This window comes from Euprymna scolopes, chromosome 37 (assembly GCF_053919585.1).
Source record: "Euprymna scolopes isolate OS-2025 chromosome 37, ASM5391958v1, whole genome shotgun sequence".
NCBI lineage: Eukaryota > Metazoa > Mollusca > Cephalopoda > Sepiida > Sepiolidae > Euprymna > Euprymna scolopes.
Window position 1 is genome coordinate 23,697,181 of NC_136518.1, and position 72,089 is coordinate 23,769,269.

At 32.2% G+C, this 72,089-nt stretch overlaps 1 protein-coding gene across 1 annotated transcript; it reads right to left on the reverse strand.

The window, feature by feature from the left end:
• Window positions 1-14,923: 14,923 nt before the first annotated feature.
• LOC145261007 (uncharacterized) lies at window positions 14,924-51,087 on the reverse strand. Its single transcript, XM_080119134.1, has 3 exons — window positions 50,968-51,087; window positions 18,226-19,846; window positions 14,924-18,144 (listed from the first exon to the last, which is right to left on the reverse strand). Exons 1-3 carry the CDS (start codon window positions 51,085-51,087, stop codon window positions 14,924-14,926), a joined length of 4,962 nt encoding a protein of 1,653 aa, XP_079975260.1.
• Window positions 51,088-72,089: the final 21,002 nt, after the last annotated feature.

Consider the following 72,089-nt stretch of genomic DNA (forward strand, 5'->3'; position numbering starts at 1 on the left):
TTTCAAATCAATGTCAGTTATTTTAAACAGTATTTACTAATTGATTACTACTCATTATGGCTAACAAAAATTATATCCAAGAGTTTATAGGATGGAGAGATTTTTAAGCTGAATACTCGTGTGGGGAGATTTAAAATAATTAATTGAATTAAGGAACAGTGTTTTATCTATTAATACTCTTTACGGAAAGTATTTGTTTACATAGGATTGGCGATACTAATGTTGTATCTTGCACATAATAAATATTTAATTACGTGTAGCATATATGAGATAAGTAGGTTTGATAGGCACAGAGATTTAGAAAAAAATTCTCATTGATAGTTGTGGAAAGAATATATTGCTGTGAAAATCTTACACGAAGAAACCAGAGACGGAGGCTCAGTAAAGCATATTTACTGAAAATGAGGATAGAGTAGTACAAGAATAGCAAGATTTCTATTGTGAGAAATGGGTTGTGCAAAACATGAGTAATCATTTCCACTAGATAGCAAAGTCAGTTTTAAAGTCAAGATAGAGTGCATTATTTCCTAATAGCTGCAGATGATTTGATGTGGTTGTTGTTCATCACATTTTTTTTCTTACGAAACATAATTATTTTGCCGTTATGTAACCCTTTAAGTTTCTAGTAAAAAAATATTTTCCTGGTAACTTTCTAGTTAAAAACACTTCTAGAATGACATCTGGTATGTACAAGCAGGGCAATTCGAGGGTTGCATACATCGCTAAGTTAATTTTTTTCTGTTGAACGAACTGGATTCGAACTTGGCATATCCGAGTTGGCAGTCTCTGCTGTAAACTACTAAACAAGCGTCACTTCTCGAGGTATACACAATTGCAGGTACTATGAAAACGCCTAATAGGATTTAATCTGAACAATCCCCTATGTCTTTAGTTAGGCATTTGTTCTCACACATTTTACCAAATTACTATATTTTACTTTTGAATATATTGGATAATATTATACCTTAATCGCCGCTATGTCCTATCTTATGTATTCATAGTTGCTTATTCTTTTTTTTTAATGGCAATTTCATTATCCGTCTATTTTATTGGTAAACATTATGTATTGATTTATTTATTCCTGGCTTTTTAATCGAAGCATTTGTTTCTGGTTTGCAAATCATTTATTTATTTGTTTATTCATAAGGCATGTATCTTTATGGTCAAATTAACGGTCAGTTGGACAAATATCAGTTTTATTTATTTATGTATTTTATTCCTCACTTTTTATCTGTCTATTTGTCTGTTTTTCAATTTATTTGTTTCCTATAAGACATATCTGAATATAATCAAATCAACAGTCAGTTAAACAGATATTTAGGCTTATTTATATTATTTAAAAGAGGGTTTTACAATGGTGGTATATACTGTGAAATAATTACAGCGGCAAAAGTTTATCATATTACAGTTTACCAGTTCAAATTTTATCATATAAATACGCCTATATATCTGTAAAACAGATTGTTAGTTTGATCATACAGCAATAAAGCTTACACATGAATAAATAATTTGTAAACGAGAAACAAATAAACGGTTAAACAGCGAGGCATACTATTAATAAATAAAGGTGATATTTGTCCGACTGACTGTCAAATTGACCATATGGGCATATATCTTATAAATAAACAAATAAATAAATTGAAAACGAGAAATAAATGAAGGAATGTAAAAGCAAGGAATAAGATAAATAAATAAAGCTTATAAATAAAATAGACGGATAATGAAGGAGCTACCAGAAATGAATTAAAAAACAATAAATCCTAAGATAGGAAAGTAGTGGCGATGAGGTTATAATATTACTTCAGATCACAGCGACAACTTAGGCCAATAAATAATCGCCAAGTTAAAATTATATTAATATGTACTAGCTGCGACAGCATAACCACACAGATATAACTCCTTTCAAACTCTACACTTCCCTCCAAAACCCTTACTGTTCCACACCTTCTTTAAGAGCGTAAATCACGCCCGAATATCTCATAAAAAAACGGATTTAATGTTGACTCTTGTTTAAATATCGCTCCTTTTGGAATCTGATGAAGGTTTATCTTTAAATCGGGATTTCATTAAAACTTGTAGGCACATATGTAATCAATAATCTTTGCATGGTACACATACTATATATACCAGCTCTGACCTACACTAAGCATTCTCTAATAATCACACGACTTTCATTAAATTAACATGTAGTAAACCAATCTATACAACCATTATATATATATATATATATATATATATATATATATATATATATATATGCAGTCTCCTTGAGTTTGACAGACTATGGATACCCCTGTAGGAGTGCCTGCGCCTGAATATTTTTTGGCAGGAGGTGCGCAATCTCCAACTGCACCTCTCCTGGGTCGACATTGTTAAATACAAGTGGCAATGAAGTGTATGTACAAGACAACTGGAAACAAATACTGAGATAAGCGGAGAGCACATACAGAGTCGAGCATTCCCAAAGGGTCACCCAATTGTTACTAACCCGTCCCAACGTTGCTTAACTTCGGTGATCTGATAAAAAGCGTATATATATATATATATATATATATATTTATATATATATATATATATATATATATATATATATATATATATATATTCTTATGGATACATGTTTCCCAATCACTAAACCTAACCCTCTTGACTGAGTATGGAAACATTCAGAACAGTAACAGTCTGTAGATTATCTGTTGAACTAATTAAACGTATATTATGTTTAATCGAGTGGGGAAATAAAGAATATTGTACTTGTGAAAACCGAAACGAGACTTGGACCTAATTAGTAATATAGAATTTTTAAATCCGCTGTTAAAATGTGTCTACTGCTTATATATATATATATATATATATATATATATATATATATATATATATATATATATATATATATATATATATATATATATATATATATATATATATAAATTGTATTGGGCATACTTTATTGTTTTTTAATTTAATCGTAAAATAAAATAGAAAGTCATGATCATGGATAAATCTGACTAGTTGGGAAATTGTTTGGCCGGTTTCTCTAATCTTACTAAATCAGCATATACGCACTATATAGGCACCTGATTTACAAGTTTAATTCATACAATTAAAAGAAAGGATCTTATCACGAAAAGCCGAAAGAAACATTAGGCAGTTTCACGCATAATTAACGCTGACCAATTAAAGTGCTTGACTGAATGTGTGTCGCCGGTTGAGTTGAGACGAGAAGAGAAGTCCCATCGACATTATCAAGAATTTCGTGTCTACGTTCATCTTGACATTATCATGGCATCAACAGGTTTTTGCTTGAACCTTGCACTTTGAAACGGCTGTTCTTTTTCTTTAATTTGTTTTCTTCTTTCTTCTTTTTTCTTATTATTGTTTTTTCTTTAAACGTATTAACTATCTTGCTTCGCTGGAAAGTTGTTACCATTGTAATTGTTTCAAAGCCTTAGATGTTCATGCTACTTGACTAAATTAGTAGGGAGAAAAGAGTTAAGACGAAAAGACAAAGGAAAAGCAAATAATAAAAAAAAACATAACAAGGAAAAATTATGAAAATATATTCAAAATAGAAAAGTGTATAGAATGAAAAAAAACAGGAGACAGTTACGTTACAAAGAATGTAATAGCGGACTAATCTATAAATGTAAACGATTCAGACGATATATATGTGTGTTACAATATCCGACGTTTCTGCCCATGCAACGAGTGTCCATTTTCAAAACGAAATATTAACTTTTCTTGCAAATAATAAATAAATTCTCGTTAAAGGACATATATATATATATATATATATATATATATATAAATATCTTCTACTTGTTGTTTCACAATGTTTCGTCAAGCTATTACTCTGACCTTCGTAAACCGAGACGAAATAGGAATGCTGAGTCTCTTTACGGTATCCTTAGTAATTCCTGCTTTCCGTATTTGTTGTTTCATCCGATTTGGACCAACGTAGCTCTGGCTAGCTTTTGGTAGGATTGAAACCGCTATCTTCAGACAATTCTTATGTTGAACAGTAGAAATTCAACGTCTCAATCCACTGCGCCTCGAGCCCTGGAGAAGCGATCAATGTTGGATTTTTTTGGATTTTTTTTGTTTGCTCTTCAATCATCGTGTCCGAATGGTATATTATTTTTATTATTTGCATCTTTTTAAGATGAGTAATTTATATATTTATTTATTTATTTTCGGACAACTATCATCTTCTTGTTGTTTCACAACTTTTCGGCTAACTATTCCTTTGGCCTTCGTCAGGTGGTAAACCGCGACGGGATAGGAATGATGAGGCTCTTAACTGTCCTCAGTAATTACTGCCTTTCATAGTTGTTCTCTATGACGCAGTGAATAGAGATAGAAGACATTGAATCACCACGGTTCCAAGTGAGCATGGCCCGAAGATAGTGGTTTTAATCCTACCTAAAACAACTCAGAGGCTTAGTTAGCGAAAACGTTATGAGGCGACAACAAATATAAATTACCTATCTCAAAAGGATTCCAATACTAAAAAAATTAAACACCTAATAAGTATATATATAACATTACACCTTGCTGGTCTACGAGTGTTCATAAAATGGGTGCATTCATTCTGTCTTATGAATCCCTACTCTTAGCTTATTGGTGATTTTATACAAAAAAGCAGACAGGCATAGACTGATAGCTGTTGGATTTAAAGACAATACTGTTGTAATATTTTTGGATGGAATCATGTGGCAAAAACATTTAGTTTTTTTGTTTGGTATGGACAAATATAAAAAAGATTTTATCTTTCTGCTTGCTTACTGTGGATATCATAAAAAGACAAGAGATCATCTTCGAGTGAAATAACGATAAAGTATTGAGTGACAAACTACGAAATCTCTGTGCGAATGAGGATATAAAGAAGCGCAAGATTTCTACGTCTATTTCTGTTTCTAGCCGATAGATTTCTGGTAGTTTATTATACTTGAAATAAGGAAATTAACCTATGATATCGGCCCGTTCTCCTTTCGAAGCTCTGTTTTCTTCTCCCTCTATAGGCTTTCAGTAATGGCATGTTTACATAACATATAATTATATTAGAGACAATTGCTGGGGGGTTTGATATCCACCATAAAAAAATTATCTTGCCTTTAACCCTTCTGTCGTGGGTAGGCAAGTAAATTTACGATTCTTTCAAAATGCAAAGTACACAAGACACTTCTGCTTTTTCACTGCCATTATGATGACCATTTTATAGTGAGCAACAATAAAAAATAAGAAAAGGCACACCAGTACTCATTGTGCTAACATATTGCAACATTGCCGACACTCGCTTACAAATAAATGAATTCCCTTTCTTGTATTACTAAAAACCCCATGCGTTAATTAAAATTATGTTACCTTCAAACTCATGTGACAAGTACTTTAAAAGCTTATAGATGTTTATTGATAAGATGTTATATTAATATTTATATCAAACTTAAAAAGACGAAGTGATAAATCTCCATCTTCAAAAGCGGGGATCCCATTTTTAAATGTTGAACATAATGACAGTCGCTCATGCTAAATTCTTGGGCTAATATTTAAATTCATTTTGCTGGCGACTATCACATTTTCAACCTCAAAAAATATTCAATTAGAGCAATCTCCAGATAGTGACTAATAATTTGCCGATCAACATCAAGCCACTATTCGACCGACCTGCAAAAGCAGGGCGTTATGAATTAGATAAGTTTCGCGGATTGACTTCTAGGCCGTTCGCTGCGATCTGCGCAACCCAGACACTGGCGAGCGACGACAGATCGATTAAACAATGAAGAGACTCATTTGAAAGATTTTATATTTTATTTTTGTAAACATCTTCATCGTTGTTAACTTTAAGTTTGCTAACATAAACTTTTCCCATGTGTTAATCTTTAAAGTTGATAATACTTTTTAGGGATTTCAAGGTTTTGCTGATTCAAAGTATCGCTTTTATATTCTGACATTTGTGCGATTAAAGTCTTTAAAATACACTTCGGCTTTTAAGGCAGCGCTGAAATAAAGTAGATGTGGCTGCGTAGCAAAGGAATAAATAAAATGATACGTGAAATAAACGGCTAAGCAAGAATTAATCGCGAAATAAATAGATAGTCGCAAAGGCCTAGCACATAAAATCTAATTCTAGCGTTATCGAAGTTGTCAGCCGTTTTCCTCTAGTGATACATATTCCTTTGCCTCACATAAAAAAAAACGTTGAAAGACCGGGCAAATGAATGATCCCTTTTTTAGCTGACCTTCTTTAGGATGATAAATTGGGAACGGGAAGAAAAACTGTGAATTGGCCAACAAATCACTTAGTTTCTAAATTGATACTCTACTGTATTTTCGATAAAAAAATCAGTGTTTGAATTGTAATATTTTTTGCGATGGCATTTTCGACTATTTGTTTGAGGATTCACAAAATATAAAATACTATTTACTTGTCAAGTTGTGTATTTAAAATCCTTGTTAGGCAACGTTCCTTTAATAGTAAAATGCCTATCATGTTTTAGAAATTGCCTTTCAGAAGTGAAAGTTGAATAATTCATTACTTTAGAATTTCCTGTTAAGCAGTAAACTACTATGTCTTCAAAAGGTGTCACCGGTGTAGCAATTTGCTTTTCCAGAATAATAGGTTGAAGATAGAAATAAAGTAAAATCAAATACATTCCTGCCAAAGACAGATTGAAAACAGTAAAAATAGGTTAATCCGAGTCAATCATCGGTATACACGTCACATTACTATTTAGTCTGATTATACGTTGAGCACTATAATTTAATACGTTAGATTTTATTGGTCCTGCTGAAATAATAAACAAAATAAAAATATATTTAGTTTAATCTGGTAGTTATTAGATTTATTTTTATTATTTACTTTTCCCAGATCTATTTTTGGCGGTGAAAGGAACGCGCATCCCATAATAAAGAAATAACAAAATAATAAGTTCGTGTATAGTTATATCAGTTTCTCTTCCCTTTCCCCTAAAATCTTTGAAGATAATGTTTTTCTGTCTGAAACTTTGATATGACATCTTAGAATTCAGAATTGGTACACAAACGTCACTCATGCTAATCTTTACAGCGGCAGCCACACACTGTGTTTCTGCCAATGAAGAAATAGATAAAATATATACAATGCCTTCCCAGTTTTCTCAGTCCGCATTCGATGAAACCTTGTCTGAATTTACAATATATACTGATTCAAATAATGCACTGCTTCCCTAATTCTGTTAATGTCTCTACGTGTATATTGTCGGTGTCAAATATACAAATATCGTCCTCCATATGATTCCCACTATAAATTACCATCGCTCTAAAAAATAATGAACATCAAAACTCCACAACAAAATATATTTTTGTAGATCATGTGTAATCTATACGTGTGGCAGGTTTTAAACCGGCTCTCTCATTCTGTCCGTCTGTCTCTGTATCTGTCTGCCTCTGTATCTGTCTCTTTCTCTCTCTCTCTCTCTATCTATCTCTCTCTCTCTCTCTCTATATATATATATATATATATATATATATATATATATATATATACAAACACACACAGAAAGAGAAATAAAGAGAGGGGCTAAGGGGATGCCTAGAAGGCGTGTACTTTCATGCGAGTTAAATTATTCTTAGGTCATGTGCATTATAAAAGAGATTACGATTGTTAAAAATTGCTTAAATACAGTATATGTTTTAAGTTAAACTATGTAACCTAATCGTTACAATCGTCGATCTTCTCAGAACGGCATTTTCTATTTACGTGTAATAAATAACAAACAATGCAAGAAAAAATTGAGTTTCTATACAAATAAAATAAAAATCACAAGAATAGAAATATTGTCAAATACCTCAGTACATATTAAATTATTCGCGCATCAAAGAAGGCGAAACCCTGACATATTTAAGTTATTTGTAATTAAAAATATATATATATATACACATACACATACACATATATACACCGTTTGCATTATATTCAGAAGAATTCTTTGTAAAGAATCAGTATTTAAAATCCACTGCCTGTTTACACCTGATAGAAGATTCAGCAAAGTTTCCCGCACAACGATAAATATAAAAATGTTGCTCATCACTAACTTAAAGCAAAAAAAAAAAAAACGCTGATAAAGACTGAATTTTATTTTTGCTCTAAATATTATTAGATTGTGGACTTTATGAACAATTGCTTGGGTAGTGTGGTGATGCCCAACAGCAAACACGCACACGCACACACACACACACACTCATAAACAAACACACACACATATACATGAAAGTAAAGATGCATTAAAGAGGGTGAGAAAGAAAGATAAACCGAAAAAAAGAAATGGTTATTGGAAGATAATTTTAGTTTTCTGGAGTTTATTTACGTCATGTGTAATTCATTTATTGAAAGGTTGTATAATGCAAATTTGCTTCGCATCGCTCGAAATACTTAACATACTGACACCAAGAGTTGTATATAGTTCATTGACAACCTAACGATGATGTTGTTTAATATTTTTTTAAAGTTCCAATCCAGTTGTTCGATAGAACAGCCTTTACTTATTGGACATTTAAAATTTTAAGGTTTCCCCTACTCTAAGTATGAAATTCATTTTTTAAGAAATATGAAAATCCACTGTTGACAGCGGAATTGTTGTGTTTCATACGAATTTATTTTTTGTTACTTTAAGTTTTAACGTTTTATTGCCGTTTTTCGGAGGACCTTTTAGAATTCGGCGATAATTTATGAATTAATCCCTGCATGTTGTGCCGATATTAGCTGCTCTAGTAGTAGCACTGCCACATAATTTGAAATTATGATAGTAGAGTGTACACATTTCTTTATATAAGTTATCTTTTTAATAAAGTTACAAAGATTCCATGTGCTTTATCATTGAATTAAAAAAATGAAAATGCATGAAATCGCAAGTGTCCACTTTACAGAGTGTGAAAAGATTTATAAAATAACGAGAAAAAAGAAAACTAAATTAGGTTTCCACAAGTAAGTTGTAAACCTCCATTGCAATCCAATAGAAACAAAATAGAAAAAGAAAGCGACAAGAACGGGCAGGCAGATAAAGAGAAAATTGTTAATTTATAGTTGCCATTACACCCAAAACTCAAGACGGATTTAATATCCTCTTTTCTTTAGGGCTAAATCTATGGTATTGATATTTGTAAGATAAACGAGGTCAATTGGATAACAGTCGTCAGTTGCAATTATTCTTGATGGTCTTTGAAGAACACTTCTACATATCATCATTTGATGATTTTATCGCGAGTTTCCTCCACGTATCCAGCTGAAACTTTAAAAATACTTTCCATACATCACCTTGAAATTTTCCGGTAGTATCATAAATATTTCGGTTTATCGCATGCGTTATATTATAATCGCGTAAAATGCTTCAATTAATACATCATTTATAACCAATTTAATTAGAATCTAAGTGAATACATTAACCATGGCAATTGTACATTTATATATAAAAATTAAAATCAGCCAATAAAAATTTAGTAGTAAGTGTAGTAACAATAATTTTCAAAGTAAATGTGTTTTATATTTTAGGTTAAAACACTAATAATGGTGAAATAAAGCAACAAAAGCATTTTCAAAATATAGAAATAATTCTGGTAAGACATTTAACTTCGACTTAATAAGTCAACTTTCACGGAAGATAGATGTTTCCTGAGAATGTAAGAATCACAAGCGGCCAGTGGTTCTAGAAAATACATCCAGTTCAAAGGCAATTATTTCGACGAGGTTAGTTTTTGTAGCTTTCTGCAAAGTGAGGTCAGTGCTTGTTACCGTTAATTCTTCATACATTCTGGTGCGTTTGCATGGGAATTGCTACATTTCTGACTCTTTCAAAAGTTCCTAATTTTAATACAATAAAAGAAACACAAAAAGAAAACAGCAAAATTACTCAACTCATTTAAATAATAAAATACACCCATTTGTACTTCTAATTTCCTTAAATTTATATAACTACAGGAAGTACACAATGCAATTAGAGTTTTATTTTGAGATCAATCAACGAAAGTATTGATAATTTGCATTAAAATCAAAACCATCGATTATATCTGAATAAGTGGTATTTTATTTTATTCATCGATCTTATCTAATTAAATATACAAAGCTTGTAAACATTAAGAGCGCATATCTAAAAGTATATAATGAATAATGAGCATTGCACTGTCCTCTTTATGACGGAAACACTAGAATTTTGATTGGAAAATAAATTAGCATGAATTCGATTAACAATTATGTAGATGCCTGCTTAGCCAATAAAAAAAACGGTGATAGAGTAAAACGTCCTGTCCTTTAATGTATTAAAATAAAATATATTGTGCAAGTGGGAATGTTAGTGTATAGATGAAATAAGATGAAGCTACGGTGTCTATAATATAGTGCTCCATAGTAATAAGTGCTGTAGGTAAGTAGAAATATTTATTTATTCAATATATATGAAAGGAATAGAATTTGAATAAATTTGCAGAAAAATGTGGGTATATATTAAGCAAAGTTCTTTGTTCAAATAAAGTTTGCACTATACACACACGCACACATATACATACACATACACACACAAACACCCACACACACGCATATATATGTATATATATATATATATATATATATATATATATATATATATATATATAGTAGCAGCTGTCTGAAGAATAGAATATATATATAGTAGCGCTGTCTGAAGAATAGAATCTAAGAAGCAATAAACTAGCGTTTATGTAATGTTTACGAGTTCCTGTCGCTCGAACACTATAGATTGTCTTATATTCGCCCGCAAATTGAGAGTTTATTATTGTAGCATTTGTTAAGTGTCCGGAAGTATAGGCTTGACAAACTGAGTCAAAGATGATTTTGTGACTAAGTTTGAACCTCCTGACCAACAGGAATTATGATTCTAGATTGATGATTGCGTAAGCACGAAACACTAGTTTCTGATAGTATAAAAATAATTAGTATTCAATTATAAATATATATATATATATATATATATATATATATATATGTGCGTGTATGTGTGCGTGTGGGTATACACAAGAATATATATTGTGCTAATCCATTAGCTGTAAATGTTAGATGGATTAATAAAAATTTAAAGCCGTACTACAAGAAAGTCCATTAGCATAGTAATACATCTATGAAAATAAAGAAAGAGGGAGATATGTCTATTTGGATCGATATTTAATTTGATATACTAATATTCGGATAATGCGGTTGCACTCGCCGTAGATAATTAATATCGTGTCCAGCCTAATACAATCGATCAGCTCAGACAGAATCGATAATTCTGCTCTTTCTTCCCGCACAGACACCCATTTTTGCACGCTATCAACTATGGTCGGCAATTTTTCATTTCCGTCATAAAATTGCCCGGATTATATGAAATCTCTTTTCTGCTGTCGAGTTTTACGAGTTATTTCAGTTGATGTGGTTGGCGTGACACTGCCACCCCATGGGATACACTCCCCCCCTTCTGTGGATATACTCGAAAATGAAGGTGATCAGGTGATAGATTCAGTCAAGTAACTTTTCGTTAGTTAATTTGCCTAGAAAATCAGACAACAGGTGCACAAATAGAAGTTTATAGCGGTCATATAGACGTACACACACTCACTGATATATATATATATATATATATATATATATATATACATGACTTTGAGGTTGCGTTGTGTTTTCACACTCTCACCTTGATAGTAAAAGCTTATTTATTTTGGCAAAATCATTAAAACGGACGACTTATATATACTCAGATATCCAAGCGATTTTATGAAGGTTAACTAATTTACATGAACGAACCTTACCTACTTATTAAGTTTTAATTAGATGATTGCTGAATTCTTTTTATTTCTAGGTTTGACACTGAAAAATTGCGTAGGATTTAAGATAATATATATATATATATATATATATATATATATATATATATATATATATATATATATATAGCGTGTCAGGAGGTAATGAAAAAATGCAATAAAGTGATCGATCGTGGATGTGAGAACTGAAGATACAATATTTATTACGACACTATATATACATATTTCAAGATCGTCCTATTGGTTTCATTACGCCGAATAAACTATAAGAGGTTGGAAATCGTCAGCGTAAATTCATCAGCAATTTATTTTAAACTAGCAGGGGTTACCCGGCGTTGCCTGGGTGATCGGCCCCCTTCCCACTCCGAGTGGTAACAAAAAAAGTCACCCCTCTGGATTTACATGCTTGGTGCCGGCCTCCCCCCTTCAGGGAGAGATAATCCCCAACCCCACCTTCAGGGAGGAGGGTGCCTGGAGGCTTCCCCCTCCCCAAAAGAAAAAAGTCACCTCCTCCTGGCCTCTTCGCCCCCCCCACCCTTGGGGGGGACACCGGCTCCCTCCTTTGGTGGGAGAAACTGCCAAGCTCCCCCCTTTCGGGTGAGAAAATGCCAGGCTTCCCCTTTTGGTGGGGGGATGGTGGCGTGGCCTTCGTTATAAATATAAACTATATCTGTGCCTAAATCAAAACGCGGATTTCATGAACAAAGCTTCTTTCTTAGAACTGCATGCCTGTGGAACTCTGTTCCGTCTGCCTGCTTCCCTCCGGACTACAACTTGGATGTCTTCAAGTCTAATGTTAACAAATTCCTAATGAACCGCCCCCTTAAGTAAACACTTCATCAAATCTCCTCACTAACATAATGTACTTGCAATAACCCTTATCCCTGAGTGGCTTCCGGGCCTTGATAAGTGGTGATCTCTGTGTAAAAAAAAAAAAAAAAAAAAAAAAAATGGCCGGCCAGCTGAAAAAATGACGTCATCGCCGAAGTCCCAACAAGCAAGATATGTGGAACTCTTAGACTGTCAATAATCAACAGTAATTTTTACAGACAGCGTTACAAAACTTCAAAATTGGATTGAAATAAAGAACACCATGATTTATACTGAAACTCATCTAATATTAATAATAAAAAGATAATTAAAAAAAACACAAGTTGTTTGTTCAAGTATTATAAGCACTTGAATATTTCGTTGTATTATAGATTTTAAAGATTAGAATGCGTTCTTTAATTACTTTTAAATTACATTTTAAAAAAGTGAAGGAACACGATTTGATTTGTAGTAAACTTGAAGTTTATTTAATATAATTAAATGAAAATTATGCATGTAAAATTATGAATATTTGAAGCAGAACACAAGCAAAACATTTGATATGAGTTAAGACAATAAGCAAATATTAAAATTAAACTATTTTTTTTTAATCAAAATGAATTTTTTTAAAATCAAAATGAATGTGGGTTTGTATTACTGTACACATATATTCGAAAAAGTTGTCAAAAAACAAATATATAACAAATAAATGTTATAAAAGGCAAGATAAGTTACTTTTCTACCAAACTGGATATATTTTTCGTATTTTTATTGTGACGTCAGAGCAAAGCGAACAGACAATCTCTCTACTTACTCTCTATATATATCTCGCTATCTCTCTCTTTCTTAAAAATCTGTATCTCAAATTTTGAGTGTTTAGACTCCAAATTGACATTGAATTGTAATTTGGTAGAAAACGTATAAATGTAATATGTATCAATTTGACCGCAATTTTTGTCTCTTAGCAGTTATGTTTTTGCGCTCGAAGCAAATGAAAAATTTTGTACCCAGGTCCAAGTAACCTACATGTAAAATCTCAAGTGTTTAGACCCAAAATTGGTAAAGGAGTGTGGTATAATTCAAAAAGGTCAAATATTTGAACTTGGACCGCTCGGCTGCGAAATTTCCACCCAAAATCTATTTAGATTGCGAGACGAATGTCTGAATACACTGCAAGTTAGATTTCAATATTTTAGGCCCAACATTAGCAGAGTAGTTTAGTAGAGACCATAAAGGTCAAATATGTTAACTTTGACTCCATGGCAGCGAAATTTTCGGTCCAGAACGAATAAAAAAGATTAAACTCATTATGACTATGCTTTATGTCAAAGTTCAAGTGTTTACACCAAGTAGTTTGGTAGAGACCACAAAGGTAAAATATTTTTGAACTTTGACTCTAATGTTGACCCCTTAAAATATATTTTTTCGAGCACAGACTAAAATATAAAGTTGCATCCAGGTTCAAGTAATCTTCATTTAAGATTTCAAGTGTTTGGACACAATATTCGCAGAGAAGTAGAGTAGAGATAGCAAAGGTATCAATTCTTTTGAAATGTGACCGCAATTTTGACCCTTTAGCTGTTATCTTTTTGGGGTCAAAACAAATGAAAAAGTGTGACCTCGATCCAAGTAATTTATATATAAAACTTCAAGTATTTAGACCTAAAATTGTCAAATTTCAAGTGATTAGACCCTGTAGTTTGGTAAAGATAGCAAAGGTCAAATATGTTAAACTTTGATCATAGATTTGACACCTTAGGATTAGTTTTTGTCGGGCTCAACGGAAATTAAAAAGTTCGATTCAGGTCCAAGTGACCTACACATAAAATGTCAAGTTATTAGAGTCAAAATTGGTGGAGGAGTGTGGCAGAGTTCTGAAAAGGTAAAATCGTTAAACTTTGAGCCCTTGGGTGCAAAATGTCTGCATAAAATGTAGATATGTAGCCCAATGTCTGAATATAGTTTGGTATATTTTGCAATGTTAATGTTATAATTTAAGCTGATCAATTTTCTTTTTTTATTTCTGTTCGATTTTTATCAGCATCTTTTATTTTAATGTTTATTTTGGTTTAAGGAAAAAAAATAATTTTTTTAAGTTGTTATTTCTTGAAATATTACCGTAAAATGTGTAATAAAAAAACAAAATTAATAATGAAAAAAAAGTATATGAATTTTTTCTCATTATTAATTCGATGAGGAAATGATATAACTTGCTAAATTTTAATTTACAGCAACAACTAATATTCCAGTTATGTATTGAAAAATCACAAATTTTAAAAAATATACAGTCATACACGGTGTAGAGGATTTATAGAACTTCAGTGTATACAACGTTCTTTGTTTTGTTGTTCGGCATGAATCCATACAGACTATTTTTGCTACCCACTCGAGAACATCCAACATAAAGTTGTCCATGAGAGAAGCAAGATTCTTTCAAGTGCATTCCAGCCACGGACAATGTCTGACCTTGGGATTTATTTATTGACATAGCAAATGCAACCCGAAGAGGAAACTGTATTCTTCTGAAAACGTAGGGCGCTTCTCTTCCTGATGTAGTCAATGTCACCTTAGGTATCAAGACATCCTCTCCTTTTCCACATCCAGTAATTATTGTAGCATCAATGACGTTTTCGGACATTCTATTGATAACAAGTCTAGTACCATTGCACAATTTCGGTGGTGTTATATTTCTTAGGAGAATTATGGGGCATCCCACCTTGAGGAGCAAAACAGGATCGGGAAGACCAGAAATATCAAGACTATTAAGAAATTCAATGGGGAATTTAACATTGTCAAGTGGATCCATATTTGCATTGATTGATTTAAACATTTTAATCGTACCAGGAAGACTGTCTAGCATACGTCGATTAATTTCTCTTACAACTGAATTTGTGGGTGCCAATATAGCTCTTTCACAGAGCCAATCGCGATTGCGAAAATTGTCAATCAGATTTGGGAAAACTGATGTTATAAGATCGTCGAGAGTATTGACATGGCTACATATATTGTTAATTTTGATGTGGCCAGTGGAATCTACTGGAACTTTTCCGTGGCCAATTTTCAGAAGGTCGTGGGAAAACTTTTCCATTGCTCCATCTCCATTAAGTTTAACACGCATGTTAGTTGTTAACGGAAGTGTTTTTACTTGTCTCCATAAATAGGATGATTTTAGGCAGGCACGTACCTGATCAGCTCTGGTTCCCTTTGGGACCACAGGTAGTGTTTGGCGAAAGTCACCTGAAAGTAGAAGGGTAACACCACCCATGGATCGTTGGTCATCTCTTATATCCCGAAGAGTTCTATCTAAAGCCTCAAAAGCCCCTTTATGAGCCATGGTGCACTCATCCCACACAATAATTTCTGTTTGTCGAAGTAGCTGTGCTCTGGGACTATCTTTGGTGATATCGCAAACTGCCGTTGGAGCTGAAATTAAGTCAAGTGGTATTTTAAGCATAGAGTGTGCTGTTCTGCCACCAGGAAGAAGAGTAGCAGCGATGCCAGAATACGCGACGGCAATGGCAATAGTATTAGTTTGCCTAACTTTGGCCAAAATTAATTTGGTAACAAATGTTTTTCCGGTGCCTCCAGGTGCATCAAGGAAGAAAATTCCACCAGCACGTCTGAAAACGGTGGTGGTAACTGTGTTGAAAGCGAACAGCTGCTCAGGAAGTAGCTTAGGCATCATTTCATTGATGTAGCTTGTTAAAGAATCGACATCATAGGATGTTTCCTCAAGTATTAGAGTTGGAATTTGCTCATTGTTGGTACGTTCAGTTTGTGGCAGACCATATGATTGCAAATATTTTCCACCTATAAGAATAAGTTTGTCCTCTATATCTATTAATGCCCTATTGTAAAACTCATCACAATAATCAAGTTGAATTTCTGGAAGGCGCACTTGAGCCTGATGCAAAAAATCTTCGGAAAGGCTATTTCTGAATTTCAACCACAAGTTAAATGCGTTTCCAACACTGCAGAAATGTAATATTTTAACAAATATTTTTCGAAGTCGCCGAGCTGAATATGAGGCAGCAATTTCAGCTAAGGTGGCTTCCCAGCGAGTGTCATCCTCAAGTAAACCTCGAGCCATACAGGCTTCCCTGTAGGTAGGCCAAACTCGGTTACCGAATTTACGAAGATCTTCAAAGCTTGTTGGCCCTTGAACTTCATGAAGCAGAATTCGCAGATAGAAACATTCGTGTTGATTTGGAGGTACAGTATAGACACGTCCAAGGCAATCATTCCATCTAATACCTTCAGCACCTTCAACTCGTCTCCCGATAGTTCTGCGAATCCAACGCTTTTTATTCCATGTGTAGTATGAAGGAATTTCAGAATAGATTAAAGTTTTGGCGAAGTCATCACTTTCACACAGCCTGAAAAAAGCAGTCAAAGTTGTCTGTCTATGTGCTTGTACTATATTTTGTGCGGTTGTCGGGGTGTAGTACACTCGCTGTCCATTTTCAAGGTGAATGTCCAGACGTTGAATTGGTGGATGCCTATCATGGATAGGGAATCCAAATATTCGCCAAAATGCCTCACTACTGCTAATGTAACGCCCTACCTGATATTGTAGGACTTCATCTCTTGTATTGTCGTTATGGAGACCAAAGGAGGCGGCATCAGAACCCTTATTGATGTACTTACAAACATATTTGATACAATGAACAGAAGCACAAAATTCGACATTTATGTGGGCATCAAAGGTGCTGATAAGAATTGGGCAGTATGGTATGACCCATCTGTTGTCGATCTCGTAATTTCTTACGGTCGCAGTGAAGCCACCATCTTCGGGTCTTCGTCGTCTGTACAATGGATATCCATCAGTATCAGTCTGTGTCTCACTAATAAACTGGCGAGGATACCTTTTTGTGCATATCCTGTTGTCTGTAACACATGGTAAGTCTCTTCTAAAACCAGGGCCGCATGGTCCATGAATCATATGCACCTTTATCATGTTATATAAATCCCTGTCAACAGACGGATCTGGTAGTTCTGCAGAGATGATTTTATCAATGTCATTCGAACATATATTATCCACGAGCCAAATTAGAATATGAGCATGAGGAAGACCTCTTTTCTGCCATTCGATTGTATACATGTTTCCTCGGACAGGTCCAAAAATCTCACCTAGTTTTATCAAATCCATCAATTTTTTAAGTTTCAAGTGAAATACTCTTGCTAAGATATCATGACGGTTTGTTGTTGATTGGCCCTTGAAAAGTTCAACCTGGGCTTCCTTCCAATTTGGGTTACATGTGAAGGTTATAAACAAAGCAGGCCTACCGTAGTGCCTCACAATTGTCATCGCATCCTGAGTCCTTTCGTGCATATAGCGGGGTCCACCAGTAAATGTGGAGGGCAGAATACAAAGCTTGCCTAGATTGTTTGGATCTGCATCTCTGTTAAGACCATCCCTCAAATGTATGTAGCTGTCGCAACGCAATTTTGCCTGATTATTTCTGATGTAGCATAGGCGTTCTGATTCCATTTTAGCACACATGTCAGTAGCATACTGATTGTAAAGGTCTTGAAACCGATGTAAATGATTGAAATAAATATTTCTATTGTTGTTATTATCATTATTAGTAGTAGTAGTATTATAATCACCAGTATCATTATTCTGGTCACTGTTATCCTTTTGGTCCCGAATCATAAATCTGTAAGCATAGAAATCCTTACAAGAAACTGTTTTGGAAAAATTATATTCCAAAGTAGATGGGTCAAATTGAGGAATTCCAAAGTGGTAACCATCTTCTCCACGAACAAACATTAAAGGATATTGAAGCGCATCGTATGATCTGTGAGTTTCGTTTATGCGCTGGAGACCAGCATCCCGGTGTCTGATGACAATATCTCGAGAATGGTGTTGGTCACCACTAAGAAGTATTGCGATTTCATTAAAAGAAGGAGCATTAAACCGACCTGCATGTTCAGTGGATGGTCGGTTGTCTGCATCGATGACAATGCTAAAATTATCAGCAGGATTTAATTCTAGAGCATATTTGAAGCTCCGTACATAGTTGTTGTATTCATGAAGCATGCTTTGAAGGTCCCAAATCAATTTTAGTCGATTGTTGGAAGTGATTGTGTCATTGTTGCAGGCAAATGCAAATGAATTCCTTCTTTGAGCTTGTTTCAGATAGTCTGACATGAAGTAAACTTGAAGAAATTGAGGTGCCTCATTTTCAGTTGGCTGAAGAGATCCAATCAGATGGTACACCTGACCCTGTACTTTGAATGTTGGCATAAACCCCCCTTCATATTGGTAACTGGATCCGAAAGACGTCATTTGAAAGGCGCAATTGTATTGCCTTATTTCTTTCAAGAAGGTTCTTGATTCAGGATTTGAACCTGTGAGCAAGCGTAGTAGCGGTTGTGGAGGTTCTTCAAGAAGTGGGAGTTTCACCTTGCCATTTGAACAGCATATTCCCGCTGGCTCACTTGGCCATCTTTTCGCGAGACAATGGGAGCATTTCTTATACATAGAGCCTATTTTTATGTCAGCGTGTTCAGCATAATTAGAAGAGGGAATATAGTTGAATGCTTTTAAAGACCAGCGTGACTTTGTTGCTCTTGAATGTCCTTCCAAATTGGCTCTATATTCTATATGACCCTTTGTACGTCTGTCTCGTTGCTCTGCATTTTCTGAAGCGCGTGCAGTGGACAAGGCCGAATCATTTATCCTTAAACGTCTGTCTCGTTGTTCATCGGTTTCAGAAGCACGTACAGCAGCCTGACGTAATGCCTTTCTTTTAAGATGATTTTTTTGTTGCTCTTCAGCCGAGCTTGAAGAATTTCTGTCCAAATAAATTTCTCTTTGGTCTTCATCCATTGAAGCTTGAGAAATAACGTGAATGTTATTCCTTTCATTTAGGTAAATGGGGAGATTGGCGTGCAGTGAACCGTCTAATGTTGCGATTAAGAAAGTACTTGTCGAAGGCCCAGGCAAATTTAAATTATCATCAATTGCCGTCGAAGCTGCAAAGAAGGAAGAAGCACCCCCAGCCGAATGACCCAAACGACCATTTTCAACAAATACGTCCCTAGCATTCCCTGGGTGTTCGGCAATGTCGTAGGGCACATTAACTGTTGATTGTTGCGCCGTCTTTTCATTAGTTGATGCCTCGATGCACTTATGGATGACTTTTCCTTTTTTGGCATAATTGATAGTAATGTTTTCCAAATTAACAGCAGTAATATAAGTGTAATGAAAGTAATGCAAAATGGACTGACGAAAGTATTCAAATCAATCGTTTGGTTAAATTCGTTCAAAAATGTTTAAAAATATTAAATACAAGAGAATTTCAAAATCAAGATTAATATTTTTTTAAATCTGTAAATAATGTAAGCAAGCAGTCAGTAATAGAAAGTTGTAAGTAGAAAATATTTTAACATAACAATTAACAAAAGTATGGTCAGTAATTTTTTTAAAAACTGGTAATACCTTGCTTAATTTGCAAGATTGTGTTGAGTCTGTAAAATGAAAGAAAGAAAGGGAAAATTAATTTTATTTCGGGGGTTTAGGTACAATTCATGTGAACTATAAAATAAGATTTGTCTGTTTTATTATTGCGACAATTGTTAAGGGTTGATAAATTTTTAGTTACAACGTCATACCAAATCGATCCCCCGTTTTGTAACCAATAAACATATTGTGGTTTTTATACAATGTTGTTTTTCTAAAAGGTGAGTTTTTTTTTTTGTTACTTATTAGACATAACTTTTTTTGGCGAACATATACAAAAGAGGCCCCTGCATGCCAACTGGCGGCTATCATGTAGAATGCGCCCTGCTTATAGGGCCACATGTTGGCTAGAACTGATTTTTTTTGTGTTTTTTTTTTGTGGATAAATAATATGACAACAAAACCAAATTAAATTTCGAATTGTTTTTAAATGTTTGGAACTTGTGGGTAATACCCCCCCCCCCGCCGCAGCCGCTGAAATTTCGGTATTAGTTTACTGTAACGCCCGTATAGAAACGTATAGATACATATATATATTGTTGGTGGTAGATTTACAGTTTCCGTCGCGAAGAAATTGTATTCATGATATGAAGAAATCACTATTTGTAAATGTTATTTGTTTTTGTTGTTATGTTATTTATCCAAAGCAAAAAAAAAAATATATAATAACATCTAAAGTAGTCAACCGAGCAGAACAACGCAAAAAAAAAAACAAACAAACACAAAAAAGCACTTGCATTTGGTGTTGTCATATTGGTGATCCAGAAAAGAAATATATATATATATAACAACGAAAGCAGCCAACCAAACAGAACAACGCAAAAAAAAAACATAAAAAAAAAGAACACCAGTTGTAGCCAAAATTTGCAGGGCGCATTCTACATGAAATAGTTAATTATTACCCAATCAGTGGTTATCCAGGGAATTACTAGAAATAAGAAACCGTGAAAAAAAGTAAAGGGGAGGGGAATGATGGATGTAATCAGGTGTAAGATAAGAAAAATAAAATAGGTCGTTATTGACTAAACGGTAATTGTAAAGTGTTTGATTAAACGCAGGTTAAACAGAAATAATGAATGAAAGTGTTAACGGAAATAAAAATATTATCAATATGTTATAATAAAAAAAATGTGCAGACTATAAGATGTAAGTAAGTGATAGTTAAATTTTTTTTGATAGAAAGGCAGACTATAAGATGTAAATAAGTGCTAGTTAAAAAAATGTTTGATGGAAAGAAAATATTGTGTAGATAATGGTAAAATAAAGTAAATGTGCAGACAATACGTTGTAAGTATGTGATATGTAAAAATAAATTGGCAGAAAGGAAATATTGTAAAAATAAAGGTGAAAATAAATTTTTATAAAGCAGTAATTGATATTTTTTGTAGATTAAAATTGAATGAAATAAATTGTATGTAGATTAGAACAAAAAACAATGAATAGAAATGGCAGAAAGGAAAATGAAGAAAAATTTTGCAGACGATAATGGGTAGATGAATAATATATAAACATAAGAAAAATTAATTTATCGGAATACCGGTAGGTTTTATAACAGTCGAAAACTATAATTCACAAAAGTATTTGGGAGTCTTGTCATAAAATGTAGTAAAAGAAAGTATACCAAATAATAAAATGAGAAAATGAAGAAAATCACATTTACTGTGTGTGTTTACTGTTTATGTACGTCAGCGGATTTGGTTGCCATAACAACGTGACGGTAGTGAACGTGCGTGTGTGCTGGCTAGTAGTAGTAGTTGTAGTTTAGTTTCATATATATATATATATATATATATATATATAGAAATAAGTATTTTTAAATTTTATCTTGCGAGCTTTAAAAAAAAGTTTTAAAAGTGTATCAGCCGGCATAATTTATTTTTAAATATTAAAAAATTTCAGGAAAAATAATGTTTGCTAGATTTCCAAAACATGTGTGTCAACAGCTTAAAAAAATCGTCTCTTCAAACATGAAATCTGGGGACGCAACGGGAATTTTCGGCAAAAAAATGTTGTTACTATGCAGTGCACATCTATGTATTGAAATACAATTTGTGGCAAAATTTCAGGAAAAACTAATGGATGGTTCTCTCGCAATAGTCCGGACAATTCGCTAAATTATCTCGTCAAAACCTTAAATCTCGAATTTTTGTGCATTTTTTTTGGGGGGGGCTAATTTGGCATAATAGTGTCCATTTAATAGTATTATCTTGAAAAAAAATACAAAAATAAGGAAAATTTAAAAAAAAAAAAACAAGAACAACCAAAGTGTGCCGTATTTTTAAAAGTTTTATTGCGTTGTTTTTATTTGCTTTTTTTATTTCATCGGTGAAGAAAATGGCCAAACAGAAATTTTGAAGGCCAAACTGCTTTAAAAAAAGGCCAAATTCGCGAAATTTGGCCTCGCTTAAAAAAAAAAAAAGGGAAATCCCCCTACTTGAACTTTCTGTTTAATTTCGCTTGTAGCGTTGATTTTTTTTCTTTTTTCGCTTTAAAAAAATAACTACCTGATGAAATTACGTGATTTTTTCTGTAGGAAAACTTTATCCCATGACGAGTACGTACAATATATATATTTTTTAAATATTTCCATTTTTTAATGTAAATGGAAAACTGCACAAGTACCCAAACCCGAAATGGAGTGGACGCGCGTTTTTTTGTTTTTTTTTTAGTTTAGTTTCATAATGGCGGCCGTGATGTCGGAGGTTCGATTGTTAGATTGTAAGTTAGTTTCGTATTTTTGTAATGTGTAAATCGCAAGTTAGGAAAAAATTAAAGCCTTCCAAGATGGACAATAAATAAAGCCATAATATTTTATGGTAAAGCTAAGAGCCTACGAACCATAGTTTTTTAGGAGATGTGATTATTGGATTAACCAATCAGAAATCGTCTGTGGCACACACATCTCTGTTTTTATAGATATATAGACGATTAATATATTCATGTTTTATTTCATTATATATTTATGACTGTTAATTTATTTTTATGGGGTTATGTGTTCGTTTAAGCAGAGCATTTACCTTTTCAGAGACGTTCTTCCATAACACCCCCGCTATATATATATATATATATATATATATATATATATATATATATATATATATATATGTATATGTATATATATATGTATATGTATATATATGTATGTATATGTATATATATGTGTATGTATATATATATGTATATATATGTATATGTATATATATATGTATATATATATGTATATGTATATATATGTATATGTATATATATATGTATATATATATATGTATATATATACATATATATATATATATATATATACACACGCGCGTGGGCACACATGCATACACAACCACATGTACATACACACACATTAACACACTCCCTCCCTCTCCCTCTCTTTCTCTCTCACACACACACACTCATACACTTACATACACGCGCGCTTTGTTCTTTCCATAATCTATTGGCGTCGATTATTAAGTTCTGTTTTTAAAATTTGAAACTCCGTGTCTTAGACGCTCGTTTAACTTTTTTTTCTCTGTTTTTTTTTCACTTTGCATTGTTTCAGTTTTTTCATTGTCTATGATGAATTTACGCTGACACTTTCAAACCTCTTATGGTTGTTTCGGCGTAATGAAACCAATGGCACGACGTGTTGTAATAAACATTGTATGAATATATATATATATATATATATATATATATATATATATATATATATATATATATACATATATATATATATATAATCTTATCAGAGTGTGTTTGTGAACAGTCTCTACCAGATTCTTCTCGGCGTATATGGTCTACAGAGTTTCATTTTGCAGGGGATTTGGTCATTTATTTCATGCCCGTCTGTTCTATGATCACATCTTTTCGAGTTTTGAATTAGTATTTCACGTGTAATATTGCATGCTTTGTCTCATTATGTTACTTGGTGACCTTCAATTTGCTATTTTAGCATGGTTGTTATGGGGGTTCCCTTGCCGATTTAGCCCTTTGCCTCTTATTTTTAGTAACTTTCCTTTTATGTCATTCGGCCATTTGGCGTCTATATTGTGATCTTGCCGCTCTTCCCGTGCCCTACTCCAGTAGAGTTACGTTTTTGTGAGATTTGGTCGTTACGTTTATGTTTCTCCTCCGTTTACATCTTGGCATAATTGGAGTTCACTGTTTTCAGAAATCCTGTTTGACTTGCAATTTTTCCTGATTTTTATGTGTATCATATTAATCTCCTTCTTTTGTTGTTATTATTTGCTTTAATTCTCCATGCTCCTTGTTTTTCATCCATTCTAGTCATTTCTTCATTTACTTATTCATCCACCCATGCATCCATGCAACTGCTGTTTTTATATAGTGTATTTCTATCATTCTGCTTATTTAGACAAGTCAAATAGGCGGATAAAATTAAATGAATTTAAAAAAAAATAGTAAAAATAGTATAAATAGTGTACCACATTCCCACAGAACAACGAATCCAGATCATAATATTGCAACTTGTTTAAACATAATTAAGATTAAATAATTTAATAAAACTACTGTAATAAAAATACTATTAGAAATATTTAAAAAAATAAACTAACATGAAAATTTACAGTAAATTTGAACAAATAATGAATAGCTTCATTCAGTACTGTTGAAATATTCTCCGCAAACCAGCTCTTATTTGAAATTTCCAGTCAACGCATTTCCAAGGGGTTTGAAACACCCGCCATTTGAAGAAAGTATGGAATGCTTTTACACACCGTAGAAGTTTTTCTTTTCAAGTAATATTTGTTATTAACAACTAATATGACATATATATATATATATATATATATATATGATTAGTTTTTTTTGGAAAAAGAATTCCAGCAGAGTGCTCAATTAAAAGGAAAATCCAAATTTTAAGAGCGTACTTATATTTTGTGTACAGAAAGTTGTTAGTTGAGACAGGTCATTGGTACCGTCGGTTTCAAGCCCGATAATAAGGCCCGTTTAAAGTATCCTTATCAAGCTCTTTTCAGCCAATTAGCTGAAGAGAGCTTGATAAGGATACCTTAAACGGGCCTTATTATCGGGCTTGAAACCGACGGTACCAATGACCTGTCTCAACTAACAACTTTCTGTACACAAAATATATATATATATATATATATATATATATATATATATATATATATATATAAATCTTATTACATCTTCGCCTCTGTTTCGAGCGGCGTTTGGGTCAAATTCAATCTTCGCACTCAGGCATTTTTAGTTTCCTTTTCTGAAAGTCAGGGAAGTCCACCATAAAAAATGCGCCACTTATCTGTCTTTCGTCAAATTTCAGACCTATGGGAGAAAATTCTTCTATACAGAATAGGAAAAAGAAAGAAGACAAATATCCATATCCACATTGAATCTGCGGTACATACGGTATACAACTGAAGCGAGAGTTGCAAAGATTCGACAGGGTAGTGGAAAGCAGAAAGATTCAACAAAGCGGAAAAAAATCAAAAATACGCAAACGCAAATCCATACAGTTGAGTTTTAATAAAGCAGTGCCCGCTTTTTTATTTTTATTTTGTAAAACTATAAACACATTAAGGATGCAGTAACAAAAACAGGTAACTGATAGAAAGAAATAAAAAAGCATGTATCAGAAAGATTCAACCAAGCTAGAAGAATAAAAATACGCACACACAAATTCATATAGTTGAGTTTTAATAATTTTGCGGGGTCCATTTTTTTTGTAGAAATTATTTACAAATAAACGATGCTGTAACAAAAACATGCAAATGTTATAAAAAAAATAAAAGAAGCATATGTCAGAAAAAAAAAAACTCCTTCAATATTTCCATTATCAGAAAGTCCATCTGCTCTTGAACACACATAAAAAGCTTCTTTTGCTGAAGAAGAACACCATCGGGGCTTGAAACAAACTAAAGCCTCTTGAGACGAACAGTTTCCCGATAAGCTTAGCGTAATGCAATGATAACCACTACATATGCTGGGGTGCCAAAGAAATGACATGAATATATTAGCAAACACAAATCCATGTAGCATGTTGGATGACATCGTCCTAGCGAGTGAGAAAATTCTACTTTTGAGACATCGGCTTCGATATTCGTTGGTTTGAAGACCAGATCACTTGTCTGAGACGAAGTAGGTTGACTCCATAGTCAGGTTTCGCCGCAGTTTTCTTGATCTGTGTTAAATAATGGATTTTCCTGAGTGTGACGCGTTGGTTCGAGTGGCAGAGTACTCGCCTCGCATGAAAGAGATTTGAGGTTTTAATCTCGAATTCGGATGTGTCTAACTGATGAGCCTGAATAAGGAGGAAGCTTTAGTTTTGGACCTCCAGTTTGTTGGTTTTCGTGGCTATTGGTAACTGCGACTTGACATAACCTTGAAAATACTTATATCATCTCTCACGCTCTGCAAATTATATATATATATATATATATATATATATATGCGTGTGTGTGTATGTATGTGTGATGGTAGGTATTACTTTTGCATAAGCATATATATATTGTTCTGTAATCACTTGAGCTTCTTATATAAGGATTGATATATAATAAGAAAATATATTTCTACAGAAATATATATATATGTATATATATATATATATATACATATATCAATAAAAGTCATAATTCTGTGCGTGCGTGCATATATAACTTATATTATTTGACCTATTCTTGATAGATGTTGAGGAACTAAGGTAATTCCTTCTTGAGATCAGTTGGGAGAATACTTTTTTTAATTTTTACTGTAAGAGAAAAATACACTACGAAAACACAAAAGAGAAACAAAAAGGATAATTACTGGGAGAGTTATAAAACGAGAAAGGATTATTTTCAAAGAAATACGCTTAACCCGTTCATTTTGTTATCAATATCTCTGGGCAAAGCTATGTGGCCCTGCTACTGCAACACAAATCTTTTCTTTTTGAGTAAGATTCAACTCAAAGACGATAACAATGCTGATTTAAAAAATCGGAGCTGATCACCTCCCGTTGCTTTTCGATAATGAAGGCTTATATTCCATTATAACTTACTTATTAATCCGAAAACAATACACTTTTCTCTAATCCATACCGCTGTGTACTCGTCACGTGAGGTGAAAGGTCCAGAGGCAAGTATAGCGCTCATTCATTTGTCACACAATAGGTGGCACCTCAGTCTTAGACATAAGGGTAGGAGAAAACACGGTAAGCTCTTGCAAGTATTGGATATAAATAATCTAGTGTCAAACGGGTACATTTTGATTTTTCGCTTCTCCCTTGTCCCCTGTCACGTAATACGAACGACTGGGGCAGCTTGTATGCGGTCTGATTGTTGTTACATAGCCGGGAACGTTGGGGTGTATTCGGTTTACCTTTTCGGGTGGTAGTGATTGTACAGGGTAGATATGTGTGGTGGAGTGTGGCATAGCTGTCAGAAACACGTGGAGATTGATCTGTTGAATGACAAGAAAGGAAAGGTCATGACGTTATACAGACAAAAGATCAAGGAAAGGGGAAAGAAAAGTAATGAAGATACACAAATTGGTTATCAAGGATGCAAATAGGAGAGTGAAGAAAAAAGGAGGTTAAAAATAATAAAGCCACGTCAGTTATTTACTTTTACAGCATATACACCGCAGGGGAGTCATTTTCGTCGTTTATATATTGAAAAGGATTAGTTTGTAGTTTAATCTTTTTCAAAGCATTCATTTTGTAAACAAATGATTTAAAAGCGATAGTGTGTATTTTCTTCTGAAATCTGTGTTCTGATAAATAAAGAATATATCCACACTCGACAAAGTCCCTTCGTTAAATATTCATAATTGAATCTAGGCTTATATCAAATATAAGAAGCTTGAGAAAGTACTTGAGTTGCAATTCTCTATCTATATAAGAGCTAGGTACGTCCGAGGATGGAGTACTGTTGCCACATCTGGGCAGGAGCTGCTAGAAAGAACTTATTCTGCATTGATACGGTTAAAAATAGACTTCATAGCCTTGTGGGGGATGCCCTGTTCTCTTCACTGCAACTTCCTTCTCACAGAAGAGATGTTGCGAGTTTGTCTTTGCTGTATCGTTATTTTCTTGGCAAGTGCTCGTCTGAGCTCCATTCGATGATCATCCTTCGCCAAACTTTCACAAGAAACACCCGTCTAGCAGAAAAAACTATCACTAACTTCCCCCATTCGTTATCTGTGCCTAAACCTAAACGTAGATTCCATGAACAAAGCTTCTTTCTGAGAACTGCACGCCTATGGAATTGTCTTCTGTAACTTCTGTTTTCCAGCGGACTTCAATACGGTTGTCTTCATGTCTAATGTAAACAAGTTTTGATGAGCCGTTCCATATAAGTTAACAAATTTACCGAATCTCCATTACTAACGGTTACTATATTGTCCAATTTCTACTGTACACCTTATCCTCGAGTGACCTCTTGACCTTGATAAGTGGTGATGTCTATGTAAGAAAAGGTGGAAAGGTTAAAAAACTACGTATGCAGAAGTAAAGTATCACCCTTTTAAAAGTTAGTGAATTGTATATCTGAATTATAGGCTCAAAAACCCCAGAGGAAATGATAAGACACTGGTAGAATACTTCTCCGAGAAGAACCCATATTGTCTTTTATTTTGAATTACCAGTTTGTGCCGCTCATTTTGATGGTTATTATGTTATAGTCAGACGGCAAGAATATGATTATTTAGACAAGGAGCGTGCAGGGTATTATGGCCTGGGACAATGAAATCGTCATCCTAGAAAAGAATCAATTTTCGTTTGATGAAAACCGATTTTTTAATTTTTATTGCAGACCATCTTTTAGCTGTTTGCACATATCCGTTGTCCTTATATAATCCACATACCTGTGGTCGAAACCGTAACTTGTAATACTATAGAACCATTGATCTACTAGAGATTCATCCTCCACCATGGCAATCCAAAGTTATGCTGTCGACGTCATCAGAGTTACCTTCTCCTAGATGCGTGCCTTAAGACTACGGGTGCATCTCTCCCAGTTAATTAATGGGCTTTCAGATACTAACATGGAAATTTCTTATGACTCAGCATACATACATCGCCTGGCCTCCCCAAATGATCACCCATCTGGTACTGGGCAGACACATCGTTGCTTAACTTTAGTGACCTAGCGGGAAACGGTATGTTTATGTGATTATGCTGTATCAAAAGACAATTGCAAATATAGTTTTTTCAAAGCAAAAATGTATTATTTGAACAAATCCCAAGGGCGGTAGAAACCTTCAATCATGTCTGAAAGTGATAAAATGTTCAACAAGCGAGATCGGAGATGCACCGCTTTCTACCGAATCAAATTATGAAGTAAGACAATTGTCAGATTGTTCAAAGCTTGAAGGCACATTTCAATGGAGTTTCTGGCCACACTTATTGTATTTGATGAAGTTCCAAATGAGGGCCACATCGTCCTTCCTCACACCTTGGAAGTCGGCTTGAAAGTCAATACCAAAGTGTACCTAGATGTACTAAAGTATGTGGCGATCCTCCGGTGCAATTAGGTCGCCGCTGGCAGACCCTGGTTGTGGCAGCAGGACTTGGCGCCAGTCCAAAATTTCAAATAGAGGCAGGGTTTTCTTCAGAAGGAATGCTACGACTTGGTACCCTTTTCTCACTGCCCCCCCCATCTTCTACCGAACTAAACCCGCTGGACTAATTCTTTTGATCATACATCGAAAACATCATAAAAATATCCTCACACAACACCAAAGCCAACGTGATCGCTACTATCTGGCGAGCGCTTGTCGAAAAGCATGCTCCGATTTCCATACCCGTATCTAGGTGGCGATTTTGGCTGAAGACGACTACATTGAATAGATGTCAGCTCTACTATATAACCAAGTTAACTGAATTGATTTTTGCAATAAAATTTAAAAATTAAAGCTGCAATGTTGTTTCCTTTAGGCGAAGGAATTTATCACCCCCCTGTATTAATGAAGGGGCCATATCATGCTTGTCACCGTCATCAAAATTGCCATGTAAAAACTGGAAATTAACAGACAATCTTAACTATAGCTCAATTTCCAACATGTTATATATCGAATGATGTTTATTCTGTTTACTTAACGTCTTGTTTCCATTCCAATATGTGATCTAAGATAGTAAGGCTAATGTAACTCTAAATAACAAACTATAACCCGAGTTCAAATATAAAGATAAATATATGACTCTTTTGTATGTGTTATAGTTGTGGATTATCTAAAATCTGAAACAATTATGGAAATTTACGTGGTATTTTACGGCGTGGGATAATTAAAGAGAAACAACCGATTTCATTGTGACCATTTATGTTAAATAATTTATACTTGACTGAGATCGCCCAGCAGTCATTTTACTTAATTTCCATCAGAATATATCTTTCGTTAAGGTAATGCCGTATTAATAACTTTTTATGTATATATGTGAAGCCTTTTAATACATAAAGAATTACTAAGAGTTGTAAAACCAGATATATGTTTTATTCGGCCCTTGAAATCCTTCTAAATTGTCTGTCTGGCTGTCTGTGTTTGGCTGTGTACATCTCCCTACAAAATAACTATGTCAATTTAAACTCTTCAGATTCGAAATTTGATATACTGGGTACTCAGATTTGGGAAACTCTTTGTAATCCCTTTCCGACTAGCAATTTTGCCGGTAAGGGGTCAATGTTCAACGATTTGACCTTTGAGAACTCTACCAAACTCCTCCGACAATGTTGGATATAAACAATGTAAATTTTAAATATAGGTTCCTTGGACATGGATCTAACTTTATAACTGTATTTGAGGCCCAACAAATAAACGTTAAGGGGTCATAATAAGGGTCGAAGTTTTTAACAAAATTGGACTCTGGGGTCTCAACAAAATTACTCAGACAATTTCTGGTCTAAACATTTGACATTTTACATAAAGGGTATTTAGAGAGAGGGCAAGCCTTTTAATCGGCTTCTGTCGTAAATTTGAACTACCAATATATAAATATATATATATATATATATATATATATATATATATATATATATATATGTTTGCATGTCTGCCTAAACGTTTCAACAGAGGCGACGGATTTTCACAAGATCAGTATCATTTTGAAGCTCTACCATTCAGACGACAAATACCGAAAAATTGACTAAAAACATTATTTTTTTCACCCTCAACTGAACACTTTTCTACAGGGAGGGGTCGCTTTATTCTCCGATATTTTCGACAGTATTCCCCTTTTTCGATTGTGTAGCCTTAATTTAAACCTACGTCAGTTCCGGTTTGGCGGTGGTCGTAACAACACGTTTTTCCCCTGCTTTGCCCCCTTCGCGGTATGGGTTCAAGCCTGCCTTCCTAATACCACTTTTTTTGCCAAACACACTCCTCCCAAAACCCGGGCAACGCCGGATACCCATGCTAATTTTTGATAAAAAATTAAGATGGGTGACTTCTTAATGAAAAAAGCAGACTGCAATGCGGTTAATTTAATATCAATAATATTTTTAATATTTCGTCGTATTTTAAGCTTTTCTGTCTGTTTTTTTTTAAATTTCCATATAAATTAAATAAATCGTAAATAACACAGGGAAGAAAATATCCAGCATCCATATGATAAATATGATGCAATAATATATTCTGTGTTGTCTTTCATTTTACTCGGAACAAAGGTGATACCAGACCTGGAAAACATGTTACTCAGTTCAACAACTCTAAATTCCTACTACTAAGAAACAATTGCAATGCATTTCTTGTAATGTGCAATATTTACATGAATCCAGTCTAAATTATTTTATTTTATTTATGATTTGTGAATTTGACCCCAGAGAAACAATAATGAATAGAAACTCCAGCAGTTTTTATACATTTAATATTATATTATACTCTCAACTACCGCTATTTTATTAAGCTAATATAATAACTTTACTATATAGTAAGTTTGCATGAATCAGAATAGTATAATTTTATTTATCAACTTCATTCTGTTGTAAGAATTCTTGCAGAAGGATGATCCATGTAATGGTTACCAACATGTGTAAGTGGATGAAGTTATATGGCGCCAACACCAGGTCCCCAGTGAGAATCCTTGTCCATTTAACTATCGTCTTTAACGTCTTTAGTATTAATCATGTTTAAAAAGTTTAATCGAAAAGTGGGTGTATACACACACGCACACAAACACACACACATATACATACATACACACACACACACACACACACACATATATATATATATATATATATATATTCCTTACTCTTTTGCTAGATTTATCATATGCGTGCTGTTCCTATCCGACGTACTCCAGGATACATTTATTGTATTTTTGGAAACATAAGTTATAACATTATTTTAGAAAAAAATCACGCGTATGTCTATGACAACCAGCAGATAAAAGAGAGATCAAACATGTAATTACGTGGTTAATACTAGAAACGAAACGAGCTCTTTATAGTAATGTAGTACGGGCGAAAGAAACGAGAGAACATTTTACAAAGCCAGGGTGGTTTTAATAGTGCTTCTACAATATAGTTTTACTTTTTTCATTCAATAAATATTCATGTTTCCTCTAAGAACACAAATTCTACATATTCAACATATCGCCTAAACCTTCTTATAGCATTGCTAAGTATCCAAATAAAAATCGCAGTTACCCATAAGCTCGAATTGCATTTCCTATTAGTAATTGGTGACTCCAAAGCGTGCAAAATAAATCACTTATGGCATAGGGCGTCCACCAAAGGATGCATTATATATGGTGTAGTTTAACATATGTTTTGCTAAACTATATATTAGAATAGTATCCTGTAAGATGTGATTTGGAAGATAGTCTACCCAGCACGTCTCAAGTCTCCACTGTGTTATATTCCACCAAGCAGATGACGATTGAAATGAGGATTTACTGTCCCCTAGATAGGTTGCCATCCAAAGCTGACGAGTTCAACCTACCCGAAAACACATGCGATAGCTCCAGTGATATGATTACAGGGGTTTTTTTCGTCTATTAGTAATCGAAACGATGCGATGTACTTCAATCGCGTTGTATTCCAATGTATTTCGTGTTGGCATTATTTACAAGTTAATATGATGATTTAAACAAAAATTAGAAAAAATATTTTGCTGTTTTTTTAAATTTTTTATTTTGTTTTATTTTTTTTTGTATGCGACACACCTAGATGATGGTAATTTTTGTGTTAATCCCTTTAACAAGTAAACGTGAAAAAGTCATGTAGGAAACGCAGACACGTTTATTAATGTTTTCCATCTTGTTCAACAAAAAAAGTAAGAAATTATAAAAGCAAAAAAAAAAAAATAACCTCAGAGATAAATGTTACAGGAAGATTTTGTTGAACAATAATCATCACTATGAATGAAAAAAATTAGTGAAATGGAAAGAATATTTCTTAATTGGGAATCGTTTTTGTCCAAAATAATGACTGAGAGTGTATTTGTACACATCGGAATTGTTAGCAACAATGATGCAATCAATTGGAAAGCAGAATAGTTTGGTCATATGTCACAGATTTGATGTTCCACTAAAGAAAATTGGTTCATGGAAGTTTCCTGTCGTTTTATATTAAAGAGATAACTAAGTGTTATTTGTTGTGGTTTTAGTTAGACAAATTCTTTCTGCAAATGATTAACAAGAGGTACTGGGTATTGGATCTTAATCGAATACCTACTATGGAGAAAACGATACGATAGACAGCCTAGTAATATCTCTGTTGTGTAAAAGAAGATGTGAAGAATTCATTCACCATATAATTGCTGATTCAATAAGTATGTTGTCAAAACAGCAATAATATCGCCAGATATGACAGAAGTGCATCATGTTACGGCGTATCTGACTCTTATGAAGATAGAAGATGGCATTAAGAGTGAAGTATCTTTAGATAACACCTACATGTTTATCCATCTAATGTTTTTAATAGATTCTTTCTGTCATTTTATTACTTATGCTCTTTTCATTTCTATTTCTCCTGAAGATCTATATGACCTTGTTCATGTTTCAGTCTTATATATGCCTGAATATATTTCCCTTTATTTTATCATCTATATCTCGAATAGGGTTTACTAAAAACATTTTATCTCAATCCCTGATAATGTCGCCATAGGAAAATGAGGCGTCAACATAAAGCTAATCTTTACAGATTGTTAAAATGTTATCCCGACACAAATCCTCGAACGCAACCTCACTCTAAGACCTTATGAATTAACAAACAAACACGGATCAAATACATTTAGACGTTTCGTGTAAAACCTTTGGCTTCTATTCAGGAATAACTTCTCAAATACCTCAAGAATTCCAGCCTTACAAGTTATGCGTACGATGACTTCGAGCAAGTTATTTTTCGAATGATGAGGGTGAGAAAAATCGACAGTAGAGCAAAGAGTTTTATACATATTTTTTTAGATTATTTGTTTCATTTTTTTTTCGTTCATTTACTTATGTTTTATTGTTAATTTTGTTGTGGTTTTCGTAAAGAACTGTTCATTTCTGAGAATAGCTGTGCTGGTAGAAAGTAGCATTATTATGCTGTTGGGTTCAGGTGAGGAGGATTTTTGTGGACCGGAAAATGAAGCATTACGGACAATAAACAGGCGATGAAACGGTAAGTAGAATGGTGAGTCAACATTCTTGCTTAAGGTAAACAGCATGCGTTTTCTTCAAAGAAATCGGCATTGATTTACGCATGGCATTCTTATAATGTTTCATTACATACACAATGCACATATACATATGTGTGGTTGTATGTGTGTGTGTGCGTGCGTGTGTGTCTCTGTGTGTGTGTGTGTGTGTTTCCGATTTCGAATCTCAGCGGGAAAACAAATGCTGACACAAACCACAATGAATAGCTGTGATTCGACAGAACAGCTGTACGGTGATGCATACAGACATACATACCTGCTAAAACATACGCGCGAGACGACACACGCATATATATATATATATATATATATATATATATATATATATATATATATAAATATGGGTTATTTCAGAACTTTAAAACATTATTTTCATGTTTAATATTTGAACAATATATCTAGAATACACACACATACACACATGTATATATATATATATATATATTGATATTATTATTATTATTATTATTATTATTATTATTATTATTATTATTATCATCGATTTTCCATACACACACATACACCCATGGATATATATATATATATATATATATATATATATATATATTATTATTATTATTATTATTATTATTATTATTATTATTATTATTATCGATTTTCCGTTTATGGATGCTCCTAAAAACATATTTAATATCAAAAATTATGTTTAAGAAAATATATAAAGCGCATATGCTGATTCATCAATATATTATCTGTGTGAAATATTACTTTACCCCAGCTCATGAGACACATATTCTGCTTCTTCTTCTTTTATTCTTATTGCAGTATATTTTCCGTTTTTGTATTAAATTCACTATATTGATCGACTCTAGTTAAGAATTTTACCGTGCGATTTTACTAATTTATTGACTCTCGTCATTTTTCCTGTGTAATTGATAACGGATTGTTTTAACTAAATTTTCTTTATTATGATTTATAACTCCTTATTTTATTGGTTAATTAAATCCAATAAATATATTTTCTTTGATTTCAACATTATAAGCAGGAAGGCTACATTAATTTTATACAAAGCAAAACAAACGAAATAAAATAATTCTTTCATCATGTTGTTCATGTTTACCCGTTATCTCAGACATTTCAGTTGAGTGATATTTTTACAATTCTAAACATCCGTTTAACTATACTCGCATTGGGTTCAACGGGTATATTTGCCATATAGTTTTTGGAATTTTTTTTCATGTTCTGCTCTATAATTACTGCAAACGATTGAGATCTTCCTCAAATGTTAACTTCCTTCCATGCCATATGCCATATATAAGACCTGTGTAGTTGCTTATCTTTTCCTCCTAACGCCATTGGAGACACTTACATCTACTAAGTTTAGCTGTTTTCCCTTCTTATTCCATATCATGATGTCAGGTTAAATAGTAGCGTTTTTAAGAACGTGACTGCAGTGTACGATGTTTGTGTTTACGTATCTACAAAGAGACCGTATCAAGTGTGTGTCATTAAAGATCAATTGACAAAAAAGCAAACTGTTTCATAAGTATTTAGGCAGAAACTCCAATGTTAAAGGACCCCACTTTGAATTTTAAAATGCACTTTTGGCTAATAGTCGTTTTGTTAGTGTATTTTATGCTTGAAGGTAAATAGCCACTATTTCTGGTAATTATATAGGCGTATTAATTATAAACAACTTTAATCTCAATTATTCAAGCATTTACTAGCTTATATGACTGAATTACGTTCTTTGTGTGTGAAGCAGTGTAATGAAACACCACCAAATCATACTAAAAGACAAAGGCGGAATATAAGCTAAACTAACAATGAGTTGGGGGCGGGTTACATCGCTAAACAATGGTGTTAGAGTCCACTTCGAGATTGTAATCAAATTCAATGATAGGTTTATAGATAGAAATAGACAGAAGGTACTCATGAAGATAAACTGACAAGTCTGATGAATAAATCTCAATACAATAATTACGGGAGTATTATTAGTGCAATGATCTCGCAAAAAAATTATATGTAAGTAATTTTCCTGATTTAATATATACAAATATAGTCATATATTGAAATCAATGTATCCTTAAATATATTGATACGTTAATACACGCGAATGTCAATCTAAATTCCTTTATTAATAAACGGATCTATTACTGTATTTCGGTCCGCAATGTTTATAAACAACATTGTCACATTACTTGCTAACATCGCCCGTATATCAGAGTGGCAAGTTTCAATTATAGTTTTTGAAGGGATGCTTATCTAGCGGAACTGAATGTCTGTAATACGGTGAAACAGTATGTATATAAATACAAATATATAAGCCAGCGACATTCTTCACTTAAAACGATTTCGTCAGCTTTTACTACAATTTAAGTAAAAAAAAAACTCATTGAATCTAAAATTGGACAACATTTTAGTGGTTGACATGCGTACGAAACCAATAAAGTTACTACTTTCCTACGGTGTCTGCTTCGTTGCCCAGTGGTTAGAATCTAATCTAACCGCACGGAAGAGCTGCGATACAGCAGCAAAACAATCTATGGATATTACTATATTTTTTGTGTATATCATTCTTCATTTCTTTTTCACTCGTTATATATATATATATATATATATATATATATATATATATATATATATATATATATATATATATATGCCTCCATAGATGTGCAGTTACAATAGTTCAATAATAAAACTATAAATAAATACCATAACGCTTCATATGTTATGAGCTATGCAAAAAGTAAGAGGAGGGTATGATGAACATTTATGGCTTCGCCACTTTTAATTTATTCTCGGCGTTCGTTCAGTTTTGTACGCGCGTCTAGCCTCTTACGGAATGTAATACTTTCTTCTCTGTTACATACAGCATTACTTACGCACTCACCTTTCATCCCATTCTCTACTTCATCTGATAAATTTGTTCACACCCACTGACTTTATTGCAAGTATTTACACTAGCTCAATTGAAATTCCACATTTTATTTTTATGTACATCAATCGATGATTCATATAAATTAAATCTTTGCGGTAATTTCTTTCAAGACTTACTCTATAACATTCTACCCACAGCATTAGTCTCCAGTATATGTGGTTAGTGTGTTTTTATAATTAGTTATTATCGAGATCAAAAGTAACAGTCCAATATATATATATATATATATATATGGTGATACCGTGCCCTGAAGATTCCTGAAAGGATGAAACACTAGTGTCTGTAGATATTTGATTTTTATAGTAAAAAATGATTATATATATATATATATATATATATATATATATATATATATATATATATATATATATATATATATATATATTCGGAAAGTACGTGACTCAAGATTGAATCTGTAAAGCACATAAGCATGGAAATATTCTCTTAGCTTCCCTACAACTTCTTTTTTAGCAGAAGAGGCATATCAAACCGTTTCCCCTCTATTTAAACAGCATGTAATGCTTGCACTATCTTTTTAAGTTTTTCGGGTAATTCATTCACAGCAAGAACTCGTCCCCCAATCCAAGCATAACATAATTTACCTTATTCCTCCATATTCATAGGGTGAGACGAAATTTCCACGAAGAACATTTATTTGCTATAGCTTCAAAACTGGTGGGACTACGTTCCTGCGCACTCCAATTTGGCAATCTTCATATCAAATGTAAACAAATTCCGGGCGTGAGCTATTCAATAAAAACGAAACACAGTTAACATCATTAATAAATGTTATTTTTAACACTATGAGTCGGTCACTAGTGCTACCGCCTTATAATCACAATGAACGTTATAGGAACGGCAATCAGTGAACGTTTGCCGGCAGGGGGTTACTTGGTTGTCATTGGGACTCAATTGCTCTATTAGTGGACACCTCCAGGCTTCGCCTAGTTCACAAGCGGTATTCCTGAAAACAATGAAAAATGCCTTCATCTGTTAGGTCTATTCGCCTCCGTCATGGTTAATCTTAGGTCAACACGGCAACAGTTCCTAGGGGGATGGTAGAGTTTCTTGCTTTTTTTCCAACCAGCTATGTCTGTAATGCTCTGGAAAATCAAATGATGACGTATCACTTTTGTTGTAATGTGCACGATGTATGTGTTTTATTCTGCAGGCTTGGAATGGATGCAGACCTCGTCTTTATGTGTTAATCAGATTAAACAACACGCAACACAAATTGTAATATATATATAATATATATATATATATATATATACATATATTTATAATCCGATACCTCCACACACACACACACACACACACACACACACACACATATATATATATATATATATATATATATATATATATATATATATATATATTATCAAACTATAGGAAAACACACAGTAGAAAATTGACCTCTTTCTGAGCGCTATCTCTTTATTCCCTTCACCTGGGGGCTAGACTAAAACTATTGATGCATTTTTTATGAATTTTTTTGCAATTATTTGGATCTCTTTTATTGTTTCCTTTCTTTAAACGTTCCGACTGTTAAACATCCCTTTATATATGAACAAATATTATTGAATTATGCAGGATTAGACAATAAGAGTGCTACAAAACATCGAAACAATTATAACGCATCTTTTTTTATGAAATCTACGGGAAAATAAATAGACAGACTGTTATTGAATCAATGTTTTCCTTTCGTTTGGTTTAGTTCATCTAGAGACTAAATTGGTCTAAATATTACAATGCTGGTGTAAGCAATAGATGTCCTTGGACTGAGTAAGTAATAAAATGCATGGGTAAAAAAATATATTATCATATTAATATTCAATATTATTTAAAAAGGTATTATTGGAGACAAACTGAAGTCCGTCTTGGAATTAACGTGTGTGATGAACATAGGGTAACAAGGTTTGCAAATATCAAGTCAAAAGTAAGTAACGATTAGAAACTATGCCGGAATAAGAAAGCAAAAGTCCTTATCTTCTACAGCTTTATTTGTCTATTTCATTTATTATTTTTTGCAATTCAGTTTTGTTCCCGTCCTTCTTTTTTCATCTTTTTTCTTCTTTTCCCAGATTCTTCTAATAAATTCAGAGCCTGTTGTAAAGTTACTACTATTCGAAGAAGAGGATAACATGACAAGCTCTTCTCTCATAAAAGACCCGTGGATATTCGAAATAGATTTCTAATGTGATTAAGCTAAATTTGCGTTATGTATTTTTAAAATTATTATATATATATGTACGTATATATCTATCTATCTATATATATATATATATATATATATATATATATATATATATATGTATGTATAGTAAGTTATAACATATATATGCAGATTAAGCTACAGTGAATATTCCGTGTTTAATTAACTCTAAGACTCTTCAGGCTTATGCGCTAATTTTGTGGTTGTCTGTCGTTTTTATATACGCAACTTCTATTGAGATTTTAGTTAGCCAATCAGCTTTTTATTATCCAACGCGCCCTTCCAATCAGCAAATGAACATGCACTTACCGGACAAGGGCCTAATTTACCTCTGGTTGACCTGTTCCTTTGGGTGTGCTCTATTAAGCCTTGATATCTAGTTTCTTGACCTGGTTTAAATCTAGGTCAGTTTTTTTTAATGTTCGTTTATATATATATATATATATATATATATATATATATATATATATATATATATATATATATACATATATATATGAACAAATATTTATAATATATTTTAAGTTTACCATTTTGATTAACTTGGTAAACTTATTGTAATTTTTATTTCTTATATATATATCTATATATGTATATATGTGTGTACATATACATATGCATACATATATGTGTGATAGTTTATGTGTATTCATATTTATTTAATTAATTTATTTTTTATTTTCTATTGTTTTTATTAGTTTGAACATTATTTTGTATCGCTATCCTAGAGTAAATTTTATCTTGTGAACACGGTTGTTCGCTATTTCTCTCCTACAGTTTAATAGATGTTTTTTTAAAGTCCAGGATAGCAAATTTTTCATGAAGGCATAATCTACATGGGTCGTCTAGGTATCTACTTGTTGTAGCTTGTCTTATTATTTTCCATTCGACTACCGGCGAATTTCCGCTTTCCTTTAGTTCCCAGTATTTATTTGCTAGCGTTGTTTTCATACGGTGTTTTTTTTATTGTTGAATGTAATTTTGTGGTCATATTCTCGAGTTTTGAAATCTGAGGAAGTAATACCTACGTAAAATGTCTTGGTATTCGGGGTTTCTTTTGCAAATATTGTAGCCGTGTAAACTACGTTTTTGATTAGACATTTATTTTTAAGTGGGCAAAGTGTGCGGTGTCTACAGTTGCATTTATCTTGTTCGTTATTAGTATTTTTAATTTTTATTTCTAGTATGGTTGTTGTTGTCCGGGTTGGTTTATTATTATTATTATTATTATTATTATTATTATTATTATTATTATTATTATTATTATTTTTATTATTATTATTTCTGCTAGGGTTAGTTTTATTTTTGTCATGGTGTCTACTTTTTATTGTTTATTTTGTTGTTGTTTATATTGTTTCATTTAATATATTGTTTTTATGTGGTTTAGTTTTCATCTCTATGTTTTCGCGGGTCCTGGATATGACCTTAAACTATATCCGATGGTGAGGCCCCAGCTCGTGGGTTTGGGGAGTGTGGGGCCACTCTTTAATTTCCATTGCTCCCAGGTCCACTCTGATCCGGAGTGGTAGTACATGTTAGGGTCCCAACTATGGGTTAAATAGAAACAACTTGAAAAAAATATTCTATTACAAAATTGTTATTTAAAATCACTGGATTCGGCAGTAAATGACCTGAAAAGGGTTGATATGCCGTAAAACAACAAACCAACCAACCAACTATGTTTTCGCAGCAGTTGTAGGATAACGTTAATCTTTTTTTTTTATTTAAAATTATGTGTAATTGGTTAGTTGCGGGAAAGTGATTTTCAATAAGATCTAGAATTTTTTTGCCAAGTTTTATTTTTACCATTTGATTGTATGGGGCCGTATACCAAATTATAGTCCTTTTTCCTTTTTTTTAAATTTTATTATAGGCATTGGTGTTTTATTGCTTATATTTGATATCGATATATTTGTATCCACTAATTTTAAGGGATGTTTCATAGATATTGGTTGACCTGTTAAATGCATTTTCATCGGTTTAGTTATTCCTGAGTCTAATACGATCGAGTTAGGAATCTGTTTACTAATTGATGGTGGGTGATTGGGCTTAGAGTGTACGTATATTGGAGTAGCGTTATCTTTTAAGTAGGGTCCAGATGTGTGTTTTATCTAATTTTAACGTGACGTCCAGGAAGTTTGTTATTTTTATGTTAGCTGATACGCCATATATATTTTATAACTTACTAACTAGCTCTACGTGCGTATTGTGCACTTTTGAAGGAAATACTTAAAGTTTACGCATAAATTAATACTTCTGTACATTAATTTTATGTGAGTAAATGAAGTAGTTATATATATATATATATATATATATATATGCTATTTAAATTCCGTATACTATATCAAAAGAACATCGTGGAAATACATCTACTTCCGATTCTATTCGACCAATATATATACATATATATATATATGTATATATATATATATGTGTGTGTGTGTGTGTAAATGCAGTTTATATTGATATAGATATATATATATATATGTGTGTAAATGCAATATATATATAAATATACGTATGCATACATTTATATACCTATATAAGTACACACATGGGTACATATACAGTTACATGTGTGTTGTTATACATATATAGAATAGTATATATTTATATATATATGTGTGTGTGTATAAAGATTGTGGATATGTATATAATTATATATTTATAAATGAATAAATGTATATATTTACATTATCATTTTTTCAGAATGTATACATATATTTATACATACGCATGCATATATGCGCGCACACACACGCACATATATATATATATATATATATATATATATATATATATATATATATATATATATATATATACATACATATATACGTGTGTGTGAATGTGAATTGATCATTTTTTCTCCGTCGTCCGTCAGACTATCACAGCAATTTTTTAGCTGAGAGGAAAAAAGGAAAAAGGTTTTATTAATTTTTCAAATTCCTGAAGGTAATTTTAGGCATCATTAGATTTGCAACAAAAAGCGAAATGACAGAAAGGCAGGTTAGCGAAACGATGAAAAAACAATGTTCCGGAGTGGAAGCAAAATGAAGAGCCAATAATGCTTTTCACACGTACGAATACATTTTCAAATCTGCATGATCGCTTCAAGTACGGGCACATTGAAAATACGTACACTTTTACAGAACCATATTGACACATAAGTATACTTGAATTAGATTTATTATATCAATGTATATATATATATATATATATATATATATATATATATATATATATATATATATGTATATATATATTTGTATATACATTTTTTATATGAGAGGGAGCAATTCAAATATATTATATTTTTTACTCTTTCCTCTTTGCATGAAAATGTAATTTTACAATATGTATGTTTCCCCTTTTTTATTTATTTCCTTATTATATTTTGTATTATTATATTGTTTCCTTTTATCCATTTACAGTTTCTATGATTGGTTTATTCATATATTGTCTGGTACATTTACACATACATATACCCTTAAACTAACAAGTCTATAATATATATATACGGTATTCATCTAAATAAAACGCAAAACACACACATACACACACATACACCCACACTTATATATATATATATATATGTGTATATATATATATATATATATATATATATATATATATATATATATATATATATATATATATATAAGACGGGAACTGCACAAAAACAAAGAGAGAATAGCGCATGAATGCATATGGGTGTATATATGCATAATGTATTTTTCTCCCAATCTCTATATACTATGTATTTATACTGATATTCTGTAAGTTAGGGCATATAATGTATATCTTATACCTTGTAAGCATAATATAATTGCACACACAGAAGTAAATAGTGGAGATTCTATATATACGTATGTGTATGTAATATCTATTTCTAACTCTCTCTATATAAGACTATTTTCTGTATCCATGCACATATAGAGAGGAATATGTATTGGTAACCACACACATACACTCACTCACACACACACACACACACACACATATATATATATATATATGTATGTATATTATGGTGACAATAAGGTTCTTGCGGAATTTTTATTTTTTATTTCAAATTATGTATATTTTAAAATAGTTTTCAGTATAATTCCTTTACTTTATATATCATTTTAAACAGGTTGTTTGTCTATCTAATCGTTTGAATTACAATCGCTTTAAAACAACTATTCTTCCTGTTAAAACACTAAATGCAAATTGGAAACAATCAAATTCGCAATCAAATCAATCAAATATTTTCTTATTTCAATTCAAGCTAGGTCTGAAACTGTTAGAAACATGTCGCAATATCAACGAAGCGTTTGGCCGAGAAACCACTACTAAACACACAGTACAATAGTGGTTTAAAAATTTCGTGGCGGCGACGATAGTCGTGAAGATGATGAGCGTAGTGGTCGACTATCAGATGTTGACAACGATCAATTACAAACCTTAGTCAAAGCCAATTCACACACACTTATTCAAGAATTTGCCTTTGAATAAGTTATAACATATACGACGATTTCCAAGCACTTTAAAAAGATTAGAAAGGCAAAAAATACGCGATAAATGGGGTCCTTACGAATTGAACAACTATAGACCTTCTTATGAAGTGTAATCTCTCCTTTCTTACACAAGGTGAAGGACTCATTTCTCGACCTAGTATATGTGAAATCTCAATGTAAATCTGAGAAAATATACAAAGTTGAAACGTGACTTCCATTGAAAGTACGGTTAGAAGAACATCGAAAAGCTGTGGTAAGTGAAGAGACGAATCAGGTATATCTTTCCATATCTGGAAGGAAAAAGGAAACCATCTACTATTATGGGACGAAGTAAACTTATAGAAAGAGAAGCAGTGGCGGGTAAGACCACTGGAAGACGCAGCACATATGCTAGGGAATAACCAACCGCTAATAGACCCAGTATAGAAATTAATACGACATTGGAACCAGTAATTATAAACAGTAGATAATATATACAAACAATAAGCAAACACATTTAAAAACATTTTTAAAGCATTAATATGTACAAGTAATGAGTACAGAGATAGATATACATTAATATATAATAATAATTAGTAATAAATATTGATATTTAAAACTATAAATAAATATAGGTTAAAGGCTCGTACTAGGATTGTCCGCAAGGGCCCGTGGTGCAGTGGTAAGAGTACTGAGAAAAATCAATTGTAAAAGTGATATTCTCCTGAACGTTGAAGGTTCAATCTTCAGTGAGGGCGACCGAATAAATACATTTGCGAATTACTTAGGATATCTATCCTGTCCTGGCTGACGGAACAAGAGAACGCACCCACCGTGAAGTAAATAAATGTTTCTGCTCGAAATTCTATCGAAATTCTCGAATTCGACAGAAATATTCCCGAGTTTGACAAGATACACCTGAAGAAGGTCGAAGTTTACCTCGACCGAAACTTTATGAAAATCACAATCAAGATGTGAACAGTAGTTCGATGAATAGTAATACGAATAAACATTGTTAATACCAGAGTTTATTTACCCCTAGACATTATGTGATTTCTTGTTTTTAGAAGAATCCCTACATCTATTTATTAACATTAAATATAAGTTGAAATATATTTAATATTATTTATATAAACAAAAATAACAATTTAACTCACTATAAAACAATTTTTTTCATTTTTTGTAATTATTTCTACACAATTATTCTTTCTTTCTAAATTTCAGGTTCACCCGCCATACTTCCTCCAATACGCTAGGTTAATGTTGTTGCTGTTTTCCCTTTCCTCGCTGTCGTGCTGATGGAGAGACTGCATCCAAAAATATTTCATTTGTCAATATTAAATAAATGAATGGATAACGTTTCCGAAACAATAGCACACTTACTCTGATGTTTTTTTTTCTTTTTCTTTTGAAGCTAATTTATAATTTCACATGTATTGGTATTCTATCCTGTGTATTTATATAGCTCCTGGTAGATACACATATCGAGTTTATCCTATACTTCGAGCACAGCCCTTTTGAAGTGTTCATACATTATCAGAAACTTTGCTCTTTTAGATCTTTTTACTATTATGCTCTACAATATATAAGTAGCTCCCTCATTTTCGCATTGTAATTCTTCGTACTTGCAGGTACGTTTTATGAGGATAACACACAAGTATCTACTAAAACGATACCCGCCCCATCTAATGAGACTTTTTGAATAGCTTGATTTGAAGTGTTAACGCATTTGTGAGGAATATGAGATGGAAGGCCTATCACTTTGAAAACTATTGTATCAAAAGGAAACCCCTATTTAATATTAAATCTCATGGCCAGAAAATACTCTATCCTCAAGGAAACTAAACGACAGAGAAATTCGTCGAAAATCTAAAAATGAGAGACATACATAGATAAAAACATACAGACTTGAAAAGGATTTAGTTAATCTAATTAAAAGTATTAAATTTAAACATAAAAAAAACAACAACCCAAATCCTTAAAAATAAACAAATTCTCTATATCTATTGCAAACAGCCACCAAAATAAACTAATAGTTCTGGCGGGTAAAAGTAGAAACTACTACACTATGAATATAAAATATATAAAAACCTCCTGTATAAATAACTTAATAAAAATTACGAATCTACACGTAGGGCTTAGCAAGACAGAATAAATGAGGAAGCACAAATATCCTACCTAAGCTCAAAATAGTCAAACAGAGACAACATTATCAGGTACCTTAACATTTACTTACACTATCATGAAGAGAAATTTAATAACATTCCCTCAATTAGACTCATTTTCTTTCGAGATGTGTTATAGGCTAATTAACTAAAAACATCATCGACAGCGTAATCGCTAAAATCAAGTCTGTATCTAAATGCCACTATGGCAATCTATAGCCACTGAATGATTTTCTAATATTAATAACAAAAAGAAAGTTAAATTGGTTTCATTCGACATAGAATCATATTTCCAATTTATATCACTATTTAAAAAAAATTAGTCCCTTTTAATGCCCCATAAAATAACAGATATACCCTAAGGCAAAACAAAATTAATACTGTTGGCAAGGAAGTCTATAATGAGTTTTGACAATAATTTTGGACAAGAAGTAAAATCCTCAAGAACTTCAATATCTTAATATAAAATAAATAATATAATAAATAAAAAGAAGATATAAAGCTTGGGGTAATATTATTAGTAAAATAATCGCCAAATCATATGTGAGTGCGGGAGAGAATTCCTATTTCATTAATTAAACCTTTTGATTGTGATGATGATGATCTTCTGTGACACAGAACATCGGACGGACAAGCGCATTGATATATATATATATATATATATATATATATATATATATATATATATATATATATATATCTTCATTTGAAAATTCAAATATTTCAGTTTATTATATAAGTTTATCTATAATCATTACATAATAATAAATATTAATTTTCTGAATTACAATGTTTAATCCTGTCGCCTTAGTAAAACGCAGATACTTTAAACATTTTATAAAATCACCAGTAGACAATGGAATTTGATCGACATTCGAAGACGATATTCGTGGTATTAGGCTTAGTGTCATTATGTTTTATTTGCATCCCTAAAAATGTGTATAAAGATTTTTTTCGGGTAATTTATATTTACCGGTCAGAGATAAAAAATATTGTACACAAACACATAAAAACTATATATATATATATATATATATATATATATATATATATATATATATATATATATATACGCACACACACACATACATATATATAATTTCATACTCATTATTACACACTTAGACTATTTTATTCCTATATACGTCAAAGAAATGTTTTTTTTAAAATTACACATGAAGACATAAACAAGATTTTTTTTTTTAATTAGATGTTATCGATCGTAATGGTAATTTTTCTTGATGTATAATCTAGGTTTATTGCGTGATTTCTCTTATTGTCTGTAATTATACTCTCCACACACCATGACTTCGTTTCTATTTTTTATTGTCGATTCATTAAATTTAGAGTCATTAAGGACGCAATGGGTGTCCATGAAGTCGGAAAAGGCAATCAGTACATATTGAGGTAAAAACGGCATTAACACAACTTCTTCCTCGTCGTCATTTTTTTTAACTTATGTTCGTCATAAAAATAAAAAAGCAGTCTATGGCATTTGTTATCGGCATTTCTATTGTTAATATGTTTCAATTATATGACGTTACTCGAACGTCTCTTTTAAAATTTTTGTTTCTGTTTTTTTTAATAATAGTTATTTTACCAAACTATGTTGTGGAGTTTTGTAAATGAGGATCTTATTTCTACAACGTTTCGACGGTTGGTTGAAATTGGAAATCTGTCGGTGTCGAATGATCTAATCTTTATGTCTAACTCGGTGATTTAATTTTCTCGAGAATTAAAACTTTTTATGAGGCTGATGTAACGAGCGCAAATTCTCCGGTTACAGATTCCCGTGTTCGATATAAAGAGCCCCGACTTCGACTATAAGTATATAAAATTTATGAAGGTTACATCGGCCAAATTGTTGTAAGAATAATATTCAAGATTAGATTATTAGTCCGAATAATCAAAATCATACGGAGAAAACTCCACACAAATACATACAGATATTTGAACATTATTTTAAAAGTCATACATCAGGGACGGAAGTCGGCTTTGATCGGGCGTAAAATACGCTTTAATATGAATTTTTGTCTAGATTGTGTGTATATTATTATAGAGTCATTACTTCAAAAGTAAGTGCAGCTACACTCGAAACCGAAAGTAAAATTGTAGCATCCCAATCAGCTAACGTGACCACTGTACCAGAAGTGTCAGAAATCGCCATTAAACATTCGTGGTAAACACTGGGATATAAAGACTTACTGTATTTCGAAGCTATCCTCCCTAATTTCTGCAAGTATTTTTGTGGTACAGAATGTCGTCATGCCGCCGAGAATGCGTTTGATTTAGTTGGGAAATGGTTAAGAAGTTATGTGATCTATTTTGTTTTGAAATTTCAGATAACATTATTTTTGTTTCATATCAAGTCTGGGCCGTGCTGTGGATACAAATACCCATATGTTGTTTGCAATATATCTGCTAATGTCGGTTGTTTTTCGCGCTCGTTTATTTCCCTAATATATTTGCTGTTTCAATCAATATCCTCTCTTTCACTTCAGTTTGTCAATGTCATTTTTCGGATTTGCGAAACTGTCTCTGATGCTCCTACTATTATTGATAAAAGAGCAGTTTTTCCCTGTTCCAAACTCCTGACATTAAATCGAGTAGGGGCACATATTTGGTTAGTTCTCTTGCCTCATACAGTTAATCATGTTTTTTTGGACGTCGAAAACTACTATAGTATTTTATATGTTGGTATATATTGTAAATCCTTGTCTTCTTGATTGAATAATTTCGTTTTTATTTCCATGTGATAAAGGATTTTATAATACACATGTTCAATGATGGCTCCGTTTTATGCTTATGTCATCTGTTTTATTATTCAAAGTGTGACCGTTACATGCCCCAACCATATTTTTAACTTAATCATGATTGCTTTTATATTTGTTTTGGATTAGTTTGTTGCATTTCCTTTCATGCGATTAATTAAAGCCTCTGCCGGGATATGTTACTATGAATACATTCAAGATATCTGTTTTATTAATTATATTGCCACAATATAATTACGTTTGGATGAGTTGTTTTATTCGTTTCACATATCTTTTTGCTCCTTTTGTCTCTATTTATTTCACATTACCCGCTTCCAGAACTGCTTAACATGTATATGCACCATATCCACTAAATGATCCCCATAACATTTGTTTTTTCAGTTTTATGCGATCTGTTATTTCGAATTACCCATTATATCTAAAGTGCAGTTTTTCTATTATTACCTTTACTTAAATGTTTTTACGCAAATTCTTTCGAAAGATTTATAAGATAATCTAATTCATATTTTTGAAAATTATTTCAAGTCCTAAGATTATACATTTTTTTCTTTTTCTCTATAGATTTGTATCCGACATTGCATCTTCTGGGAAAGTTGATAAATAATAACATATATAACATTCTAATATATCCGGTATACATATACGCAGACGCAACTACCATCTATGGCAACGCTTGAAAAGCCAACAACGGCAAAATCTATCTGCGTTTATTTTTCTGGCCTTGAGAATGTGATCAATGTGTCAAAAGCTATATGGTTAATTTTCACGCATCGAAAACCAACTCTTTATTTTCTAACCATAAACTGTGATCCCTACTTCGCCTAAACTGATATGAATGTCTTTCGTCTAGAACAAGGGTGGACAAACTTTTCAGTGAAAGGGCCGCATTAAAACATTCTAAATTTTACTGGGCCGCATAGTATATTTTCCAATATAATTGATATTTAAAATAGACAAAATAAAAGGAGTTCAAAGAAAAAATGGAATTAATTGTCATTTATTAGCATTTTAAAGTACTATAGAAAATTCTCATGAAACACATTTATTTGAAAGGTATAGTAACTTTAAAATTTAAAAGAACACGATTTTATTAATATGTATTTTTAAGTATGCGCTTCACATGAAACACATTTGAAAAACAAAATTAACTTGTTTTAAGGATAAAAGCAAATATTAAGTAACTGTTTAAAGAGATTAAAAATATATCTTATGAATACATATTTTAGAATAAATCTTTAAAAGATACACATATAAAGTAACTCAAAGGGTAAAAATGAATTTATATATTAAAAAAGAAACGTCCCATGAAGCACATTTATTTAAAAATAAAGTAACTCAATTTCAAAAAGGAAAACATATTTGTATTGATATTTTAAAGCATGAATTTAATACGAAACATATTTATTTGAAAAACATAATAGCTCAGCAACTGAGCAACAGAAGGATAAAATAACTCATTAAAAATGATGCACCTGACTGCAATTATTTACCAGTTTGTTGAAATTAGGTGTCAAGTTGATTGTACTGATTCTTAACACTGACTGATGATTTAAGTCTGTAAAAAGTGGCATGTTTTTTTACTTTTTAATTTTCAATATGGAGAAAGTCTGCTCACATATGTAAGTTGAAGCAAATAACACAAACATATTCCTTGCAAATTTTTTCAGATTTTAAAACTTTTCTGTGTACAGAGATGCATAAAATTCGACTAGTGGTTTTGAAAGAGTTGTCAACTTGCAAATCAATAAGATCTACCTGTAGTTCTTCGGCAGCTGTTTCAACGTCACATGCAAAAGGTGAGCTGAGCGAATCTAACTGTCCTTCAATTGCCTTGAAATCAGCAAAACTTCTGTTAAATTCCTCTTTTAGAGCCATCACCTGTGAATTGTATTTGTTTGCCTGTGTAACAGCTCATGTTTTCAACAGAGGGAAATGAACACAGTTTAACTCTTTAAGCTGATTGGAAAAACCTTTAATTTTCAATTGAAACACTTTCACTTCAACATACAATATATGAGCAAATACACCTCTGCCTGCTTGTTTTGTATTTAACTCATTCAGCTTTTGCAATATGTCTACAGCTAATGCAAAATCACAAACCCATTGGTAACACTCCATTTCCTTTAAACAGTCACAAGAAATTTCTTTCATATGAACAACATCTGCTTTAACGTCCCACATTCTCTTCAGTACTTTCCCCATAATTAACCATTGGATATTTGTGTGATATATTGCATCAGTAAAATCTGCATCGATATCTTCCAACAAACATTGGAACTGCCTGTGTTTCAGTCGCCGTGTTCTTATTAGGTTCACTGCACGCACTACTGGATGCATAACATGTTTGAGTTTCAAAGATGACTTACAGAGGCTTTCTTGATGTAGGATGCAGTGAAAAGTCAACACACTGAGCGAAAAACTTATTTGCTGTTTTATTCATTAAGGTCACACGGCCACAGCAATAAAAAACACTGAAAACTAACACTGGCTGTTAACACCTATTCATCAATATCCATTGAAATTGCATCTATGCGACGAACAATCGTTCTTCTTGACAGAGGTATAGCTTCTACTTTTTATATAACTTCAGAACATACTACATTGTCAGCATTAACCATGCAATCTTTAATATATTTTGCTTCTGCGAATGACTTATTTTGCTTTGTAATTTTATTGGTCAATGCAAAACTTGCCTTTGTCACATTCCATTGCAAAAAGGAAATATTTGAAGCAGAGTTTGCTGTTGCCTAAAACTTTTTATCAGACCAGTCCTTCCTTTGCAGTTCTTGCTTTGATAAATTGCTTCCAAAGTTGGAGTGTTTGGTTTTAAAGTGCCGTTTCAAATTCTAGTATTTGAAAACAGCAACTGCATCATGACAAATCAAACATGTAGCTTTAACTCCAACATCAGTAAAGAAATACCTTTCAATCCACTCCTTGCTTAACACTTTGCATTCATCTTCAATTTTTCGCTTTTTGATGGCTTCGAATCGGTCATTTTGGGTAAAGTTTCCAAGATAATAAATGCTGTACTGAAATTAAATGAAAAATATAGTGAGCGAGAAAGGACACAAACAGGGGTGGGCTGACAGTATTACGGGCTCTCGGACCGAAAATGCAATGCGCCCCATTTCCCAATTTTTTACAGGTAAATGCCACATATCGAGGCTGTGCAACAAGTGATCTGTGCATATTCGCTTGAATAAGAAAAAAATTAGCTTAAGAATACTGTAGGAACGATTCCTAATTTTTTCCGATGACAATAGTTCTCATACAAAAAATTTCACTTAATATGATTATGTATTTATTTTTCTCACAACCAAAAAAACAATTTCTTCTGAGGTAGATTTTATCTATAGTAGAGGCGACCATATTTGAAGTAAAAGGTGAAGTAAAGGTGAAAAAAAGGTAATCGACATTTTGCATTTCCAGCACCAGATAAACACCAATTTGTTTTTTAATATCTATTTTTTTCCTTTTTCATTCTTAAAAAAATAACTTGAAATTGATTTCTATGCAGGAAAAATATATAAATGCCCTCCCTACTGTTTTCATGAGGAAACGTATAGGTCGTACAAGTCATATAAAGGCCAGGACACTATGGAAGTCAACGCCCAATGAGTACCGATTTTTCGAGGAGGAAAAAAACTTTAAAATACTGCCCCCCCAATAAAAAGTGGTCATAAAACGGGTGCTCATTTTACGTGAAATTGTTACAGAAAAGTGATGCCCCGCTTTTTAAAACCAATATTTATTTATAACTTGAAAACTACTCTTTTGCCAGAAATTTAAACGTTATTTTCGTATTCCGCCGTCCGAAACCCCCCAAAATTGGCAATTTTAAAGGATTTGTCGAGGGGTGGAGTTTAACTGTACATTTGCCATTTATTGTTAATCAGTGGAAATTACGATGTCTTCACGAGTTTGCGAAACTTTCATTTTATTTTTTACATTTCAAAACATTGAGACGTTTGGTAAAATGCAGTTATAAAATAAATATGGCCAATATCTTTTCTGAAGAAGCTAATGTTGGTAAATATAGATAATCACGCTATGCTTTTCTGTTCTCACAAATATAGAACGAAACTTTAGGGACTGCCAAAACAATGTGAAAAAAAGAAAGCATGATATGTGATATAAGACTTGTGTTAAGTATACGAACTATGGAAAAGCGGAAGCGACTTGATGATTTTTCAAAACCTCTGTTTATCGTCTTTAAACGGCAATTAATAATTAATCTTTGTTATAATTTTGTTAGTGTTTCATATTTACACAGTTTTATAATTAAAAATATTATAAAAATTTACATATTAAATACAGTTTTACTGAATGCCCATTTTGTTAAATATCGGCTTCCATAGTTTGTTCGGTAAAAAGAGACAAACAAAATGCTTAATATTTGGGCAATAATATTTTCAAATCGCTTTTCATCTGGCGATATAATAGCTGACAAGAGCCATGTTTATATTAAAACTTAATATTTTAATAAAATTTAAGCATAATTAAAAATCTATGTTATAACAGAACATTTTGAAATAATAGAATTTTAATCGTTTAAATCTTTTAAAAATTTGTTAATATTTAGGAAGTTTCTTTTTCTTGACAATTCAACTGATTATAGTATATATTAATTCGACAAAAAACGCTATCAAAATAAAACATAATAATATTAAATTTATATCATTTTTTTAATTGTAATTTCAAGGTATGTTTTCGTTCAATACGTTTATTTCATATTTTTTTTAATAAATATTTTTTACTTATTTGAACTCGTATGTTTCATAATGAATAAATATTTCGATATATTTAAATATATTTTGTTCAAATTTCGAAAAAATAAATATGGGTGGGGACACCCACTATACAAATATTTCCCCTCGTATATTTTACTGAAACTGCATTTTATATGTAATTTCATTCAAAAGTGGATAAGTATTAAAAAAATTACGAAAATCTGGTCATTAGTTGATTTTTGCTAGATTCATTAAATACGGGTATTTTCACGTACGAAATATTTACTACATGGAAACGTTATTTTAAAGCGCCACTTATGTAAACACGATTTTCATTTACCAATTGCATTATTTTCGTACGATGAAAATTATTTTAAAAAATCATTACTAGTTTATTTTGTCCTTTTTTAAATGGGACTAAAATTATATTGATGATATTAACTTATATTAAAGTTACATCGTGGCACATATGGGGGGTAATTCTGTGGTTAATTTTTGAGGTGATTACGAAACTTCTAATTTCGTTCCAGTGCTAACAATACTTTCTAATTGAACACGCGACCAGGAAATCAAACGAAAATCAGAAAATGAACATCAGTCAATGTTTGAATTTATACACAGATATATAAAAAGCAATGTTTTGAATAAACAACTGTTGTGATATTATTTTCAGAGACGAGAATTATAAACAACAAATTAAACGTTTAGGAAACGAACATTTGTTGTGTTTGTATAGCTATATACATATAGATTACAAAAAGTTGTCAAAAAACAAATATATAACAAATAAATGTTATCAAAGGCGAGATAAGTTACTTTTCTTCCGAACTAAATATTTTTAACATGTTTAATCAGCTCGAAAAACAGTGTTTACGAATGTACTGGAAAATTAAAAATGACGCCAGACTCTCTCTTTGACACAGTAAGTTTGGAAAAAAGGAGTAAAAAAATATAAAAACCTAGACAAATACTGTTAAAAACCACCGTATCAAAGAGAGAGCCGATCGCCATTTTTAATTTTCCAATGCATCGGTAAACACTGTATGTTTTAGAGCTGAATAAACATGTTACATCAAATAAAAACACTAAAAGCATATCCAGTTAGGCGAAACAGTAACTTATATTGTCTTTCATAACATTTTTTGTTATATATTTGTTTGTTTTTTTTTTTTGACAACCTTTTAAAATCTCTGTGTAGAGTAATACACACCCCATTTTTTAATCGAAAAAATAAAATTTGATTTTAATTTTACCGGGGATAATAATGTTTTTATTGTTATTAACCTGAAAACCGAATTTATAAATTTATTTGAAATTATTGATATTTGTTAAATTAACTGGAAATGACCCCATTTTTGATTGGTATTAACATGAAACGATAGAATTTATAAATTTATATTAAATTATTGGGTTTTATAAAGTTTTTCTTTAGATAAATTATTTTTTCGCAGAATTTGTGTTTCTATTAAAATTGACTTATTTCACGCAATCGTACTTTGTAACAAAAAAATGAGTGAACCGGAACGAAATTAGAAGTTCCGTTCCATTTTTGTGACAACCGACAAACATAGTGGGCTTATCCATATTTACAAAAATGTTGATACAATTTACGCAAATATTAAAAAAAGAAGTACAATATAAGTACTTCAAAACATAGTTATCGAAAACATAAAAAAATAGAAATAGCATGAAACAAATCGAACATCCGATTGGTATTCACACGTGTTTACAATTTTTTTAAACGCCCACATAATGTTACCTTCTATAAACGTTTTGCATATATGTGAATTAATTTTTGGTAATTTATAGAAAAATGGAAAACCAGATTAAAAGTGTTTTTAATAAATATTTTATAAGTCAGTTAATTTATTGTAATCAAAAATAAATGTACGCAGTAAACTAATATATATATATATATATATATATATATGTAGGCGTCCTGTAAAATTTACAAATTTAGATATTATTTCAATCAAGATGTTTTGAACAAGTAAATACTAAACAAAATATTTTACAAAACGGCACAATATTGATTAATTTTAAAAATATTTTGCTTGAATTCACATATTGACATTCTAAAAATTTTGACTTACGAAATTGCATAATGCGAATTTAAATTTACTTTATTTTTGTAACAATTTAGCATAATTACAGATGTAAACAAAATAATTAGTCAATATTTTTACTTACGAAAATGCTTGGCAATGGCAACAGAAATTTATAAGATGTCCTTTCTTGGAAATTCGCAAAATTATATGAACATTTTAGTGTCTTCTAGGAGTAACGGAAATGGGAGAGAGACTTCACTAAGACTTGACCAAGCGTTAGATTTTATGGTCACCAGAATATTTTTAGTATATTAAAAAAAAAATATTGCCTGTTTTGGGCCAGGCAAAGGTGTCGGACGCGGCAAATCAAAAAGAATCCGATACAGCTACGCATGGCAGTCTAGCCGAAAACCAAGTGTGAACTCACCGGTACCCATAAAACAGTCATTTTTAATGCGTAAATCGTAAAGTTTCTTCGTTTTCTTTTACTTTCTTTGTTTTTCTTTCTTAATAAATTTAGTTAGATTGTTAACGAAGATACTTTTTGTCTCCAAATTTGCATTTTTGCAAGGATCTGCCCGTACTTGTGTCCGGCAGTCCGCACGGCCATAAGAAAACCACAATTAATATTCAGTACTTAGACAGTCGCCCGAATTCCTTTGTCGGGCCACATGAGACCCGCGAGTGGTAGTTTGCCCACCCTTAGTCTAGAAGAAGCTCCCATGTTTGTATTGGGGTGAATTTGTCTGTTAATTCTGACTTGAAGAAGAAGACTTAGATCAAATCTGTTCCCAAGTCGCTGGAAATATGGTTCTGGCATTTAAACACATCATAATATATCTCACTACAGACGATTCTACGTGTATTAGAACGAAATACACCCTGAATTTGAGTTCTTCTGATACATATTGGTGCAAGATACCAAGAACACCTTATAATACTTGGCAGGAGAGAACCATAGATTGAAGTTCTAACAAACAACTGCCTGCTGGAGAGAGTTCAAAACCAGCATCGGCACTTAGTTGATCATGCGCTTTTCTCCCTAATGCAATCATTACTTCCTCAGAATGTGCGTTGCGAGGTGGTCTTTGTTCTGCTATTATTTTCATGGCAGTTGTTTGTCAGAAATTCAATCCATGGTTTTCTCCTGCCAACATTTTCACAAGAAACACTCTGTTCATACTGTAATGTTTTGACCCTTTTAGGCTATGCTCATAGCATAGTACCTGTGTTAACTGCAGCAAACAGGGCCAAGGTTAAAAACTCCTATTATTATTATTATTAATATTATTATTATTATTATTATTATTATTATTATTATTATTATTATTATTATTATTATTATTATATTGTGGGGGATCACCCTCCAAATGAACCGCTCTATCCATTATAAAAACCATTGACCTTTTGATCCCAGGTGCGGATTAAACACCAGAGCCCCCTTCGCCTGTTTGTGACGTTTACTACTCTTTTCAGTTGTAACCTTTTTACATTGTTGTTCCAGTAACACATTGTTTAAACTCTGTTCCGTTGTTCTGTTTCCTTTGTGGCTTATTGCAAACCTAACACTGGCGACATAGGATTCGGAGAACGTACGCACGTTTAAAAACAGTGTTCTAAACAACTAAACGCTGACGACATTGGATTCGAGGATATACTAAAATCGAAACCAGTAACGACATTGAAAAAAAAAACTACTCGCGTTGAAATAGTATTCTAAAAATCCCATCGACGTCGGACTCAAATGTTAAGGGATTGTCAAACATAAACTCAAATGAAGTCTCTAACATAACATTTGCAGCTGAAAGGTGCACGGTATCTAAAAAAAACGCAGATCATTACGGAAAAAAGAGTTGAAAAGAAAAAAGTTTGTCACGACTTTCAAAGATAGCGATCTACTTTTGCAAAAAGAAAAAGGTTCGTCGCGACATAGAAAGGTAAATGTTTATACTTTTGGAAAAATAATTCGTCACTTGTGGTTTTCGCTGCTAAAATCGGGCGTTATTTTTTTTCTCTAGAGTAAAATGTACACTTGATTTTTTTTTCCTTTAGACAATAACATTTTTATATATTTTTTCTGTTCGTTTTATTGTCTGGAGGAAGAAATAAGAAAGAATAAAACGGTTTTGTAAAATTCAGCGAAGTTTTCAAATTTATAATGCTGACAAAGCAAAATGGAGGAATTGAAAGTAGCGTTGGAACATTTGACCAAGTTGCATATTGATGCCGCAAAGCGTCAGTCACAATCCGAAAAACACTGGACTGAACGACACATACGATTCGAGGAACGGCAAAGGGAATTGCAAAAACAGTTAGCGGAATGTCAAATACGAACCGAGGAACAGCAAAAGTAAGTTCAAAAACAGTTAGCCGAACGTGAATTAGAAATTCAAAAACAATTAACCGAACGTCAATTACGAACCGAGGATCAGCAAAAAGAAGTTTAAAAACAGTTAACCGAACGTCAATCAGAAGTTCAAAAAACAATTAGCCGAACTTAACACTTCAAAAATTGACTGAGGATTGTCAAAAAGTAGAAATTATAAAAAAGAGGCAAGAAATATCGAAGTAGGCACCGTGAATATAAAAAAAGTTATTATGAAAAACTGATCACAGCAACAACGACACATTTTTTATTGGAATTGTTTGTTCGGTTTGGGGTTGTAGAATATCTGGTTAGAGACAACGCTACACAGTTCACCTCGACAGAGTTCGGAGAATTCTGCTAGACGTATCAAGTCAAGCATATTACGACACCCCAGTACCACGCCAGACGCAACGCCCAGAAAGGTCATTAAAAAAATGCGTCCAGTACAGCGACAGAAAAGAGCCTTCAGCAATTTCTGCAGGTTTACAGAATCACGAGAAATCCGAAAAAAACAGGTGCGGAATCCCCATCAGAAATCATGTTTGAACGGAAAATAAAATCAGTATTTGATAAACTGCAGAACGGCAGTGAGGCGATTTAAACCGTGTATGACAGTTTTGACATATACCTTCCAAAATGTATGTCAGAACCGAGACGCTCAGACAGAAAGAGGAAGCGCACAGACCTCTTCGTGGTCTGCTTCAAAAGGAAGAAATACTGGTTTTCACAACCGGGGAAATCAGCTTGGGAGGGGGTGTTGTGGGGGAATCACCCTCAAAATGGACTGTTCTATCCATTATATAACCATAGACCTTTTGATCCCAGGTGTGGCCTATACACCAGAGCGACTCTCGCCTGGTCGGTGACGTTTACTACTCTTTTCAGTCGTAACCTTTTTACGTTGTTGTTCCAGTAATACATTGTTTAAACTCTATTCCGTTGTTCTGTTTTCTTTGTGGCTTATTGCAAGCCATGACACATTATTAGTATTTATATTATTATTAATTGATTTAAGCGACGGATGGTCGCTGGATCAGTTATTATGTTTGCAAGAATAAATAATTAAATTGGAGAAGAGATGATTGACGTGAAATCGCAAGAGGAATGTGAAAATAGAAAATAGATGTACATATTATTTTGGGTTTGGATAAACAAATAACTAGATGGGGAAATTATGTTGGGCTGAGACACGTAATGAGGTGACGTAAGAGAACACGTGATGTAGTTAGTTTTTAAGAGATTCAGAGGGTTGAGTTTTGACCACCAAAGCGGACAGACAACTTAACAGGGGTGGACACACAGCTAGGGAGCGAGCTGTAAGAATGGAACACTTCGTCGAACTGCAAATCCTGTGAAAACCATTTGAGACAACTGTAAAAATTTATATTATAAAAATATAAAGAGTTGTTTTCTGGTTCACAAGTAAGAACAGATGTCCCAATTGAATTGGTGCTGGTCGTTTCATGGTTCGTCACGGAGCAGCAGGAAGATAGAACTCTTCAGGAAAAAGGTATGAAGACTATATTATTCTTCTTATATATGAACTGTAAAATATTTCCTTGTGATAAGTCTGATACAACATGACTCAGTTTACTCGTCAATAGCACATCCTCCTCGCTAAACAACATACATACAATTTATACTTTATTATATGTCCGTTAAAAGAACAATATCTCACATCCACTAGATAACACATGGCTCGTTTTAATATATCTCTCTGTTAATATAATGGATATACAACAATACAACGATTACAGACAATTCCATCCACTCTCTATCGGTGCATAAATATTAACGCAAATGGCATGAAAACGATTCTTCCATTGTGGGGAAATATGGCTCGCTTGCCTGCTTTCCAACTGGCTGCAATATGGTCGTCAATATAAGCAAGTTCTTGTTAAGCCGTCCTCTTAAATAATCTAATTCCTCACAATTTTCCCCCAAAACTGTTGTCTGGTCATTAACTTAAACTTATTAACCCTTATCATCAAGTTGCTTTTGGGTCCTGATAATTGATGACCCATCTGTGAAAATTATGATTAGCATTATAAGCACTGTCAGGTGCTATTTATCAGCTACAAAATTAATCTCCATGTTTCTATTGCCTTCTCGATTATTATTATTATTATTATTATTATTATTATTATTATTATTATTATTATTATTATTATTATTATTATATTCGTAAGTTTCACAGTGTTGTAATGTTTTACACTGTTTTTGTTTTTTAGGTTTGTTTTCTAAATAAATAAGGATTTTTTCTATCGAAGCTAGTGAGCATATTTGAAGAGTCAATTAGATGAAATGCACTTGGCGTAGGATGTTTGCTGCTCCACGCAGAACTGATTTCTGGTGCATAGTAATTCCCAAGAAATTCAAATCTATTCATCAGCGGAATTGAATTTTTATTTCACAACCTAGCATTCTCCACTCCTACTTTCTGATAATATCGTAGTTTCTCATAGTTTTTGTAATTTTATCTAATCTGTTGTGTCGAATGCGACCATTATAATTATTATTATTATTATTATTATTATTATAAGTAGTATTAGTAGTATTAGTAGTAGAAGTAGTAGTAGTAGTAGTAGTAGTAGTAGTAGTAGTAGTAGTAGTAGTAGTAGTAGTAGTGAGAACTGTGGATATTCCACAGCGGACTTTTCACGTATAATATATTTATGTTGGCATTCTGTGGATGTTACGCGTAAATGGAGACTCTCCGATATTATTGTAGCTATTTTGTTAAAGCTGCAAGAGAATTTATCTAATCCAGCAGGAACGCCCGACGAAGCCAAGTCGTAGAGTTCACTTAAATATGGTATTTTAATTCTTGCAGATTCTGTTTAAATTATTATAGAGTTTTTCTATGGGTTCTTATATATACTAAATTTGTATATATATATATATATATATATATATATATATATATATATATATATATATATATATTTATATATATATATATATATATATATATATATATATATATATATCCATGTGGCATGGGTGCATAAGCTTGAATTCAAACTGAAACCAAAACTTATAAATTCTGGAATCCTCGGATCACATGAAACCATAGCATCAAGTTTTTGTCTACCCTCCATCAAGACCAGAGGTTTGCGTATATACATATATATATATATATATATATATATATATATATATATATATATATATATATATACATATACATATATATATATGTATATATAAAACTTGAGTTCCTTCAGCAAAAACGAAATCAAAACCTAAACTTATGAAAAATACTTGATGATATTATGCATGGCAAAAATAGATTATCTGAGGGTTATCAGCTATACTCGAAACCGAAACCAATATTCATGAAGAATACGTGTATTTATATTTATGCAGATATTCTACATAATTTATACTTACCTAATATTTACGTAAAATGTTTATAGCAAACACACTCCTTTATATATGTATATATATACATATATATATATACATATATATATATATATATAAATATATTATATATATATATGTGTGTATGTGTATGTGTGTAGGTGCAAATATACGTATACTTTTGATCATTAATGTATCAGTAATAGCTCAGTAATTTATAAAAGACAGTTATTCTGACGTGAACACGATTAATTCGCTGACTGATTTTAAGTCTGTACATGCATAAAATATTTCCAAAATGACGTTTCACTTTTTTTTTTTGCTTATGATGTCTTCATTAATTTTTTCTAATGATTAATTCAGAGATTGTAAAATATTATTACCGTCTTCGTAAATGTCAACAACAAAAACCACAACAATAATAATTATATAGATTGTTTGTCATTTATTTTGTTTGTCACGCTTACATCCGAGTGACTATTGTTTTATTGTTATGGATTTGCATTTACTGTAATAAGTAATTTAATCAAGAATTATCCATAAGCTTCGGTTTCGATTATAGCAGATTGCACCGAAGTGATTTATTTTTTTTATAAATAATTTCACCAATAGTTCTAGTATGCTTTGCTTTCTGTTTCGATTATAGCTGATGACACTTATGTTATCTATTTTTTATAAAAAATATTACCAGGAATGTTTCATGAATATTGGTTTCGGTTTCGAGTATAGCTGATAACCCTCAAATAATCTATTTTTTGTTATGAATCATATTATAAAGTATTCTTCATAAGTTTTTGTTTCGGTTTCGTTTTAGCTGAAGGAACTCAAGTATATATATATATATATATATATATATATATATATATATATATATATATATATATACGTGTGTGTGTATATATATACATATATATAAATAAATATATATATAAATATATATCTATATGTATACCTTTCGCGTTTTTGTAGGTATTATACGAGGTAATATATAATGCAATATATACTATCATATCATTTAAGGTTAATTTAGCGATGAAAACGTTCAGATGATCAATATTTTAAGGGACGTTTCTGAATATCTAATGTTTTTCGTAAAAATTGTGTGTATAATTGATAAAATGTAATACAAATGTAATGCTTCTCTCAATTTTATTTCATCTAAGACCATTAAAGGGAAAAAAATGAGGAATATTTTAATTAGTGTTAATAAAAATTATTTTTTTTTTTTACAATTGTTGGGGGTATTTCAATTTTCTTAAAGACTGTCTAATATATTGGTTACCTATGCACAAACACAGCACATCCGTGATAATCATCAAAATGAAAAAAAAAAACGAAGAAAGTAATGGGCAACAAAAGAGAATAGACTAGTAATGGAATGCTATTATAGAAGTCATCCAGAATATAGATATGGAGGTTAGTGGGAACGAATGAAAAAACTATGGGACCTCTCCAGTGAGAACCAAGCGACAGAACAAAGAATTGCGGACCAAGCAAGACTGATGCTCAAGAAAAGCTGGATCTCTAAACTAGAACTAGCAGAAATACAGCGAAAAATAAATGAGGAACCTGAACAAGAAACACCCCCCAATGGAACTGCTCGTAGAAAAACCCCACAAGGTGATGCCTCACAAGTAAAAACACCAAACTCCTAGGACCTACGAAGACCAAATCTACGTTTGGATTTAAGCACAGATAAAGAGTGGGGAAAATTATTGACAGTAGTTTCAGCTAGACGGGTGTTTCTCGTGAAAGATTGGCGAGGGGTGACGAAGGATTGGAGCTCAGACGAGCACCTGCCATGGAAATAACGATAAAACAGACAGACTCGCAACGTCTATCCTGTGGGAGAGAGGTTGCAGAGAAGAGAAAAGGGCATCCCCCACTAAACCACGAAGTCTATTTTGTACTCTGTCAAGATAGGATAGTCTGTTTCTAGCAGCTCCTGCCCAGATGTGGCAGCAGTACTCCATCCTTGGACGTATTGACTTTTATACAGATAGAGAATTGCATCAGTAGTGAGATATCTTCTGGAGCGGTAGAAGGACCCCACCATTTTTTCAGCGTCCCTGGCAACAGATTTGATGAACGTGTTCCATTTCAGATCAGGAGTAAAGGTCAAACCCAGAGGCTTGTCAAAACATGGGGACTCCCTAAGACGAGAGCCATCCATTTCAATTGATGCCAGATGGGATCAGAGCGTTGATTATGTAAAGCTTGGTTTTGGATGGATTAAATGTCACCAGCCACCCCCCCCCTTTATCCACGTGCTCAAGATCAGAGGAGAGAGAATTAGAAAGAACTTTGTCATTTACGGCCTTTGATGTGTTGCCATAGATGGTCGTGTCGTCAGCATAGATGTCAACGAATGATTTAAGTAGGTGTTAATTTACTCGATATTATTTCATAAAAAATTGCATTGTTTAACAATGTCCTTTAACTAGCACATATCTTATGCAAGATTAAACTTCATTAAGCCACCGAGAGAGTAGAATAGGCAACAACGTTCCCATAAAAGGTGTACAAAAATGCATATCTTATTAGTGGAGAATTAGATATAAATAGATAAGCTTCATGGATGAACACAGCAAAAACACGCACAAGTACAACAATATAAACACACACACACACACACACACATACACACACACATATATATATATATGTACAGGTTAAAATAAAGAAATATAAAAGATTGAAATATTTCCTGCAGTACAATTTTAAGATTATTCATTAAAAATGAGAATTAACGACCGTTCACTGTGTATTAAACATTGCAGGTAATATTAAACTCAATAGTTAAACATTGTTCATATTATAATTTAGCTTAATGACAAAATTATGAACATTATGTAATTAAACTTTTGATGAACACCGTGTTGGTTTCGGGACAATACTAATATATTTGCAATCTTACTGATTGTTATTATTCTATTATATTCATGACATTATGGGGCTAATAATGTATATATATATATATATATATATATATATATATATATATATATATATACTTTCTTTTCTAACTGACCAAAGAAATATGTATGTGTTTATCTTTTTCATTTTGTTTTAAAGCGGATATCCTAATGAGCTGCCAGTGCACATTTGACCATAGCGATGCTTTATTATTGTATATGCTATACATCTTTCTAATGATCGGAATGCATGCCGGGTTGATTAAGGTGAAAAGCTACGAGATCAATTGACACGTTATGTTTTGTTTTATTGCATCCATGTCTGAGTGCAAAAACTCGAAACGAAAACTCTAATCTCGAGTCCTTCAATCAGCAAGAGAAAGATTTAATGATTAGAAGCAGGAGTATATTTTGTAAACGCGGACATTTTTCAATTATTTCTTTTCTTATTTTATTACGCACCTTTACTTTCGTCTATATATATATATATATATATATTATATATATATATATATATATATATATATATATATATATATACGCACACACGTGTATATGTATGCATATAAAAATATATACATTTGATTGAACGAGAAAACATTTACCTTTGATCCTTTGGAAATTGAAAAGAAGATTCGAAACATGTAGCAATAGATTGTCTCAAGTTCACATCTTACATGCTTACATACGATATTATAACAAGCATGCTTACATACAGTAGTTTAACCTCCCTAGACACACACACCCATACACGCACACACACACGCACACACGCACACACACACACACACACATATATATATATATATATATATATATATATATATATATATATATATATAGTTGTACTTAAAAGAAAATCTGCCCCTGTTAACTTTTTTTAAAATAGCAAATTTAAGCTAACTTAAATGTAACTGTTTTAATAATCGACACCTCATTAGCATCTGGCCGGAAAAGGTGTTATTACCGTTACACTGTTATTCATTTTATATCATGTGAACACAAGGATATACCAATTAAAGCCAATTAAAATTATAGAGGAATAAAAGGTGAATCAAATGAGGTGTAGGTCGTTTACACACTTCCATTCAATTTAGCTTAAATCCGCATTGTTTATAGAAATGGCAAGTGGGGACGTTCCTTTTTACACTACTGTATATATATATATATATATATATATATATATATATATATATATATATGCACCAACTTGAATGTATACATATATGCATAGTAAAATATTGTAATTGTATTTAATGCATTTACACTATAAATTTCACTCAAATAATACATTAGACGCTTATTGATGAAATCCATTAATCTTTGATCTTATTTTCATTAGATAATGTTGACAATATCTTTGTAACTTAATAATATTAAAAATTAATTTTCCCACTAATCATGAGTATATTGCTCTTGGGCAACTTACAAACAATTCTACCTTTATTTCTGGACTCTATACTAAGCTTCAACCTCTGTTTTGCTTTTACGGCATCTGCTCCGAAAAGTAACTGCATTTAAATCCTCATATGTTAATAACTTCGAATAATCTGAATAGCAGCAAAATCCTACCTTTCCATAATAACTTCGTTTATTTATACATGAAGAGTTATACTACTTACTTCGTTAATCTTTAACATTTTAAAAGATTTATAACGAATAAAAACAATCAATACAACCGTTTTTAAAAAATCATGAAAATTTTGCAAACCAATAATTTTATAACTAAATCTTTAAAATCACACTAATTTTAACAATATTTTTTATAGTTCTATAAAAATAATGATTTAATTCATAATGCAGTGACCATACGTAATTGTTATATTTATATGTCACTATGATAATCCTGATTAAAATAATTCAAAAAGAGATATACGGCATAGGTTAAAACGAAAACTTTCATAGTTTTAAATACAATGATTCCATACAAACACCATTGAGTTACAGATAGTTTATAATTTATATCACTTTATGAATACATTAAATATTTTAGCGCCTTCGATTTAATTAATTTTAACTTTAACGTTATATTCACATTTTGTCAAGTATATTATTATGTGCGTGTACTCATTTACTTTCGTCTTTCATAATTAAAATTTGCTATCCGTATCGCTACGAATTTATTTGAGAGTGCATTTAAACCGTTAAATATGTGGTGAACCATTTTTCGTTTTCTCTAATAAAAATAAGTGAATAATGTTTGAAAGTAAACAATTGCGATAATAAAGATGCATCACTCTGTCTCCTTAAAAAATATTTTCCCAATTCCTTTTACTTCGAATAATTTATATGAAGTGCCTTTCGAGGAATGCGTAGAAATACTTTACCATCTTTGCAGTTAGAAAATGCCATTTTTTCTGGCGCTTCATATTTTTTGCGTACTTTTGTTGGAAACATGGCTTAAGTCATGCCTACATTAGGTCGATGATATATAGAGAGAATTCACAGTTGACACGGTTTTCAATACTGTAACATTTCTTATAATACCGATGCTGTGTTGCACGTGATATGTGACATGTAGTTCCACTATGATGACAAATGTCGCTTTCCTTATGTCGGTTATAAGAGTCCTTCATCCATTTGATGTATCTCAGAGGAAAATGGAACCATTTCGAGGTTAACACTTCTCCTATTACGATTAAGATTATTGCGTACTTTTTTCAAAAGTCAGAACAACACCTTAATTATTCACTAATGATCACTATATTAACCGAATTTCATTCTTATGAAATAATAACAACGATTGGATTTGAAGGCGAATTTGATAGTATAACACTTATAAAATTGCAGAAGTCTGCATAGCCAATCGTTAGCAAATCCGAATTATAACAATGAACAACTGTACCCAACAGATTCAAGTATGCAACACGTGTTTATGTGCACATTTACAAGTTTTCATCAAACTGTAAAAATATATGAATGAGGAAATATATATATAGATATTTTTTTTTTTTATGTACTGAAATTTTCGAACCTATAGTTTTCTTGTCCGACCCATATGCCATGAACATTGAAATATGAGGATTTACAATTTGTTTGAACTTGCAAGCGTACACATTTTATCTTCGGACTTTTTGGGTAGTTTCTATATCTTATGAACATAAACAAAGTCTACATTTTATTAATTCAGCAATTTTTCATTCGATAAATTATGAGCGTTTAGTAAAATTCCAATAAGCATTTTCTAATTTTTCTGTTTTATTTGTGTGGTAATTTATGTTTCAATGTGAGGTTGCCGATTTAGGTAAATTATCGAGTTTGCCATGCTAAACACATAGGCTGATAAGCCCTAACACGCACAAGGAAACTTTAATCATATATAAAAGAGCGTCTTTTGATTACAGAAGTTGTGCAACCAGGGATACCACGTTTATCTAGCCCACTAGACAATTAGTGTGCAGTCTCATAGCCATTCCCAAAATCTACCAATCGATGAAATAACAGATTAATCAGAATCTAATTCATTGTTTCTAGATGAAGGTCTTAGATTAAAAAGAGTATAACTTATGAATCATCTTGTTTATTACTATGTTTTTACTTGTTTATTGTATATTATTTTATATTATTTTATATGTGCCTGTAGATAACAAATTGAGCTCCATACAAATTACGGTAATATTTCTGGGTTTGTACTGTACACATAAATTCGAAACAGTTGTGAAAAAAATATAACAAATAAATGTTATAAAAGGCATCAGTTAGTTTCTACTTAACGGGACACTTTCCTAGTGTTTGTATTTAATTTAATATGTTTATTCAGCTCGAAACTCATTCAGTGTTTACCGATGTATTGGAAAATTAAAAATGGCGCCCGACTCTCTTATGACACGGTAAGTTTGGGAAAATGAGTTAAAAATAATAAAAAAAGAAAAGTAGACAAACTATTTTTAGAAACTCGCTCAATATATGTTACCGTAACATAGGCTGACATATATTCGATGTATTTTTAACAGTATTTTGCATATTTTTTTATTTTTAACTCCTTTCCCAAACTTACCGTGTGAAAGACAGAGTCGGGCGCCATTTTTTATTTTCTAATACATCGGTAGATACTGAATGTTTTTAGAGCTGAATATACATGTTACATTAAATAAACACACTAGAAAATTAGCCAGTTATGTAGCAAAATAACTTATCTTGCCTTTGATAACATTTATTTGTTATATATTTGTTTTTTGGCCAAGGTTTTTGAATCTATGTGTACAGTAATGCAAACACAGATTTCTATATCACGTAAGGCAAGGGCGAACATAAATAGATAGTTTGGGATTTTGATTTGCCACTAAATATTTGAAGCAAGTAATCTATGTATCTATAAACGTGTATGTCTCTCTGTCTGTGTACATTTCCCGACACAGTAACTCTGTCAATTTTAAGCCTACAGACACGAAATTTGATATATAGGATATCGAAATGTGAGGAAATTTTTGTAATCTGTTTCCGGCTAGAAATTTGGCTGTTAAGAAGTCAAAGTTCAACGATTTGACCTTTGAAAACGCTACCAAACTCCTCCGCCCATTTGAAATTTTAGATATAGGTTTCTTGGACATGGATCTAACTTAATAACTTGATTTGAGACCAAAAACATAAATGCTGAGGGGTCATAATAGGGGTCAAAGTTAAAAAAAAATGACCTCTGCGGTTTCTTCCAAATTACTCAGGCAATTTCAGGTCTAAACAGTTGAACTTTTACATAAAGGGTATTCAGAAATAGGGTAAATCTTTTAATCGGTTTGGGTCGAAAATTTGAGCTACCAATATGTAAATGTATGCATTATTTTTGCATGTCTGCCTACAACTTTCAACAAAGGCAACGGATTTTCACAAGATCAGTATCGTTTTGAAGACAAATACCGAAAAACTGTGTAAAAACAGTAATTACTTCGCCCTCAACCGGACACCTTTCTACAGGGAGGTGTCGCTTTTTTCCGATATTGTCGAAAGTCATCCCCTTTTTTCGATTGTCCAACCTTAATTTTAACCTACGTCACTTCCAGTTTGGCGGTGGGCGTAGCAGCAAAGACGTCACGTTTTTCCGTTCTTTTCCTTCTTTGCCGTAAGGGTTCGAGCCTGTATTCCTACGACCATTTTTTTTTCTCAGCACACACCTCTAAACACCTGGACAACGCCGAGCCCCCATGCTAGTATTGTATACACCGAAAGAATTTCTCTTTTTTTTTTAACTCAGTTTGCGATACTTTTCAAATATAATTTATAAAAGGTTAGTTTCTAAGTTGACTGACTCACTTTTTCTTTTCTAGAAATAATGCTTTGTTTTGATATTTGCCGATACCAACCATAATAATTCGTTCCATCCATCATTTAACTTGCGGTATTTGTAAACCGAGCATTTTCGGTCTTAATCACTTTCCTACCACAGCTTTACAATTGTCTGCAACATGATAATCCCTCGAAAAAGCAACTGCTTTATTACTTTGAAAGGATATCTGAATGCTAATCTTTGAACGCGAAGTTAATTACTTATTGGAAGCTGGTACGTCTGTCAAATTGTAAATCTTTCAAATAATCTAAGCAAAAAAGACATATGTATATGTTAAAAAGAGTTGACCAAAAGTCTTTTAAAGGTATTTATGGATTCAGCGAGATGATTAAAATCAAGGATTTTTGTAGAACAGGCATTGCAAAATACGTTCAATTATAAACTATCAAATTACTTATAGTTACAAACTATTAAAAATTGAAAATGTTTATGCATATTATATATATATATGCATGTATGTGTGTATACATATGTTTCTACTATATTGCATTAATGAATCTAAAGAACATATTCCTTTAAATCTATTAATATTTTTGGCCTCAACTAATCATGGGTCTAACTTAATATATTTTAACATATACGGCTTATTGAAAATAAACAATACATAGATTATATTCAAGGAAAATTCTTATAATGCATGGGAAGCTTTCCCCCCATCAGAGTTATAATTTTCCATTTATTATCGAGAAAATACATCAGTGCAAAGTACACACTGGTAAGGTGTGACTATTTCCGCGTATCCTTGTTGTATGTGTTTCGATACTATTTTTCCAATTAAGTATATATATATATATATATATATGTGTGTGTGTGTGTGTGTGTGTGTGTGTGTGTGTAATTATAAAGGTGTATGGTTGTTTTCTTAAAGCATTGCTGGTAAATGAATATATGACATTTTAAAAGCCAAAAGCAATGAGGAAAGAGCGGAATCATGAAAGTAAGGAAAAGAAAAAAAAACCAAATAGGCGGGTATGTTTGAGTAGATAAATGTCTAACTGTTTATTCATCTATCATTTCTCACCTCGTTGTATAATAATTTTGCAACTAAGTTGTTGGTATGTCCGATGTATTTAATGTCCGTTGATGGTATGGGACTTTGTTTAATTTCGGGAGAGAATACCCCGCCTTTTAAAAAAGAAAACCAAAGTATATTAAAAATGGAGGAATATAATAGTTCTGCAGATAGAGGCCAGGACCGCAGTAAGATGTGATTAGTTTAAACCGTAGGTAAGCTTGGGGTAATTTTTTTTTGTATTTATGTATGTTGATAAACATTCGCTATATATATATATATATATATATATATATATATATATATATACATATATATATATATATTTACTCATGTTTAATTTATTTATTATTATTATTATTATTATTATTATTATTGTATCATATATTCGTTTTCCAGCAATGCTTCAATCAAACTACTATTTACTTTTATCCATTGGTCTTAGGCAGACAGAGTTTGCACGCTCCAAGAGTATATTCATGATCTCTGAGAAACGTTCCAAAACCAACTGCCAGATACATTTCTTAAAAAGATATCGCAAAAAGAACATTATCCCCAACAAAATCAAAGACCAGCATGTTTCCAACACCAAACACTCCAGACAGCAAACAATTTATATACGACTTCAGCTTTAAGAAAATTATCCAGTCCTTTATAGCAAACTACACCGACATATTACCTCAATCACTACTATCAGAAATTTTCTTGATTCCTCTGCCTCTACTGAACGATCGCTGCACAACATAAATGCAGCTATCGGCTACGCCTACCACACCTGCCTGGATATTGAGACGAAACGCCCAACTCAGAAATTTACATGGCTGCAACTGAAATCCTCACAACCACATTACAACAGTCACAAAGGTAGTACTCAAGAGTCAACATACAACTGACCTACACACCAACCCCTCGTCACTGACCTCACCGATTCCCTCTCCACAACATCCCTCAGTTCCAAGTTCACCACCACACAGAAACATCATATCATCTCAAATGGCTTTCTGCTCTAGCCTCCACTAATGACACGAGACACAACCATTCGGATGGTTCTAACACTTCTTTTCCTGTATATCAGCTCGATCACTTTTTACACCCCCCCTAATAACCACTCCCTTTACCTGGAACTTACAAAACTTAAACGCAAGGTTTTCGCC

Coding starts and splice junctions, on each gene's coding strand:
- LOC145261007 (XM_080119134.1), bottom strand. CDS start 51,087: ATGGCTCTAAAAGAGGAATTTAACAGAAGTTTTGCTGATTTCAAGGCA. Junction 19,847..50,967: donor CAGCTGCCGAAGAACTACAG/GTAGATCTTATT, acceptor TACTTTCGTCAG/TCCATTTTGCATTACTTTCA. Junction 18,145..18,225: donor TGACCAGAATAATGATACTG/GTGATTATAATA, acceptor ATCGGTTTCAAG/ACCTTTACAATCAGTATGCT.